At 35.6% G+C, this 72,089-nt stretch overlaps 6 protein-coding genes and 1 pseudogene across 12 annotated transcripts; 3 read left to right on the top strand and 4 right to left on the bottom strand.

Moving 5' to 3' along the window:
- Window positions 1-5,102: 5,102 nt before the first annotated feature.
- On the bottom strand, window positions 5,103-5,504 carry LOC130810699 (uncharacterized). Its single transcript, XM_057676838.1, has one exon. It carries the CDS (start codon window positions 5,502-5,504, stop codon window positions 5,103-5,105), a length of 402 nt encoding a protein of 133 aa, XP_057532821.1.
- Window positions 5,505-7,225: 1,721 nt separating this feature from the next.
- LOC130809743 (late embryogenesis abundant protein 6-like) lies at window positions 7,226-9,804 on the top strand. The gene is made up of 2 exons (XM_057675527.1): window positions 7,226-7,357; window positions 9,350-9,804. The coding sequence occupies exons 1-2, from the start codon at window positions 7,280-7,282 to the stop codon at window positions 9,512-9,514; spliced, it is 243 nt and encodes an 80-aa protein (XP_057531510.1). The 5' UTR covers window positions 7,226-7,279; the 3' UTR covers window positions 9,515-9,804.
- A 2,270-nt stretch (window positions 9,805-12,074) lies between these two features.
- Window positions 12,075-22,272, top strand: LOC130809744 (heavy metal-associated isoprenylated plant protein 4). 7 transcript variants are annotated; one of them, XM_057675529.1, is made up of 6 exons: window positions 12,075-12,292; window positions 16,094-17,891; window positions 19,626-19,760; window positions 20,158-20,339; window positions 21,304-21,391; window positions 21,845-22,272. In XM_057675529.1, the coding sequence occupies exons 3-6, from the start codon at window positions 19,664-19,666 to the stop codon at window positions 22,180-22,182; spliced, it is 705 nt and encodes a 234-aa protein (XP_057531512.1). In that variant the 5' UTR covers window positions 12,075-12,292; window positions 16,094-17,891; window positions 19,626-19,663; the 3' UTR covers window positions 22,183-22,272. The 7 variants fall into 7 exon arrangements, 3 of the variants coding, with proteins under 3 accessions (XP_057531512.1, XP_057531511.1, XP_057531513.1); XM_057675528.1 differs by having other exon boundaries at window positions 12,120-13,992; XM_057675530.1 differs by lacking the exon at window positions 12,075-12,292 and having other exon boundaries at window positions 13,735-17,666; window positions 17,772-17,891.
- An 85-nt stretch (window positions 22,273-22,357) lies between these two features.
- LOC130809746 (SEC12-like protein 2) lies at window positions 22,358-32,171 on the bottom strand. The gene is made up of 10 exons (XM_057675532.1): window positions 31,867-32,171; window positions 30,604-30,698; window positions 29,829-29,979; window positions 28,573-28,664; window positions 28,257-28,356; window positions 27,952-28,018; window positions 27,734-27,854; window positions 26,363-26,479; window positions 26,209-26,276; window positions 22,358-22,729 (listed from the first exon to the last, which is right to left on the bottom strand). Exons 1-10 carry the CDS (start codon window positions 32,080-32,082, stop codon window positions 22,632-22,634), a joined length of 1,125 nt encoding a protein of 374 aa, XP_057531515.1. The 5' UTR covers window positions 32,083-32,171; the 3' UTR covers window positions 22,358-22,631.
- A 5,825-nt stretch (window positions 32,172-37,996) lies between these two features.
- Window positions 37,997-41,521, top strand: LOC130809747 (50S ribosomal protein L3, chloroplastic). The gene is made up of 3 exons (XM_057675533.1): window positions 37,997-38,079; window positions 38,955-39,583; window positions 41,039-41,521. The coding sequence occupies exons 2-3, from the start codon at window positions 38,959-38,961 to the stop codon at window positions 41,326-41,328; spliced, it is 915 nt and encodes a 304-aa protein (XP_057531516.1). The 5' UTR covers window positions 37,997-38,079; window positions 38,955-38,958; the 3' UTR covers window positions 41,329-41,521.
- Window positions 41,522-43,720: 2,199 nt separating this feature from the next.
- LOC130810700 (agamous-like MADS-box protein AGL62) lies at window positions 43,721-44,341 on the bottom strand. The gene has a single exon (XM_057676839.1). It carries the CDS (start codon window positions 44,339-44,341, stop codon window positions 43,721-43,723), a length of 621 nt encoding a protein of 206 aa, XP_057532822.1.
- Window positions 44,342-62,446: 18,105 nt separating this feature from the next.
- On the bottom strand, window positions 62,447-62,987 carry LOC130810701 (agamous-like MADS-box protein AGL62; annotated as a pseudogene).
- Between the last annotated feature and the right edge of the window lie 9,102 nt (window positions 62,988-72,089).

Here is a 72,089-nt window from a genome sequence, read left to right on the forward strand (position 1 = left end):
TTTACCGCGTTATATATTTACACCAAATTCAAACATGCCCTAAAATTCATTTTTGATTTACCGCCTCAAAGTGAAGATCAACTTCATCAATCTGAAGGCCTAAGCTCTGATTAACTTGTAGATCTTAACTTAATGCTCCTTAGGACAAGGGAATTTTGTATTTTTTGTAATTTTTGCAACTTATGAATCTGATTAATTTGTATATATAACTTGAATCCTGCCAACATTATTGTAGATCTTACTGTTTCAACCTCGATTATGTTGATTATGTTGTCATTTAAATTGGTTTTTACTTTATTTAGTAAGTTTGCAATATCCAATCTGACATGCAACTTAAGTTTAGTATAAAAAATTGAATGTTGATGACTAAAGTCATATTGCGGGAACTTAATCACGTAACATAGAAAATTGAATACTCATACAAACTCTTGATACGGAAAATTGAACGCATATAAACGACAAATAAAATTAAACTGATAAACTTGATGACAACTTGATGATACGGGAAAATGAAATTAAATGAATGAAACTGGAGATAACCCAAACACCAGTTGATGATGTTCTTGATGATCCGGGAAATTTCTGATGATGAATGAAATTGATGACCGACCATATGCCCCTTGCCAAACTTGTTAAATAAAGTACTTTTTTAGGTGGTCAGCATGCCACGGTTGTTTCAACTTTTTTTCTCCCAAGTCTTCTAACTTGAATGTGTTGGTTTTTATTTTTTGAGTGATTTTGAATGGACCGTCCCAACTGGCTCCTAGCTTTCTTTTCTCTATGCTTTTACTCATTGCTTCGATCTTACGCAAAACTAAATCCCCAACTTTCAAGATGCTAGTTTTAACATGTCGATTGAATAGACGAGTCATTTTTTGTTTTTGAGCTATTGACCTCAAAAGTGCATTTCCTCTTGTTTCTGGGAGCAAATCTAAGTTCACCCTTTTCTCGTTGTCATTTTTATTGTGCAAGTAGTAATTGATCCTTGTTAAGGGTATTCCAATTTCGATAGGAAGTACTGCTTCGGAACCATAGACCAGAGAAAACGGAGTGTGACCAGTGGCTTTTTTGACTGTGGTACGCCTTGCCCAAAGTATGCCTGGTAACTCTTCATCCCATTAACCTTTTGCCCCTTATATCTTATTTATTATGCCATTGAGGATTTCTTTATTGGCCGATTCAACTTGCTCATTCGTTTGCGGTCTAGACACTGAGTTGTATCTAATTTGAATATTAAACTTATCACAATACTCCGTCGTGCCTCGACTTATGAATTGCCTACATTGTCTGTGATAATGACCCGCGGTATACCATATCTGGTGATGATATTTCTCCAAAAGAACTAGCAAACTTGTTTGTCTGTTATGATGCTGAGGGGTTCTGCTTCAACATACTTCGAAAAATAATCAATTGCAACGATCACAAATTTTCTTTGTCCCTTTGCTGAGGGAAATGGACCAAGGAGGTCCATTCTCCACTTATCAAATGGTAACACGGACTGAATTGATGTGAGGTAACTTGTAGGCTTTTTGGCAACTTTGGAGAACAATTGGCATTTAGAACACCTTAGGATTAGAGATTCTGCATCACCCCTAAGGGAAGGCAAATAATTCCCACTTCTAAGAACCTTATCAATCACTGTTCTTACCCTTGGTGTATACCACATCCTCCTTCATGAATCTCCTGCAAGATATAATTTCCCTCTTCTAGAGTTACACATTTCAGGAGTGGTTGTGTTTATGGTTTTTTGTAGAGGGTTCCATCATAAAATTCGAACCATTTTACTTTCTTCTGTACGATTCAAGCTTCATTTTCATTTTCCGGAAGGACGTTTTGTTGAAGATACATAATGAGGGGTTCCATCCATGTTCCCCATCTATCGATTGCGAATATCATGACATTGATACTAGGATTAGGAAGGACTTCCCAAATGATATTGTGGGCCTTAGATGTTTCTGCTGAGCTAGCCAGCCTTGCAAGGGAATCCTCTGAGCATTATCGGATCTAGGTATATGAATGAGTGAAAATTTGTCAAACTTGGGGACTTTGCAAGTACATCTTCATACTATCGTCTTTGGCCTCGAAATCTCCGTTCACTTGTCCGACTATCAGATGGGAATCAGAGAAGACTGACAAAGTCCTTGCCCTAGCGTCATAACAAATGTTTTGGCCTAGTATGAGGGCCTCATACCCAGCCTTATTGTTGGATGCGGAAAATTCGAATCGTATAACTCTCTCCATTCTAACTCCGGCGGAAGATACGATAATTATCCTGACTCAATTAGCAATCTTGGTGGAAGAGCCATCTACATACAACTTCCATTCGTGATTAGGATTACTTGGACTTGGTCCTGTGCTCTCAGCTATGAAGTCGGCGAGCGTTTGTGCTTTGATTGCGGTGCGTGGCTCGTACTCTATTTTGAAGTTGGCTAGTTGATTCGCCCAATCTGTGATACGACTCGAATGGTTTATGCCTTCTAAGATTTTCTAGAGGCTGGTTGGTCCTTACTCGAACTTGATGTGACTGGAAGTAGGGTTTGAACTTTCGACTTTCTATCACGACGGCAAACAATATCTTCTCCACTTCGCTATAGTGCCCTTTTGAACCACGGAAGGCATGACTCACGTAGTACACCGAAAGTTGTTTCCTATCTCTTTCTGCCACAAGAACTCCGGAGATAAGAGTATTCAGACATAGACACATATAAGATTAAGACTTCTCCTTGGACAAGGGAAACCAACTTGGGCAAAGAAGCTAAATATTCCTTTAGCTTACTAAATGCTTCTTCCGCGTCATTGGTCTACTCGAACTTGGTTTGTTTGAGGGTCTTCAAGAACGGGGAGCATTTTTCTGCGGATTTGGATATGAACCTTCCCAAGGCTGCTACACAACCTGTTAGCTTTTGTACTTCTTTCACAGATTTGGGGGATTTCATAGCAAATATGGCTTGTATCTTATCAAGGTTTTCCTCGATCCCCCTTTCATCTACTAGGAACCCAAGACATTTTCCTCCTATTGCTCCAAATATGCACTTATCAGGATTTAGGCGTATTTAGTGGTTACGAAGAGTCATGCATGTCTCTCGAAGATCTGCAGCGTGATCAATAGCTTGCTTGCTTTTCGTTATCATGTCATCCACATATACTTCCAAGTTTCGGCCTATTTGGGAGTTAAAGACTTTGTTCACCATACGTTGATATATGGCTCCCGCATTCTTTAACCCAAACGATATGACCATGTAATAATCTACCCTGGCACATGTGATGAACGCAGTGTGAGGTTGAGCTTCAAGGCTAAAGGGATTTGGTGGTAAACTGCATTAGCATCCATAAAGCTTAGCAAGGCATGCCATGCCGTGGAGTTTACTAGACGATCAATCTTTAGAAGAGGATAATCATCTTTTGGCCAAGCTTTGTTTAGGTCTGTGAAATCAACACACATTCGCCATTTCTCATTGGGTTTCTTGACCAATACCATGTTGGAGAGCCATTCGAAGTATTGGCACTCTCGGATGAAACCAGACTTTAGTAACTTATCAACTTCTTCTTTAGTAGCTTCTATTCTCTCTTTCCCTTGATGTCGCAACTTTTTCTTAACAGGTTTGTGTCTGGGTTTGATGTCTAGCTTATGGCACATGATGCTAGGTGGAATGCCGGGCATTTCCTCAACAGAGAAAGCAAAAATATCACGGAATTCGGCTATAATAGCCAAAACATCGTGTCTCATTGCTTCTGTAAGGTTCTTACCCACTTTAGTTTTCCTTCCTTCAAAGATTTCGACCTCTTCGTGTTGTTCTATAGGTTATGGTCTTTCAGATTTCCACCTCTTCGTGTTGTTCTATAGGTTGTGGTCTTTCTCGCACATTAAGGGTGTCTAAATAGACACTCATGATGGATTGATTTTTATCTTCCTCTTCGAAGATTCTCCAAGAGCGCCGTCATGCTTCAAAGTATTGATAAGGCATTGACAGGCTGCCTTCTGATCTCCTTTGAGGATTCCAACCTTACCATCGTCTTGTTCAAATTGTAGCAACAATTGATGTGGTGAAATCACAACTTTAAGCTTGTTGATGAGGGGGAGCCCCATGATGGCATTGTAGGGGAAGTTTAAATCTAACATAGTAAAATGAATGTGCATTGTTTTGCAACTGTTTCTCTCCCTAACTCGTACTAGAAGTGGGATAGTCCCAAGGGGTAAGACTCAATTACCTCCAAAACCAATGAGGGGTTTGTCAATTGGTTGTAAGTGTTTCTCCTTAAAATTTCATCTGTTTGAGGCAATCCATAGTGATCAAATCCGCTGTACTTCCAGTTTCAATCAGTACTCACTTCACCTTCATCTGGCCAATCTTGATGGTGACTACCTGTAGTGGTTGTGAAATAGTTACGTCAAATTTCATCACTGGACTTTCCATGATTGCTTTAGGAGGTCCTTTTCTTAGAGTGTAGAGTGTGGACGCTATCTCTCGCTGTTTTATGGGTGGGGTAATCTTCGGAGAAGCCACCTATGATCATGTTGATGGCCCCACGTGTATCACTAGAGATTTCATTTCTTTCCTCATCCTTGGGGGATTTATGCTTTGGACGGTATGACCTCTCATTGCCACCATAAGAGGTGTATTCCTTCCTGTTCAGAAACCTCCCCAATTTTCCTTCTTCTACCATCTGGTGCAAAATACGTTTAAGTTCTCTGCATTGCTCCAGAGTGTGTCCATATTTTCGATGGTAATCACACCATAAGTTATAGTTACGGCGATCTGATGCTGTGGTGGTAGGTGGAGGTGTCGGTAGTGCATCTCGGATGGCATAAAAGATGTCTCTCATGTTTCTATTAAAACGAGGATCTTCTCCCCCGTCTCTTAGGTTCTTTATTCAGGGTTCTTTCTCTGTGTCGTAGACTTGTCAAGATCTCGGGGGCCCCATCTCTGAAGGAGGACCTTGGTGACGAGGGGTGTAGCCTTTATCTTTTCGTGCCTGGGGTTCTTCTTTGTTGACCCTTTGTGAGTGGTTTGGTCCGTGCTCCCTTTTGTCGTGCTTCCGCGTTTTGGTATCATGTGCATGACATATCTCAGAAGCAGTGAAATAACTTTGACATTGTCTCATTATGTCCTCACTTGATTCTCAATGAGTTGGAATTTCAATTTTGGGGTGCGCATTCCATTTATCAGGGCGTTTAGGGCAACTGAGTCTTTCAAGTCAGTGACTTCCAAAACGGTCTCTTGGAACATTTTTAAGTAGGTAGCCACAGATTCTCCCTCTTGTTGTATGATGCTTAACAAGTGGAAGTTGAACTTTTCTTGTCGTATGGAAGCCACAAAATGGCTTACAAACTTGGCTTCCAGTTGGGCAAAGGTATGGATGCTCCCCACTGGTAGTGATGTATACCAATTCAAAGCGACACTACTTAAAGTGGTAGGGAAAATCTTGCACAACAACGCCTGGTTCGTGGTATACAGCAACATCAAGTTCTTGTACGCCAAGATATGTTCTTCGGGACATTTCATTCAATCAAAGGGATTTATGTTGGGAATCTTGATCTTGGCCGGATTAGGGTCGCTAAGATTTCAGCGGATAAGGGGGAGTTCAGCAACGTTGGGGCCTCTTGAGGTCCTCCTCGGCTAAAATCATCTTGATGAGGCCTGATGGGGCTAAGTGAGCAACTAGACCAGGAATGTCGTTGCATCTTCCTTTCTTCCCGCCTTTTATCCACAAATGATTGGATACTATGCGATTATTGAGCCCTCTTTTGGTTCAAGTAACTTCTGGCATCTCGAGTTTCAGGCTTAGACTTCCCTTCTTCCTTGGATTGGCTAAGACTCTTTTGGAGTCTAGACCTTTCCCTTCTTTGTCTGTTCCTTTTGCTTGACCGCGGCATTTGAGTATTACTATCATCCGTCTTTTGGGAACTCGGATGGGGTTCAATTCTCTTTTTGAGGTTCTCAATCCGGTTCGCCATGTTGTCCAACACCTACTGATGTGGAGGGGCGGCATTGGCGCTAACAATGGTGCGAAGTTGTTCAGCGAAAGCATTAGTGAGATTCTGTGCCAGTATCTCCAGATCACGGCGCGCCACAAGTTGATTATTGGCCTGACTAGCGGAAGTGTTTGTATTTGTACTGTGCACGGTAGCGGTTTGTGTAGGATTCCTCTTGGGAGCCATGGCTTTTTGTTCAAGTTCTTATAACACGATCCCCACAAACGGCGCCAAACTGTTTCGGTAATGAAACTAGAAAGTGCAAGAGACAATTGAAATACCTGAAGTGGAAGTGTTATAAGAACCAGCGGTCAACGAAGTGGAAGTGAGATGTGAACCTTTCGTGGAAATAACCTGGAGTCCTGAAACACAACACGTTAGTCTTACCCAGGGGTGATCTTCCGGAAGACCCCTCCGACGCTCAAGTCAGATCGGAGATGAGAGATCAATGGAAGAATGACAATAAACCGAATACAAGAATATAGATATCAGGATAGTGGTTTGTATTTTGATAGGTCGAAGAAGATGATGGTGAGTAAGGATTTTGGCAGAGTTTCAGTACAATATTTTTTTACTTTCCCCCTCACTGATGCTGGCAATCTTTATTTATAATGGTGAATAGGGAGTTATTTCTAGGAGAGAGTTGGCTATTTTGGGTATGATGGATGGTAGTGGGTAGTTATTTTAGGATTAGGAAAGTTACTTATTTGGTAATCAAGCAAAGCAAATGAGAAGTGGTAACAGTCCCTTTACTAAGAGTCAAGGTTAGTGAAAAGTCAAGGATTAATCTGGTAGTTTTACAATGATAATTATTAAATAAATACATAATAAAATGTTACCATAATAATTTTTAATTAGGTTTTTATGATAAAATAAATATTTTACAACTAAAATTATTATAAATATTAAAATTAGAAATATATATGATTACTATTTTGAAATAAATTTTTAGTAATAATATTATATTCTAAATAAATATATTATTTAAAAAAATTTTATGTGTAAGACACGAACACAGCATTCGCGGTGACACATCTTTACCATTTTAATTGTTTTCACTAGATCTTATCCCTATAAGATAAAATGCATTATTTTATATTATCCATTCAAATGCCGCATTACTAGCATTTAATCATAACTACTTGTCCTAAATAATATTGAGATAAAACAATAGCCACTAAACTTTCCCTTCATTTAACTTATTTTTAGCTTTTATGTTATAATGAAACAACGTTACATATTGCTGAAATTTTATTGTTTCATTTATTACATACAAATTAATAAGGAAGAAAAGTTGGGGAAATAATGCAAGCTGTAAAAGATAAAATCAAGGAAATAAGTTACATACGCAAAGCAAAAGGTGAGGCCAAGGAACAAGAAAAGGTAAACAAATTCTTTTGATATATTCGTAATTTAATGAGTAATATTTTTATTACTTTATCGGAATAATGCAAAATGAATATTTTTAAGACTTTAAAAATCGCATTTAACTTTTTTTAAATTGTTCATGTATTTTGTTTCTTTAACTGCATTATTTTATTTTATTAAAAAAGACAATAATTTTTATATTGTTTAAGAGAATAATATTGTTAGAAAAAGAGCGAAAGAAATATGGAAAAGTTTAACAATTGTTGCATACTATCGAGAGAAAATGGGTACTGGGCCAATCCAATGTTTTACGTTTTAAAAAAAGTCTTAGCTTCATTATTTTATCACGAGAAAGTTTTACATCAAGATTTTTTTTATTTACATTAAAAAAATTAGAGATAAAAATTGCTAATGACAACTTATATATAATGACGATGATAATGACAATGATGAAGATGATAGAGTTGATGTTAATGATGATCAAAGATAATGATGAACAAGAATAATGGATATGAATGTATAAATGATGACGAGAGTGAAGGGTATTGAAGTTCTCGGGTTTGATCAAGAAGACAAGAAGGATGTGATGAAGATAAAGATAAAAGATGAAGTTAATTGAATAAGATAACAATGAAGTTTGATGAAAGAAATTATTAGTACTTTATTGAGACAAAAATAGGCATTTTGAGTTATAAAGTAGGTGTTTTATGTTATAAAGTAGGCATGTTATCATCTAAAGTAGGTACTATAAGATCCTAGAGGTTTTGAGATTTTAATATAGGTGTTTTAAGATAAAAACAGGTGTTTTAAGTTACAAATGTATTCTAAGATCTACAGTATGTGTCTTAAGACCTAAAATGGATGTTTTAAGATTTAAATGAGGTGTAATAAAACCTACAAATAGGGGTTGTAAAACTCAAAATATATGTTTTAATTTTTTAGACCCAAATTAGGCGTTTTAAGATCTAAAAGTATGTGTTAAGGAGTATATTGTAAGATTCAAAGTAGGTGTTTCTTATGAAAATATGATGTTTCTCATTTTAATTTATTTTATTTTTTGTGTTTCTCTTTAAAATTAGGGTTGATTTATTGTGAAATTCAATTGAAGGCTAAATTTTAGGAAGTTTCAATTTAGTTTTTGTTTCTTTTATATGTGCATTGTATTTTTTTTCTATTTTTAAAATTTGAAAGAGGGGGTGCTTAGACCCAACAATGGTAAGAATAAATGTAGCAATTGACGAAAAACAGAATATGAACAATAGTGACAACAAACACACAAGTTTAATGAGGTACCTTGGATACCTCCCTCTCAACAAATATTTACCTTCATTAATGGATTCAATAATACAATGATGAATAAACTCTCATACTTGAGAACAATCTCTTAAACCATACATCTAATCTCAGAATTGAGATCACACAAATAGTAATATATAGAAGAACACTCACAAGTTTCTTAATATAATAGCCTTCTCACAATATGTGTATATGTGTTGTGGTGGTTTGATTCAATGAATGATATACCTTATATAGAGGCTCATACGTCATTCTAGAATCTTCAATCAACTCAATATAAATAGCACATTAACACTCAACATTTAAGACATCAATAAACTCTATAATAATGCATGACAATAAAATCATATTAAAGCTCACCATTTTTCGTAGTTTAATTGCCCTTTCAATACACCATTAAGTGACACATTAACTCACCAATAAATTAGCAATTAATTACATGTTTAATTGCCCTTTAGCAGCCTTAATGTTGCTCTCATCATGATATGCCAAAAACATAGATAATTTGAAACTAGCACTAACAGAATTTGATTAAAATGCCAATTAATAAAAGTAAGGGATTCTATTTTCTTAATAAAATGGTACTAAATTGGACATGGCTTAAAGGATTGCCTCATTGAAATACGATTTCTCATAAAAATTACTCATAAAAGTATTAAAACAAAGTGTTTATTGTATTAATAGAAGCAAGGATTTGTTTGTTAAATGCAGGATGAAAAAGGGTTAGCAAATGCTAAAAAGAATATAGCAAAAGAAGTAAGAAAGGCTAAAGAGGCTGAAGAACAGATGGATATCCATATTGCCAAGGCAGAAAAGATAGCCGAGAAAGAAATGGCTAAGCACGCAACTCGCTTACAACACCTACAACATGATTAGAGATATCCCATGTGTGGGTAGTGGAGGTTTTGAATTTTGACCATGTACAAAATATTTAACTGAATATGATCAAATAAAATAAAGGTATAAAATGTTAATTTAAATTAATTTGATTTTTAATGTTTTAAGGTCTAAATCTTTATAAAATGTAAATGAATAGGGCCAAAACATTATTTTATATTTTATCCCATTTTTGATTTTGGTACCAGGCTCATTTAATATAGGTATGTATGTAGTGTAGGGTTGTTTATTTGTGCATAATATATATTGGTTATGAATTGTCAAAAAGAAAATATGTAGGAAAATTACACGTGGTAATCCTGAGGTTTTGGATTTTCTATGTGGTAACAATAACTTTTAAAAAATCTACGCGGTAACCTTGACGTTTGCCAAATTGTTCCACCGTAACCTTTTTGCAAAGAAAACGTTAACAAACATTAATTTAGAAGCTTTAAGGCTGTTGTACGCCTATTTATACAATTCCCCATTTCAAATACCATCATTTTCAAGCTATTCCCCCAAAATATAAATCTCAACTATACAATTTTTGAATTTGGGGGAAGAAATATGTTTTGGATGAAAGATGATAGAGTTAAACTTTATGTTTTGGGGGAAAAGGCTAAAACTAGTGGCATTTGAAATGGTGAGCCGCATAAATATGCATACAACCTTAAAGCTTCGAAATTAACGTTTACTAACGTCTTTATGTGCAAAAAGGTCACGATGGAACAATTTGATAAACCTCATGGTTACCACATGAATTTTTTAAAAGTTTTGATTACCACGTAGAAAACCTAAAATCTTAGGATTACCACGTGGAATTTTCCAAATATATAATATTGTTGAAATATATTGTGCTTCTTGATTGCCTCGAGATATTATGGTTTAAGAACGCATAAGCTTATTTAATTAATTGTATTATATATTAGCTAGTATATGAATAATATGTATCTCAATTGGTTATGTATTTAAAATAGTCGAAGATCAATAAAAATATCAGTAAAATATAATTTTGATCAATGATGTAACAATGGATATCAAATCATATTATATCATATCATATAGTTCATTAGAAAATGAAAAATGTCAACTTCTCAAACATTTTGCGAAATGAATTATTTTAGTGGACAAGATCTACTTACATATACTTTCGTTTAATACAACATGACATAAACTGTAATATAAAAAAGTAATTTAATTAAATTGAATTATGTTAAAATAGTCAATTATTTTTTTTGGGTTTAAATATGTATCTCATTACAATTTTAAAAATTATACAATTTAATAAAATTGTTGAAAAATAATATATGTCAAAATACTTCACATAATATCATTACATATACTCTCGTTCGATACACCATGGAATAAACTATAACATCAAATATACTAAATTAATTTAGTTAAAATTTGTTAAAATTGTTAATTATTTTTTTTTTGGTTTTAATTTTCCCTATTATGGTTTCCACATTCATACAATTTAATAGGAGTTGAAAAATAACGAAGCTCAACTTCCCAAACACTTTACCCAAGGGATCTTTTGTTAGTTGCAAGTTCAAATTCAAATTGGGTAGGGCAAATCAAAAAGTTGTTAGTAGTTTAAATTCAAATTGTGATGAACGATTAAATTGAGATTTTTGTAGCATAGATAAACAATATCAAACGGCTAAGTAGATTTTTGTACATATTCTAATGGCATTTTTGTTAATAATTGGACATTTGCTAAAAGGTGTACATAAATATATAAACTATGTACATATTCAGATAACATTTTTGTAAATTATATGAAAATTTTCCTTTACAAAAATGTATACCCTATAAGATAGTATGTATACCTTTTGCCATAATTTGTATATTTTAGTCTGATTTTCAGTTTTCACCATTTTAATGATTTTCATCTGATCCTGCTCATATATATAATGTGAAAATTTTTATTCTGATCATGTCGTTTTTATTCTAAGTTTTTAGTAGAGTTTGAAAAGTTTGTAAGAGTTTATTTATTTAGTATTGTAAAGGCAAATCAAAAAATTATAAAAGGTGAAATTGCTTCAATTACTTTATTAAGTATTATGAATTAAGTGTGAATTGAAATACAATATGAAATTATTGTTTATTTTTAGTTACGTAACTAGAAAATAGTTACTAGTAGGTAATAAGGGCTACTAGAGTCATCATTGTAATCTAGAAATATAGGAAAGTGGTTAACAAAAATAAAGACATTTAAAAATCATAGAGGTTAAAGAAAATTCGAATGACGAAATAAGGTCCTTGAGAACTAAATTTTGTAATTACTCGTGTTATTTTTATTTTCCTCAAAAAGAAGTTTTAATGTTGTGTTGCTAAAAGCAATCAAGACTTTTGACACAGATTGTTCAAGGAATCTGAAAAGAAAAATTGTCAAAAAATTTGATATTTTATTCAACCCTTTTAAAAGTAATCAAATAGATATTTCAATTTCAAAGATAATCCACAAAAATTTAATTTCCGATTTATTTTGATTCCCTTTTAATATATACATTTTTTTTAAAAAAAATTAGGCTAGTTCTCTAGTTTGGTGAAAAGTGAAAAACAAATTTTGGTTCAATTTCTAGGGGTTTAACCCACATCAAAAAAAAAAAAAAACAAAACATATCAACGTAGTCTAACTCCAAACCGAGCGTTTTCCGCTCCATAACTCCACGTTTCCGTCAATTCTTAGGAGGAGACCAAAAAAATTTGGCCGCAGCCGCCATTGATGTTCATCTTTCCTCAAACTCTATTCTTTGCATTATAGGTTTAAAGGTATTCTCTGCACCCCAAATTTATCTAAATCTTAGCAAATTCCAATTTTTTGGATTTTAACTTGTACTATTTTCAAGTTTCAATCATAAACTCTAATACCCATTTCCCTAAACTAGCATGAAACATCTAGATTGTTGTTTGATTACTCATTATTGATTGAATATTACGGAGTTATGCTTCAAAGATTCAATCTTTATCTTAGACCCATTAGTTGGTTTTCAGTAGTTGCTCATAATCTCTCTTTTTCTTCATCTAGTACTTCAATTAGTTGTTCTAGCATTAATCATGGTAATAATAGTTGTGATAATGGTAGTTTCAATGCTAAATCAAGGATTAAGCCTAAGTTGGAAGAACCAGCTTTGATTAAACTAAAAAAAGAGAGAGACCCAGATAAATTGTTTAAAATCTTCAAGGAAAATGCTCATAATAGTCTTGTAATTGAAAATAAGTATGCTTTTGAGGATGTGGTTTCGCGGTTAGCGGGTGCAAGGAGATTTGATTACATTGAGCATTTGCTTGAGCATCAAAAGTCCTTGCCTCAAGGTAGGAGGGAAGGTTTTATTGTTAGGATTATAATGTTGTATGGAAGGGCAGGTATGATTAAACAAGCCATTGATACATTTTATGATATGCACATGTTTGGTTGTAGAAGGACTATCAAATCATTCAATGCTACATTGAAGGTATTGACTCAATCCCATGATTTGGGGGCTATCAAGTCATTTATTGAAAAAGTTCCTTTAGAATTAGGGATCGAGCTAGATGTGATATCGGTCAATATTGTTATTTGTGCTTTTTGTGGGATGGGGTTTTTGGATAAGGCTTATAGAGTGATGGTACAGATGGAAAAAGCGGGCATATCGCCTGATGTTGTCTCGTACACAACTCTTATATCAGCTTTCTACAAGCATGATCGTTGGGAGGTTGGAAATGGTTTGTGGAATCTCATGGTATATAAAGGATGTTATCCTAATGTTGCTACATTTAATGCTAGAATTCAGTTTTTGGTGAATAGAGGGCGAGCGTGGCAAGCCAATGACTTGTTGGGATTGATGGAATATTTAGGGATGCAACCAGATGAGGTTAGTTATAATTTGGTAATCAAGGGGTTTTGTAGGGCGGGATATTTTGATATGGCCAGAAGGGTATTTTCCGCCTTACATGGTCGGGGTTACAAAGCTAATGTTAAGATTTATCAAACTATGGTACATTACTTATGCAAGGCAAGAGATTTTAATTGTGCATATAGCATGTGCAAAGAATGCATGAAAAAAAATTGGGTATTGAATGTAGATACCATTTATACATTACTTAGAGGTTTAAAGAGTATAGGAGAAGTACAGAAGGCTAATATGATTTTAAGTTTGTGTCAAAGAAGAAATCCGCCCTTTTCTGCGAGGCAGCTAGGTGAATTTAAAGCTATATTAGCAAAACATTGAAGTTCGATGAGACGAAGTATACATATCAAATCACCTTCTACTTTGTCCACTAATTAACATGCCATTACCCGACTGTCAAGTGGCTCCTGCCTACGCAGGGGACTCTGTTCATTGAGTGATTATTGTCATACACTGTTTCGTTTATGCTGAGAGGGTTTGCAGCATAAGAGGCTTCATGGGCTCAAAAAATCTGAGGGACAATAGTTATCTGGGCGTTCGTGTTTTTTCAGCGTCTGGTTCGGGTTTCACCTTTCGAATGTGGTAAGTTGCTGCATTTGCCTTGCTGAACAAATTTCTCCATATTGCTTATAAGGTTGATTGCATGGAAAATCATGCTAGTTTTTCCCATTTTGACAGGAATAGACGATTCAATACTATTAATAGTGAGAAAGAAATTAATATTTTTTTATTCACTAATTTGTATGGTAATGGTAACTTGATGAACTTTTGTGCTACACATATCTCTATGTCTCTTACTACTAAATCTTTCTTGTAATTTTTTTATATTTGTTAAGCTGAGAGTAACATCTGTTTCCAGATTTGGGATTTACCAGTAGCAACAATATGCAGCTATAGAATTTAGCTGCTATTCTAGCTAATAAATGATTATTCTTTTTCTTATGCCGGTGCTTTTCTGCTTTCTCTTATATTTGGTACTGATAGATGTAGTTAAGCTAAGGTCAACCACCATTGTGATTAAGGATAATATATCTATCTGTTGTTATGAAACGAGGTTAGGCTTGATATTGAGACCTTATAAGGCATTGCTTCCAAAATTTTTATATATGATTTGCTACTAGGAGACTGAATGCAGCTTGCACTACAATCTGGTTTCTCTCTTGTGGAACCAAATTATCATTGAGTTTGGGCTGAAGTGTGTACTTGCTAATTTGCTGTTTTTTGTGTTTCGTCAATCTGGGGTGTTTCTTTTCTTCTAACATTTCTTTGGAAGAAGGGTTATGTATTTAGTGTTGATAGCTGCTCATACTAATCAGTGAATACTATCAGTGAATTTAAAGGATTTCCATTAGCTTAAAATAAGAATTATAACCAATTAAAAAATGAGAATCTTTCTTTAGTATGAATACTATGAATATGGTGATGTACGTGTCCTTGTGAATGGAACAACTGGGGAAATGCGAGGCCTCTGAAAATAGAGGTCTTCCAGTGTAGGTCATGATGTTCATGAAATTCGAAGAGAAGGAAAATCTGGCACTAAAGAAGAGGAATTTTAGTGTTGATGGTGGATTGGTGGTAATGTTATACTCGTTGATGTTGATGATGCCACAGTCACTAATAGTGTCAATGCCAGAGGGCTGAATTGGTGTTAGCTGGAGAGGGTGAGGGAAATAGTTGATTATATGACGGAAAGTTGACAATATCCTCTCATCTTCTTATTTGAGTTAAGATTTGGGAAAGATTTCATTTTTAAAGAAGACAGAACATTGTGGGACTACTTGTTCGATATTTACGTGTAGGTGTTGTAAGTTGTAGCTTGTGTTTTTGTCTCCTTTATATTCCAAAGAGTTTCTTTTTCCTTCCAGGGTGAGTGGGTGACTTAAAAAGTACCTCAAATCTAAAAATCTGGAAAGCTGCTTCATAAAAGGAAAACAAATTTCTGATTTTTAATTCAAGATTACCTTTTCTGAAATAAAATGGGTTGAAGATGCATGTTGGAGATTGCATACTGTCTTCTTGGGGGTTTTGGAGAACTTAGATACCTTTTGCTATTTATGTGCAGTAATTTAGCCATCCTAGCCACCTAAGTGAATATTTTCTTGCATGGGACAAAGTACATCAATTTGAGTTTGAAATTTTTTCCCCTAGACGTAGGAAAAGATGTAACATTATATATTGGTAGCCTGGAGGTATCGCTAAAAGTTGCATTTTTGAAAATTCAAAATATCTAAGATAACTTGTAGCAATCAAAATATGACGTAATGAATTATTGTTTCTTCTCGTAAAATTTAAGTTATCAATACAACTGATATGGGTTGCTACACTTTTTCCCCTCTGTTCTAAGGAATATGAAGCTGCATGTGGTATCCATCTCCCATCCTTGCATAGGAAGTAATAGCCTGTTTTGGCTGTCCCTATTTTGTTTCTGCTAAACTTTCTACAAGCATAAAATGAAAGGGCTTCAGTCACAATTTTTGATAAGTTTCAATGTTATAGATTCTTCTTCTAATTGATTCATAATTTTTTTTATCTTGTATGAAAATTGTTATACAATGGAGAAATACAACACTTTTTAACTGCAATTCGTTCTCCTGAAATGTTGATAGCAACATAGAAACTGCGTTTGATCATGGAAATGCCAAGCTTCTTATTTTTTCACTCCCTCTCTTGTTGTCTCTTGTAGGGCTACTTGGAGGAAATGGGTCAAATCCAGCGTTTGTATTTTTAAATCCCAAATATCTTCATTATTTTATTCATTTTCAGAGTAAATAGTTTCAGATTCTATAATCATATAATTGGTCATATCCTCTATTGTGTTGGCTTGCAAATTAATGACTGATACTAGAAAGATTTGGAGAGAAAAACTACTTCACGTTTTATTCAAAATAAATCCTTCTAATACAGGAAAGATTTGGAAAGAACCAATCTCCCCTCCCCTCTCCTTCCCTTCCCTTAACATTTTATCCAAACATAGTGTAAATTGCTTTGTGATTAAAGGCTTATGCTAGACAGAACTGCTGGTTATAACAATTACTGACATTATGACGACTTTATCTATGCCTCCTCTCCCTATATGTTAAGCTTGAGATGATGAATCTAGTCATCGTATCAGCAAACACTGCAGAATGTTTATCACACTTTTCTAGAGGATAGGAGTTTTCCTATGTGTAATTGTGCTTAATAATTAGATAGAACCCGTGCGATGCACGACTTTTGCCAAAGGCTAAAAGTCAAAGAAGAATAAAGATGAGTTGGCTATGTAACTGGCTCTGTACAGGATATAGTCTTATCTCTAGAGCATGATATGGCGTTCCCTATGTTATTTGGACTTTAAAATTAACTTAAGCACACGTGTTGGATCCTTAACACTTGGACGTTAGTACGACCCTATGACACTTCATTTAGTCTCATATTGTTTTTCACAAAATAGTCAAGCTGGACATAAGTATCTGAGTCCAAGTAACATAATATGTGCCAATAGCTATTGTTATAAAGTTTTTCTGCAGTCTTGTGGAAAAAAGTCTAAATTTTTTTCCCTTCCAGAACTGTTAGGATTAAGGCTTTGATATTGTTAAATGTTGCATATTTAATGATTTTTCAGGTTTATTTTACTGTCAAGAGTCCCTTCTTGCTGCTAAAGATTACTAATGGTTGCCAACACTACCAGATAGAAAATTTTGAATGCATGACTCATGGAACTCTTGATGGGAGTTGATTGTTATCTGCTTGTTTATTCTTGTCTAACAAGAATTGAGGAAGATAGTAATAACATGTTATTATACCTTTACACACTTTCATTACAATTACAATTACTATAGCTTTGTTGGAGTGCTGACACTGCTCTGTTTTTTTTTTTTTTTTTTTTTCTTTCTTGGTAATCTTTAAGATGGGTGGTCTTTAGATAATTCTACTAAATTTCCGTCTTTCATTTTGTTCGTTATTCTAGTCAAGGGTTTCAAGTCTAGAACACTTGGTTCCTTTAGAAATTTGTGGAATGACTTGAATATTTCTGGTAACTTATTTGTAATGACTAACAGCTATTTCCATACCTTTAGAGTTCCAGTTTTCTGCCATTTCTATGTCGCTTTATGTTTCAGAAATCAAAGAGGAAGTCAAGTTTTCTGCTTCAAAATTTTGGATGTTGATAGGGTACAGCTACTACTTGATGAAGAAATTTCACAAGCATTTATTTTTGTCACTGGTTCCAACGGCATCTGACACTGGAGAATGAAGTGTTCCTTTCTGAATCTGAAGAAGTATGTCGATATAAAGATCTCAAACTTTTAAAAGGGTTGAATTTGGTGATTCTGAGTTCATCAAATATATGATTGGAACGGCTTTCTGGAATTGTTAAATATCAGGGTTTAAATATGTCACCTAGATAACTGAAGATGGTGGATAGTTGAAAGCTGATGGCTGATCTGTATTACATTTCATTGATCCAGTGATTCAGAACTCATTTTTCGAGTGCCTTTTACTCGGTAAGCTTCCAAGTTCCAGTATATAAATTTTTTGAATCTATGGTGTAACTTCTTTCTATGCTGTTCTTCAAAGCACTTTTGTATCGTACTTGAGCAGTTTGAAAGGGTTTTGATTGATTCTTGGTGTCTTAGAAAAATTAATGATTGACTGAGTGACGGACTGGTCTTATTCGATCAGGCTTGAGAAAAATTATCTGAATCTGGATTAGAGGTGTTCAACGGGGCGGGTCTACCCAACGGATCAAGGGTCGGGTTACATTTTAACGGGTTGTGTCAATACTGGCCTTTGTGTAAAGGGCCGGGCCGGATAATTATAGGAATTGGTTGTAAAAATATTTTACTACTTTTTTTTTATATTTTTATATGATATTATTATATACATAGTTGAATTGACCCAACGAGCCCATAAAGTATAATAAAAAAACTATTTTATGAACTTTAAAAAACGGGTCAAAGTGGATCGTATTTAAACGGGCTTTGACCTGCCCCGGTCCGTTTAACATTTGACATGACCCACCCCAATCCGGCCCATTTAAATTTTGACCCGGCCCCGCCCATTGAACACCCTAATCTGGATTAGCAGATGCCTGAAGTTGTGATCTTTGCTTGCTCTAGTATGTTTCTAAAAAGCATAATTATTGTCCTCTCTGCCTTCAACATTTTGGGTGAGCAGACAAGCATGTAAACCAGAGGATGTTATGAAAGTTATAGCTACAAGTAGCGGCAAATAGGTTTTTCAAACTAGATGTGGATCGAGTCATTTCGGCTAGTTTATTCTACTAGATTTGGGATCAGTTTGAGTCTATTTAATTTGTGTCAGAATCGAGCCTCTTGTCAATCTACTAAACATGATGCAAAAATACATGTACGCAATTATTACATTGATTTTCAGGCTTTCAGCTCAGAGTTGGGTAATTCAGAATTGGGATGTTAGTCGGTCACAAGTCAGTTTTGTTCGGTGTAATATCGATTGAGCAAATTCGATACAGGATTGTTGAGCTGCATGCATAGAGTAAAAAAAGGGGTTCTCGCATCTCATCGGCCGCGTTGTAAAGGTTTTCAAAATAAACGATCGATATTTCCCTCGTTATAAAGGTCTAAAAAAACTGCGTTTTTGGGTCCTATCAAGTGATATCTTATGGTTTCGACCGATATTTAGGCGCTTTATTAACCGCATGACTCCTGTTACCACATTAGCATTCCGTTACCATAGTCGTGACCGTTACCGCATTTTCACGCTATGGCTGTGTGAGAGCCTAGTCTAGCTTATTAGCAGTCCTGTCAGCCTCAATACTTTATCTACTGCTCTCTATCACCCTTTAACTTTCTCTGATGACTTCTGATTGAGCCCTCGATAATTCTTCCCGTCGTCATCCAACCCATTTATTTCTTGAAGAACATAGCAAAAGGAAATTCAAATGTACGGTACCCACAACCAACTACTGTATCTGTTTTTGTTTCACAGTAGTTCCTTTGGCAAACATTTTGACTTTTTGACCAAATTTCAACTTACTTAATTTTGTGTAGATTAGCCTTTGTCATAGCTTTCAAAATAGAAGCCATTGTTTCTGCTACTTTAAGTTTCCTGCAGCAAGTGAACCACCCCCAGAAAATTCCCACCTACCCTTCCTTCCCCCTCAAATACCCTTCTATGAATTGTTATTTACATTTTCTTTTGTAGGTGTCATTTATACATAATAATCTGTGTGTTCTTCTGCTAATATCATTGCTTAGATCGTTTCGCTTCAGTGTTCTGAGCAAGCGCAAAATAAATGGCTAAAGAAGGCCTCTCGGCTGCCTTTTATAAGGTTAATCTGCATTGCCCTGAATGTGCTGAAAAGATCAAGCGGCCTCTTCTGAAAACACAAGGTACATTTTGCTACTTTCTTTCGTCATTTTTGTAAGGAAAAGTCAAAAAAAATAATTTCTTGGAATGTGGTACGTATTAAAGCTGATTATTTAGAAGATGTCGAGCCAAATCAAATTTTTTTCACGTCTAATACGTGTCATAAACAAAGCTTTTGGTTCTATATTCCTGACTCTCCATGGCAGTCCCGATTCCCGAATGTGATGATTTTGGAACAAATGTCGTATTTGCCTCTGATACCATCAACCATGTCAATGAATCAACTCAACTAAAAGCTTAAGCTTATAGTTATTGGCCCCAACTTATCTTATATAATCTATCAGGATGGACTAATCAAAGGCCGTAAAGTATGATTGTGATACATTTCTGAATCTTGTTGCGCTTTGCAAAACCATGCAGGAGTTCGTGCAGTAGACGTCAACTTTGAGAAGAGTGAAGTAAAGGTTGTTGGAGTAATCGATTCAAAGAAGATCCACCAAAGAATTGAAAGATTGAGCAAGAGGAAGGTGGAATTGTTAAAAGTCGAGGCCAACTTCAAACATACTGTAGTTGTAGAAAAAGTCGTCAAGGAAACCAAGGAAGTAAGTAATATCTTCTCATCCTGCATTGCTGTTGCTTAGTCAATTACTAGACGACCCGTCTTTGAAATGCCTGTGCTATCTCTACACCTTGTGCCTCAAATAATAAAACTATAAATTTATCAAACTAAAGTATTTCCCATTAGAATAAAGTACTTTAATCGTTAAATTTTACAATATTTTGCCGAAAAAATTATCAAACTATAAATTTTTGGGCTGTTAGTAATGCGATGCCTCGTGTTAGTCTCTTCACACTCCGGTTGAACACCAGTCGTCTGACCGTAAAATAAAAATGAGACTGGTCCGTTATATAATGGTCATTTTTAACTGATTTGAGCTTAACATACTATAAAACTCCGTTACATAACTTGTGATGTAGAATCATGAAGTATCAACAATTCTTAGATGTTATTGTAACTTACTAGTCATTATAATATTTCTTGATTATGTATTAAATTTTAATTGTCCCGTATATCGATGGGTTAAATATTTATAGTTCTTTAGTTTCGGATTATAATGGACTATTCATGTAACGTACGTTTACTACCAAGGGTCAATCGGAAACAATCTAGTATTATCATTAGTAAGGGTAACGCTGCATACATCCGACCTTTACAACCCTCATCCTAGATGGAAGCCACTTAATGGCATTAGAGTAATGGAACGTGTAGAATGTATTAAATTCTAAGGTCTAGTATAATTAATATAAATATATGCTCTGGAAAATTTCCGATTTAAAAACTCACATATGTGAAATGGGTTGTAACACTGCAAGGTGCCACGTCCACGACATTCAACTATTAACACAAACACAATCACCAATGGCATCTACGGTTTTTTTCTCTGCATGTGACTTTTATAAGTTCTCTAATGTAAAATGATATGTAGCGAAAACTTTGAAGCTACCCTCAATTAGTTTTACATAATAAGGGTTAATTGGTACGAGGTTTTTTTGTGGATTTTGCAGCCAGTAGTATTCAACCATACAGTGAAGGCACATTTGCATTGTGATCAATGTGAAGCTGATCTTCGTCGGAAGCTATTAAGGCATAAAGGTAATTATAACTTAATTACATCTCTATTAATTTCAAGCTTTTTCTTCACAAATAATAGCATGAAAATTGAGAATCCAGGTTGGAGAGTAAGTATCGTTTTCTAGGAAAGATCCTGAGTTGGATTCTCACTTAGCTCACTTTTATTTGTCCATTCTAAAGATTATTCTTCAATTCGGCATTGGCACACAGTTTAGGATGTTCTACAAGACTCATTTGCTTCATAAATCAAGTCTTTGTTACTCTGGCGCTTTATTTTACTTCAAGCATCATGTCAGATCCTCGACACTATTTTAAACTAAAGTTATCCATTTTTTCACAAAGTAGTTGAGTAGGATACTTGAACATGAATCCGAGTCAAATACTGAAACCTAAGTCCGAGTAGGATAGGATGAAGTAGGCACATTGTGTTTCCATTTGTTTTCAATATGATTGTATCAAATTTGTTCATGGCAGGGATATATAACGTTAAATCTGACATGAAAGCTCAAACTCTCGCAATTGAGGGAACCATTGAAGCTGAGAAATTGGTGAAGCACATACGAGAAAAGCTTCACAAACATGCAGAAATTGTGAAAGGCAAGGAAATAAAGAAGGAAGAGAAGAAAATAGAGGAAACTAAAACCGTGACAAAGGTTGAGGAAACGAAAACCGCAACCAAAGTAATCGGTATCGAAGAAGTAAAAGAAGTACAAGAGAAGCTTAAAGCTAGCAACACTCCGTATATTATCCATTATGTTTATGCCCCTCAATGGTTTAGTGATGAAGATCCTAATGCTTGTTCTATTATGTAAAAAGTACGAGGATGCGAGCTTGAGTCAAAAAATAACCATTATGTCTGACCTTTTACAATTTATTTGTAGAAATTTTCTACTTTTATCTTATAGTTTTTATCATATTTAACACTTATTTTTGCATATTAGTTGCTAAACTTTTGAACTCTAATATCTATCAATAAGTTCATACGAATAAGATCTCAAACATAGAAAAAATGAAATTATTATCTCTTCCCACCTCGCTTTAAAACAATGACAGTAGTGCAAATGTCAATTGTCGAAGTGAACTTTTCATACTCTCTGAACTTATTACACTGTAAACGCTCGCGTCACACATCCATCGCTCACAATTTCATAACACAAGATAAATCACAGTTCAAACCAACTATTACAAAGTAGTCTAGCATAAATACTGAGCATGTTCTACGCAAAATGTGCTTCAATCTATCTCAACCACGAACAAAACATTAGACTTCTTTAATCAGAAGCTTTGTTTGTGTACTCTTCAAGTACATAACAGCAAATGCAAGTAGTATAATCAACATGATGATCCAGTAGTTGAAACCTGATTTACAAAAACAATGATTAGGCATCAACGAAATATTAGTGCGGATTTATCATGTTTTACTGTAGTTACGAGAATTTTGTAGCCATTGCAAATCTTCAATCAGGGCACATTTTCAGTTGTGCTTTTGGTCTCTAATGCACCATATTTGACCCCCAACATCTTTAATTACGAATTGGTAAAACATTATGAAACGTTGATATTTTGATAGTCTACAATGTACGTTATTTACACGATGTTATCGATGCCAAAGCGATAATTCCAACTTATGGGGTCCGATTTGGGTCAAAGATTCATGACCAAGTGTGAAGTACATTGATTTCTTAGGTAAGCTCATCAGTTTCCCTGTCCCCTTCACTAGAATTGCACAAAAATGAGCGAAGAGAAAAAAATGTACAGAACTATTTGGCTATCTCATTCTGGTTTCCCATTCCCCTTGTCATTCTAGTTCCCCTTTCTCTTTTTGCATTCAATCAATCTGGTTCTTACACAGAAATCAATTCTAAAACATCACATTCCCCTTGTAGCCCGCTCCTTACCATTTCTCGTGACAAAAGGATGACTTATGACATTGTCCAAAACCCAAAATTCGACAAAAACTTTGATTTAACAAAATTGAGTTTTATTTGTTACATCTAGTAGAAGGTTCCTTTGTTTAAGTTGCAATTAGCTTAAATGTTCTACAATTTAATTAATATATCAGAAAAGCTAGCCAATTTTCATAAACTAGTAACTTCATAGAGGAGCAAATGATACAGAGGTTTGCAGGAATTGTCTGTTTCTTAAGCAATCTAAGGATCAGATAAGGAGCGTCATAAATGCCTCAAAACTATGGATCAGATGGGGTGAGTCATAAACGTTTTAGTTGGAGCATGTACCATTTTTTCCAGGAGAAATCTAGTTTCAATTCTAGGGAGTCTCTCATTCCCTCAGCCTACCCTATAACAAAAAAAAAGGGAACGGGGGGAAATATCAAACTCATACATTCTTCTTTAAAAAGCAAGCACAGGCCTCTAGAAATGCTTGACTAGCTTTGTTTTTGCATTTTCAGATGCAATTATTGATTTGATGTTAAAGCAAAAATGCCTAGATCTATTACCGTCCTGGAGGTGCAGCAATTAGTGTGTCATGTCAGAAATTCATCACCCAATGTAGTTGGCCAAAGTACTAACGGCTCGTTTGGTTAGTGTACGGTGGTAATGAGAATGATTTATAGTGTAAAATTTCATCAAAAGTTTCATGTCATTCCTAAGGTAATGAAACTTTAATCACAAAAAAGCTTTTTTGTTTTTAAATTTCCATTACCACCTAATACCACACCTCTCCCAATATAATAATGCATTGGAATGAATTTTATGAAGAAAATGAGATAATTGAAGTTGGACAAGCATGGTCATCAAGTTAGCTAAGAGATTTTTCAACCAAAATTACACTACTTTTTCATTTCCATTACCAACGTTTAATACCATCTACCAAACGGGCCGTAAGAGTCATTCTAGTACCTCGAAAACCTAGGTTTGAGCCTCCAATTAAAAGGTGTAAGGCTATTATTATATCTGAAATATATAACTTATCAGCCTTTATCTAAACTTGTTACCCTCAAAATATTTGAGAGGTTAACCTTATTGATACCAGCATGAGCTTATTTTTCAAACATTACGCCATATAGAATAAGGCTTTAATATCAGCCTATTTTAAATGCTAAGGTGTGAAAGCTCAAGTCCTAGAGACTGGATGATAAAGGTGATATGTCAAGACTACTGTCTACTGACAACCCCCCATACAACCATACCAAACCACCAAAAAAACGCAAAATCCGAATGAAGTGGAAGGTCCTCTATGTTTTAGAAGGTAAACAAAATTCAAATATTATTACAAGGATATGTGAATCTCACTAATTTAAATCTTATATTCAATACTCTATTTTCTTGGGGGTTCTCGATAGTAACTTGTTATAGTGCTTTATCCCTTATAAATAATGGAAAGAAATTCCCAGTTCTTAAACAAATAAACAGAAATAAGCATCACCCATTTCCTAATTACGGTATCAGAACAATCAAAAGTTGAAACAAGCAAAACTGACATGCAAAGATCAATTAAATACAAAACCTTCACCTATGAAACCCAAACATCCCTTAGGATGTGGATCAAAACCAACCCAAGCGAGTTACCCATAATTCTTGAATATTGAAGCATTTCAATTTAAATTTGGTCAAAAACAGATAAAATAAATTGTGCTTTTATCACTCAAATTTTAGCAATTTTATAAGTGAGGTGAATGGATTTTTGAATAAGTGATACCATTAACACAAGTTCAACAAATATAGAATAGTAATTATGAGAGCTGCTTTAGTTATTATTACTACTATATTACACACACAAGACAATATATATTTATGTATTTTGCTTAAACTATAACAGACTAGATGGAATTAACTGAAACCCAATATGGAAACTGAACATCATTCATGGTCAAGGAGTTGCCAATCAATGCTGAATACCAACTTCAAAAAGATCAAAATCCAGTAGTTTTAAATATAGCCCAACCCCCACCCCCGTTGGCTGTCACCCAAGAAAAGAAACTAATGAGCAATCATTTTGCTGAGTCAATTTTTGGACGTAACCTAATGCTGCAATGCACTATAATAGCACAATCCTAAAACCAACTTTAACTTCAATAACGTTTGAATGATTATTAGTTTCCCAAGAAAAACATCAGGAATAAGAATTTTCACATTGCAGTCCGCAAATTCTGCCTATGAGTGTTGTACTAACAATCACTGCCAGTTCTAAGCCAGATAAAGAAGATAGGTTGCAATAAGTTAGTGACAACAGCATCAAAAACATCACTGTATCCCTGATTATGAACCAATGGTTCATGTAGGCAACCCCATGTTGAAGAAAAGCTAAAAAGTAAATTTGCATCTTAGTTTCAAAAAGTGCGAGGTGGACCAAGGCAAAGGTGCAAAAGGTCCTTAAAGTCTAGGCACAAAGTGTAGGCGAGGCACACTTTTTTGCTAGAAAGAACATGTATATTACTTAAAATAAGATGACATTCATACTATAATAGCAACAAGCTCGAAAACATTCATTAAAAACACTACTTTAGCACATAACTATTATAATTAGAATATAAAGAATACCCAAAGTTATTTTCTTCTCCCTCACCTACTTTTGTGCAGTAATTTTTTTATAAAAGCAAACATTTCTTGAACTTCATATTTAAATGTATTTGGATTTAAAGTTCTATTTCCTTTTAACCAAACAAGCTTAAGCTTATCACCCAGGTTAATGAGGAGGCACACAAGGCTCAAAACGCATCGAGGCGCACGCCTCTTATAGTGGACTTTGCCTCTCCTAGCCGAGGCATTTTTCCACCGAGCCTAAACTTGCACAAGACGTAAAGCAGTGAGGCATGCTTTTTTAAAACTAAGCATTGTATCAAGTAACTAAATAGACAAAGCAGAATGAACACGTACCATTAACATTTTTGTCTTCAACTAGTGTTACTCTGATACGTGAATCCATGGATGCAGAAGCTAAAGCCCTAAACATATAGCAATAACCATGATCTCAATAATTTAAAACTTACAAACACATAATTTAAGTGTGATACTAAGCAACAGTTCTAACCTTGAGTCATGTGAGAACGTTAGGGCAGTAACCACAATCAGGTGTGCCTTCTTCACAGTCATCTGTACTTGCATCTTAGATGAGTTTATGATGAGGACATCCCCTTCCATGGTCCCACTACATGTATACATCAGTGAGGAAAACATTAAGCATGCATAAAATACATATACATATACACATACAGGCATACAAGACCACTTACAATCCTATATTCTTACCTCAAATCCTCAATTTCTACAATGTTTCACCTCACTAACTTAGCTTTGTTGTTTGTAAAGGTGCATAACTATTTAACTTCAAAATAAGTCTACTTACTAACCAAAGTAGTGAAGAAAGCAGAATGATTAATCCAAAAATATCCCAGCTGCAATCCCAATTTTAGATTCATTTAATACAAGCAAGCCAAAATGACAAAAAAAAAGGTCCTTTGGGGAAGTTTCAATTCCATACTTATAGCAAAATGGCCAACTATATCATGTGCACTTGTTTATGTGAAGTTGCATATGATGTTTACTATCAATGGTCATCAAAAATAACCTCTTTGTTAGTGTTAACACTAACAAGGGTAAGGCTGCATAGATCCGATCCTCCAAACCCACCTTAGGTGGGAGCCACTTAATGACATAAGGGTAATGGAATGTTGTAGCAAATGTTAATGACTCAATTCGTGTTTTTAAAGGACCTTGGATAAAGAGTCAACTTTAAGAAGCAAGATAAAAAGAGAGGGGGGGGGGGGGTGTGATGTAATAGATCAGGCTGACTATATGAATAGGCTGATAATTTTGATATAATGCAGGGTTGTTGAACAGTGGCTCGCTGGCTGCAGAATGGAGAAGACAGATTAGAAGGAGAAGAAGAAAATAAAGAAAGATGAAGAACATGAAAGAGTTCTAAGAGAGAGAGAGAGAGAGAGAGAGAGTTTGTATTGATAATATGCTAATGCTTTTAAGTGGCAGCTCACTCAAAAAATGCCAAAATAATTCATGATAATCTTTTTGTTTCTCTACTCTATATATATTGTTGTCATGTTAAACTAAATTCCTATTCAATATTGTCATAGTCATAACTAATAATATTCCCTTAGACATGCTACTATAGCGAATAGTCCCCTTCTATAAAAATATATTCTTCCTTCTCTAGTTTGCCTTCTTCACATGCCATTTTGAAAGTCTTGAAGATGGGTGATCTTGCTTGGGTCATAACGAAAAATCCAACATGGAAGACATTCCATTGTGCACTACACATTCTACAGTATATATTTTACCCCTTTTCCAACATGAAAAAGTTCGCCAAAAGTAAAAGAAAAGGGAGATACTATGGGTGGGAAAAACAAGAAAAAGAAAAAAGAAAGACGAAAGGAGCAGCTATTACATGGCTAGGAGCTTCCCGTCAATGGAGGTATTAAATGCTGTGATTGTGTCCCGAACAATACGTTTTGTGACTATTCTATTCCAGGATTTGGTGTTCCATGATATTATACTTCCACATTTATCTACATTTTAAAGCAAAGTTCGCAAATCATTCCTTTGATGGTTACAACTCTGGAAGATCTAATGTAGGCAGTAAAATTTGTAAATAAAATACATTACCGATTGTGTAAAGGACCTGGTCCCTTTCACTAGTTTGAGAAAATCTGCAAAACCCAAAAATCTCACCCTGCACAAAAACCTTAACAAGTGAAAACCAATGCAGACTTAAAGACCACAACAGTGTTAGAAAGTAAATAAGGACAAGACAGAAAGATATAATCTAATTTTAGCTAACACAACTTTTTCATTGTAAATTATATAAACACAGATAACTCCAAATCAACAGTCTTATAAATGAAAAAATAAAACATTATTAACAATCGGGACTATAACTTAAAACAGAAGATTAGGGTAATAATTCTCACATTCTTCTGGGGTAGAGTAGCTACAGCCTCTGATAAAGTTACATCCCAAACTTTGCAAGGACAACCACTTCCTACAGAAACCAGATACTTCCCATCTATACTGCAGATCAGGAAACCAGCCAAATATAGAATTCACGCAAATAACAATAGATTCTAAAATATGATCAATGAGAATCGATCTTGTCTCAATTGGAGAGCAAGTACCAGTTTTCAAAAAAGTCCTAAGTTCGATCCTCACCTAACTCACCCCTTCCCTTAGCCTACCATGCAATCGAAAAAAATTTGATCAATCGCTCTGAATGCTAAAGCTAGTCACCTGAAATGTAGGTCCTTCACAGTAGTATAGGCTTCCTCCTCATTAAATAGGACTTCCAAGCTAGGCCACTTAAAAACCCTTAATTTGCCATCCTGTACTGCAAAAGAATTGGAAAAATATAACATTTGCATCACATGAATTATGAAGAAAAAATAAGACCACATATAGCATCATAGAGGCAATGACTCAAAGCAATGCTTAGAAATGATCCTTTCTACTACTCCAATATCCTGGTAGCACTTATTTTCAAGATAATAGCCAATATATACAGTGTAAACTGGACCAAGCTACCAAGACTTTGAAAAGAGGACAAACACATCCCTAAGGCAAATCATTGAAAAGATCCCATGATCTTTGTCCTGGTCTACAAGTCAATTACGTAAAAGTTTTCTATGTGAGAGATACACACCTTCATGGTTATCACTTAATATTACGATGGATGGTGGTGAGCTGATAACTGACAGGCATCCGTAAATAATAGCACGCCTAGGGGAAGCCATCAAGTCAACAGAAGCTTCAAGGTCATGCTAATGTACATTACTACAGAAGTAATCAAGCAAGAAAACAAATTTCATCCAACTAGCAAGCACCAATTGCATGACTCAAAGTTGTACTTCAATTCACTTCATACGTCCCATTTGGAATTTTGCACTATTCACCAATCAATCTTAAATTGTATTTTATTCTTAATCTATAAGTTAAAATATAGTCAAGTGGAATCTTATTTGATTTGTCTCAATGTAAATTTTATTATACACTTTTTATAAACTTTAATATGGACAATTAGATATAATAAGGATTCAATAATTGCATTGGCAAGCATGCAGAAGCAAATGGGACATATGAAGTAAAGAGGAAGAAGTATAAAACTTGGTCACATGGTCATTGCTTACAAATTTAATCTATCTTATTGCCACCATAATATGCAGCGATAATCAAAAATCATTCTCATATTCCACAAAAGAGGTTCTCAAGCTATAGCAGCAAAATGTAAGCATATCTAGGATTTACAAACCTAATGTATCCTAAATTTGAAAAATATTGAGCAGGGCTAGAGGCAAATTCATATATTTATATTCTATATACATAATTTAGTGAGGGCTATTATCTCAAATATTTGGGAAAAAAAACTATTCTATAACAAATTCAATTAATTTTTAGCAAAAAAGCTATAACTATGAGGACAAATCAAACAACATCAATTATGGCTCACACTACAAATAAGTATCTATGTGAGAAGTAAGAATCATATATACCTCACCACCGACGGCAAGTAACGAACCATCTTCACTGAATGCTAAAGCCATTTGTTGACCCACGTCTTCCAACTTGGTAAGTACCTTGTCAGATGCTTTTAAACCTAGTCTCCCATTTTTGCTAGTATTAGTCGTATCCCAATCAAACCATCTAAACAAAGGCGGAGTAACATTAAACTCTATCACAGAACAAAAGCACACAAGCCAGAAGGTTATTCAAAATTCAACACACAAAGGTGAAATTTCAAGGTTGCACTAAACAGATAAAATGGCGACATGATACAAACAATAAAAGCTTATCTAAAGAAAAGATAAAGTAGAATAATATTGTTTTATCCAACTATAAGAAAGAAACATACCAAGGTTTTGAGTTAGAGGGAATATATCAATGTATCAATATCTATTAGGCAATTAGAATGTTTATATTGCAACAAAATTTTCCAAAATTAAATTTGTTGAGAAGTAATATCTAGTAATAGTGGGGTATTGACAGAAAGAACATAGTCAAACAATCAAAATCTTTCATGAATATCAAAATATTTTTACTTATTCTAATTGAGAGTCATATTCTCAAGCAACAAACTTTTAAACACCAACTTCCTCCTTTTCACAAATAAAGTGGTATCACTAAATTCTCAATGGATGCCAAAATTCCCTTCCATATGCATAACAATGTTCAACAATCAACATATACAATACAACAAAATATCTATTTTTTAAATGACTGTCCACGCAAGTGATTCAAGTTGTTACACAATAAGAACAGAAGCATTACCTGCAACTTTTAGGAAAGGCACAAATGAGGCCATCACCCTTAGGATGAACGGCCATTCTGTACGGCACTTCATCAGTAAATTCAAGTCGTACAACCTAAAACACACATACAATAAAAATCACAACACTAAACCAAAAATAATAGCTACCACAATTACACTCCACATCATATTATATTAGCAATCAAATCAACAACGTGATTCAACATCATGATTCATGAACTGTAATATTGACTTGGAAAACAATATCTCATCATTAACTTGATTCTCTCCCAAGCAAAACAAACTGAATCAGAGATAATTACTCAAACATTAACGACCTGATCAGAATCATTCAAAAACAAAACTCAAAAAACTTCTCAATTGATTCACGCAAAAAAGCAAAAAAATCGATAACGAAATAAATCAAATCATGATACAAAAAATTACAACTCAGCCTAAAATAATACTAGTAACTTCCAACATTCCACTTCATATCCTTCTTTAATATGAGTGTATGATAGCATTAGCAATCAAGTGGACACCTTGAGTCATAAACAGTAATATTCAATTACAAACCAACAACTGTTATTATAAACATTGACGTTGCTTTCTCCTAACGAATCAAACTTAAATCATTGATTCATAATTCAAGCCATTAACACTTAGGCTTTAACAATTTGTCACATAATCACCTTGTGGGCCCACTCATGTGGACACACCCACAGGGCCACCCGTAGGCTCAGCCACAAACTCATGGTAATGAGCGTTTTGCATACACACTCAAACCACATGGTAGCAGAAAGATTAGTCGCACAAAGCATTATATGCAAGTCCATAAGCCACTATTTGAGTGATGTAGGATCTTCCTCACATATTAACTATCACATCATTAACGAACTAATGAGAATCATTCTAAAACAAAGCTCATAAACGCTTCAGTCAATTAACGTGAAAATTCAAAAATTTCATAAGCAAATAAACCAAGCCAACAACATGATTCACGAACAGTAATATTGACCTGGAAATCAACATCTGTTATTAACGTTGCTTTCCCCCTAGCGAATCAAGATGAATCATTGATTAACAAGTCAAGACATTGATCACCACAACAATAACGAACTAATCAGAATCGTTTAAAAATAGAACTCAAAAACTTTCTCAATCGATCGACGTGAAAATTCAAATTTTCATAACAAAATAAACCAAATCAAGCATGACAACATACAAAATAAGCAGAAATGATCGAAAGTAGTGAATTTAGTTGAATGAGGAGAGAAAATAACCGGTTCAGAAGACAGAGAATTAGCGGAGAAATCGAATTCAGTAAGGAGAAGTAGGTTAGGAATGCCGCTATTGCCTTCTCCACCACCGCCCGTAAGAACAAGATATTCCAGCGATTTTGCAGGGGGTTTATCGCCGTCTCTTGAGTTATCGTCGGAATCGGTGGATCTGGAGGAAACCCAGGATGCTCCATAGACTGGAACTCCAAACGTCGTCATTTTTCTCTTTCCTCGCTTTCCAGTCGTTGTCTGGTTTTTACTACGCTTCTTGTGTGAGTCTTAATCTTGATCCAAGGAATGATTAGTTTAATGGTAGGAGTAATAGTGTTAACACTAAAACTTGAATGTATGCCTTAAAAAAAAAATTGAATGTATCAAAATGCCTCAAAATATTGTTACAAAAGTAATTCTTAAAATAATTGTTTTTACGTTTGTGTCTAACGTTAGGAGTTATTCGCTATTAATAAATGCAAATGAAAGAAAAACAATTTTAAAGTCAAAAAAATTAACACAATTTTATTCGCTGCGCATCAGATTCATCATTATCATCATCGTCATCGATCCTCGTTATTAGTCCTCAGTCATTATCAAATCTATATTACTTTTTTCACTGAAAATGAACGAAATAATTTTGATGAAAAACTTTCTTGTGATAAAACTAAATGATAAGAACAAAATATGAGGATAATGGAGATAAAATGGAGAAAATAATAGCAAATGAAACAAATTTTTTGTATTATTATTATTATTATTATTATTATTATTATTATTATTATTATTATTATTTGTATCACAGCCCATCTTATATGAGACCGTCTCACCATGAGACGAGTCTATATAAGTAGTCCATTTCTCTATGTGATCACTTTGAATTTGTAAATGATCACCTTAAGACTATAAGAAGTCATCACTTTAAAAATAAATGTACATTAGGCCAATCTAATTAAAATGATCTCACTGTAAGACCATTTTTTACAGTGTTTGTATTATTGAGTTATTATCTTATAGAGAGATCTATATAAATAGCCCATTTTTCTACGTGTTTGTATTATTGAGTTATTATCTTACCGAGAGGTCGTACTTGTGTTTGAAGATTTAAGGAAAATTTGAAAAAAGTAAGATAAATAAACAACTTAATTCCAAAAATAAGGTTCGTGAAAATTTATTTCCCAAAATAAGCGTCCGTACATCCAAGCCTAGCCTCGGGTAAATCGCTGTTAGTAACAGCGAAAGAGGAAAAAAAATAAATAAATAAAGCCCCAAAGTTTAGTAACAGCGACTTTGGGGCTTTATATATATTTTTTTTCCTTCTTCCTCATTCCAGTTTACCAGTTATACTTCGATCAAAAAAAGTCACGACATTTGCTTCCTTCTTCCTCCATTAAAATCACATTCAATCCTTCAACTAATGTCATCAAATTCGAAATTTGTATCACTAATTAGTTTTGTAAGCTTCGTACATCGACCTAAGGTAATTTTTTTTTGTTTTGTTTCAATTTTAGAAAAATTAGGGTTTATTTTTGAATGTTGGTTTTGCTGAATTTTAATCAAATTTTACATTAATGTAGGTTCATAAACTTGCAATTTACTAACTCTTGTTGATCTACAGCTTATTAAGGTACGTTTTTATTATAAATTTTTTTATTTGGTGTTGATTTTAAAATGTATGTCATGTATAGTGGTCGTTTACACTTAAACTCTACGAATATGTCGAATGTAGTTGTTATTCGAATTTGATCTTCATAATTAAAAGTTTGTTCGAGAATTTGTTGTTGAATTTAAAATGTATAGTGGTAATATATTTATGAACATGATGGTGATGTTGATTTTGTATGTGTTGTTGTAGAAATGGATTCATTTCGTGTGACTGTTGTATGCTTTTGGAATGGTTCAATTCGATCAACTAGTAACAATGTTAAGTATGTTGGGGGAAGACGTAAACTGTTTGCATGCAATTCATACATGAATTTGAATGAATTTAAACATTTTATATGCTCTAGGATTGGGATTGACACTACAAGAAGTACTGTCAATTTAAGTTTTAAGTACAATCTTAGTGGAGATTTGTTAGCTTTTCCGCTTGAGGATGAGGAGGCGATAGATGCAATGTGGGTATATTCAAGGTCTACCCCTAGTCCTTCTTTAGAGTTATATGTAGAAGAGGTACCCCTAGGGAATGAAGATATCAATGTTGTGGAAACAAATGCATTCATGAATATAACTTCTTCTGCTCCTTCTCATACGCCCTTCCCTACCCAAGAAACCCAAAATCCCTTAATGCCATCTTCCTCTTATCCTTCTAATGAACCCAATCAACTTCAATTTCAAGTCACAAATGATGATACTTTGAACTTAGAAGATACAAATGAGCCGTGGGATGATGTTAATAGTGAGAGTAATGAATTCGTAGAAGCTCCGTCTGAGGATGATGTGGGTGTTGACGAGGAGGCTCTAGCTAATGACATGACCTTAGAAAACATTCCAACAATCGTTGCTCCTACACCCTATGCACTGGTTCCCCCTCTAGATGAACACATTGAGGACAACTCTTGGAGGTCTTGGGATTGTGATACAACCTACATCGACGAAGGAGAGTTTCAAAAGGGTATGATGTTTGATAACAAGGATGCGTTGTTGGACGCTGTTAGATTGTATCATATTCGTAGGAACGTTGAGAACCGAACTGAGACTTCAAAAGTTCAAATCAAACCGTGCTCACGTTGAAGTGTAAGAGAGGGTGTGGTTGGAGGCTTAGGGCTACGAAGAGCTCCTATTCACCATCATGGGAGATTGTTACGTATAAAGGGAAGCATGGGGGTTGTGTGTTAAGTACTGAAAATGTGTCAGCTGGACACATTCATTTGACATCTTCCGTGATTAACAATCTTATTAGAAGTTGTGTTGCTCAAGACCCATCAATTAAGGTCTCTGTCGTGTGTCAAATGGTAAAAGACCAATTTGGTGTCGAAGTGACCTATAAGCGGGCATGGTGTGCTAAACAGCAAGCCCTTCTCTCCATCTATGGTACATGGGAAGATTCTTATCCTCTTCTTCCACGCTTCTTGAAGGCACTGCAAATTTCAAACCCCGGGACCGTAGTTGAGTGGTTCTTTAAGGAAGATAATGATGTCGGTGTGTATGTACGTCCTAGTATTAGAACTTTCCAACGCGTGTTTTGGGCTTTCCAACCTATATTGAGGGATTCAAGTATTGCAAACCCGTTATTGCCATTGACGGAACACATTTGTATGGTAAGTATCGCCATACGTTGTTGACTGCCATTACCCAAGATGGGAACAAGGGAATCTTCCCGCTTGCCTTCGCCTTGGTCGAAAAAGAATGCATAGCCGCGTGGTCTTGGTTTATGGCCTGTGTTCGTAAGCATGTGATGCATAGTCCAGGGTTATGCGTTATTTCCGATAGACATGCGGGCATTATAGCAACCATGGAGGAGCCAGAATGGCAACCTCCGAATGCCCATCTAGGTTTTGCCTGCGCCATTTGTTAAGTAACTTCAACCGTCAAATGGGTAACGTGAAGTTGAAGAAGATGTATGGAAAGACTGCAGAGCAAAGACAACCACATAAGGTCGTCGAGGGATTGAAGGCCATTGGTGTTGCTAATCGGGAAGCACTTTTTGGGATTGATGATGTTGGTGAAATGTGTAAATGGTCATTATGTCACGATGGAGGGTATAGGTATGGTGTTATTAATACCAACTTAGCCGAAGTATTCAATAACGTGATGAAGGGCGTGCGTTTCTTGCCTATAACAACTCTTGTGGAGTTCACCTTCTATCGTGTTAATGATTATTTTGTCAAAAGACGCGAGAACGCAAACGCATGGCTAATTGGGAGAAATAAGTACACTTCACACGCCACTCGAATTATCACCCGTAACACCGAGAAGGCAAACTACCATGAGATCGTCGCATTTGACTACAGACAAGGCCTTTTCTAAGTTAAGACTGGACGTGGTAATAGAGGATCCGCCAAGGGTGGTAAAATACAAAGTGTGGATATGAGAGAGATGAAATGCACTTGTAACAAACCCTCCATATATCACTTACCTTGTTCTCATATTCTTGCCGTATGTATTAAACGACACTTATCCTATGAGCGTTTCGCGGATTCCTGCTACATGACCCAGAGCTATGTCAACACATATGCATCCATATTCTTGCCGTTGATTGATAAGAGGTCATGGCCTCAATACACCGGTGTTGAGGTGCTACACGATCCAGATCACATTCGTGGATTAGGAAGACCTAAGTCCCGGAGGATCACGAACGAAATGGACGAAGGATCGCGGACACGCAACGCTTGTCGACAGTGTGGTAGTGACGGTCACAACACTAGAACTTGCACGTCAAGGTAAACAGTACCTGTATTTGATTATATAAACGTAAAGATTATCAAACAAATAAATAACATAAGTAAACAATTTGAGTACTTGTTAATCATTTTTAGAATACGTAACGCTTACTTATTTTTGAATTGCAGGAGAGATGGATCTAGCAGCTCCAGGCCCTCACGACCCTAGTGTCCTTACGATGCAGGCGAAACATAGGAGCAGTGTGCTATGGGATGTACAAGTTATTGAACTTACAAGGCATACTCCGAGGGACGCAGTTTCAACACTTCATTCCGGAAGTGACTGCGCCCGACACCAGTATGTACGAGTACGGTTCATCTCCTCATCATGCCGACGTTCATCTTGAGGTGGTTGACTTAACGTGCCCGAACTACGGTGTCGGGTCCTCACAGGGTGCCACATCATCACACTATGTATCACCTCCCCTACCCGAGCGTCATGCGACTGCATCTTACTATCGTAGGAGGCGTCGTAAACCGTCACAATTAGACCGGGTACAAGAGGAGGATTATCATTACAATAGTGTTTGTATATTTTGAAGATTAGTGACATTTTGTATATATTGAACACTTGTACATATTCAGTATTTGTAACATATTGACTTTTGTGTATAATTTGTAATATATGTGTACTTGTATATACTTTAATCGTATTATCAAACGTTTATTATGAATGAAATGATGTTAAGTACTCCGACTTTTCGGCGATGAATCGTTCCGCCAAGAATGCAGTATGAATTTAATCAAAAACAAACAAACATTCATATTCAAATAGGGATGTTGCTATCGGACATTCAACACAATTTCAATCATGTTCAACAAACTCATATCAAATTACATACTTCATTCGATAAGTTAAACTAACGTCGCTAACTAAGAAGGCTTCTTAAACTTTCTCATAATCCTTTCGGTCTCTTCTTTCCTATGCGCCATATCATTCATTTGTCTCTTTAGATTAAATACCTCATCTTTAAGCTCTTCTTTTTCCTTTTCAAGCCGTATTATTAAGTCTCTCTGCCACTTTGTACCCTCCGGAGCAATCCATCTAAAGTATGTGCATCCTAATCCGTCAACCAAGTAGAAAGGGCAAGCAACAAATTCACGCCCTGGATCGAAGTTGCTCCAATCTGTATTAATCTCAACTTCATAACCACAATCACAAAGCTCTTCAATACAATGCTCCTTTGACATCTACATAATACATATAATATAGCAACGTAAGTGAACTTTCAAATAAAATATTAACATTTAAAAATTATAAGTAAAACTAACATAATACCTTATGTTACCTTTACAAATTGAATGAAGAGAACAACAATGATGTAGAATTGATACAATGAAGTATGGGAAATGATGGAGCTATTTATAGAACATCATTACAACGACTATTTTCAAGTTCCTAACGGCTAATTTTCTGATTAACAATGGCTAGTTTACTTCAAAAAAAAAAAAAAAAATTTAAAAGCCCCAAAGTCGCTGTTAGTAACAGCGACTTTGGGGTTTTAATTTTTCTTTTCTTTTCCTCTTTCGCTGTTACTAACAGCGACTTATCCAAACCACTGGTTTGGATGTATGGACGCTTATTTTGGGAAATAAGTTTTCATGAACCTTATTTTCGGAATTAAGTTGTTTATTTATCTTATTTTTTTCAAATACTCTTAAGTATAACAGCCCAACATCTAAAATGTGGGCCCAAAACCCAAGAGGCCGAGATAGCGAGACCCTTGTTGAATCACGTGAGAATCACGAGACAAGTATTCTCTTATCCATCTTCATTATCTTCGTTACCTTACTTCATTTCTCTCCACTTCCAAAGGGGTTCACTACTCAGAGGAGGAACTAGGTATGTCTCCTTCCATTTAATCCTGCAATTCTTCCTTCAATTTTTATCTTTCATTGTTCCTATTTTCTGCAATTTAATCACTGCATTATCTGTAATTTCACCATACATTTAATCTTTCTTCATCAAACTCTTATAACTTTCAAAATTACTGCCTTTTCTCAGAATTTTTTGCTCAAAATTATGGTATCTTCTGGGTATATATCTCAATATTTTTTTGAAATTTTGAATAATTATGTGGGTTTAATGTAATAATTCCTCTTATATCTTATTAGAACATGGGTCTATTTTTTACTTGATTGAAGTTTCAAGTTTGCCTTTATTTTCTTGTATTTTCTGAAATTGTGTTTGTGTGGGCTAGTTTGGTGGTGCATTTTATAGTCAGTGCAATATGAATCTAAGAAATTGGTATTGGTCATTTCAATGTGAATTGTGGGCTAGTTTTTGGTTTAGTTTGGATGATTTACACTGTTAATATATCCATTTTTGAGTATTCTTGCTGAATTTTAAGCTCTCCTTGTCAATTTTATCGCCTCGTTTGGTAATTATCCATCTCTAAGCACAAAAATATGATCTAATTGTTGCCATTTTGCTCTTTTTTTTCTTCCTAAGTACAACATTAGCTTATGCCTGAGGCGTTCATTCGGGTCATTGGGTTGATTTCGGGTCAGGTTTTTCTAGTCGGTTTAAAATCAGGTTTTGTGTCTACATTTGTTTTTTACATACTAGTAAATCAATTTTTAAGTCGGGTCAAATTCAATTACATGGTCGGATCATCGGGTCTGTTTTGAATACCTCTTGCTTGACGCATTGAAATTGTTGTATTGTTGTTGTAATCATTAATTATGCTAAGGTTGTGAGGGTTTCTCTCTTTTCAGAGCCATGGCGGCGGTTTCACCCTCATTATCAATAAAAAGTAGTAGCTGCATTATTTCTAGCAGTAGTAGCAACGTACACTATTCGAAAAGTTTAACTTCAACATGTGCTGTGAAGATTGCTCCTAAGTTTCAGTCCTTGAGCCTGTCTTCTTCATTTATTTTCTCCCCGAAACAGATTTTCAAATTGAAATCAGCTAGCCCAAAGTCTATGCAATTAACCAAGTCAATGGGGGGTTTTGTCATAAAAATGATGAGTGTTGATGCGGGGGTTGGTGTCATGGGTACTAAATTAGGAATGATGAGCTATTTTGAGGAGGATGGCACTGTAGTTCCCGTCACCGTGATCGGATTTAAGGAGGGAAACATTGTGACCCAAGTGAAGACTGAGTCCACAGATGGGTATAACGCGGTCCAAGTAGGATATGAAAGGGTTAGGGATCGTAAGCTTACCAAACCTGAGCTTGGACACTTGAACAAGTCCGGTGTGATTCCGATGCGCCATCTTCAAGAGTTCCGTCTTGTTTCTGTTGATGGATTTAACCCCAGCCAAAAAATTGTGTTCGAGGATCTGTTCAAGGAGGGTGATTTGGTGGATATCTCTGGTACAACCATCGGAAAAGGGTTCCAAGGTTTCTTACTTATCCCCTATCTCTTTAGTAATTGTGACTTTATTAAGAATGCTTGGTAATTTGTATTTATTAATGATGATTGATGTGATGTGTTGGTCTGCCAAAGCATTTTTTGTTATTCCTTTACATTTCATCATTCGTTGAACTCAGTGAAGATATTCAGTATTTATTATGAAAGATAAGTTTACAAAAGTTAAATTTAGCCAATGTGTTTTTGTGTTTAGAAGCTAACTAATCCGTAGGTATCATAAGTCATGAGAACAAGAAAATTAATCTCTTCTTGAGTTATGATCAAAGTGACTTTTGGGGTCCATGTGTTTTACTAAGATGCATCCTCATTTACTGTATTCATACCCAAAAAAGAGGGAGTTAATGTACAAAAAGATAGATGTTGCCATATTGCTCACTCTGAAGTTTCAATACTAGTGCAAAGCATATTGTGTATCATAGCCCCCTTTGAATGATTCTTTTACACTATATTTGGATAGCAAATTAGTAGATAAGAGAAAAAAAGGGAAGGAGAAGGGAAAGGAAGGGAGGGGTAAAGAGAAAGTGTGCACCTTATTTGTTTAGAAGTGAAATGAAGGAAAAACAAAAGAAAATGAGTGTTTACCCTCCAAATCTTTCCACTTTAAGAGATAATGTATTTTTAACAAAATTTCTATGTTTTCCCTTTAAACGCCTCCGCTCCAAATCCCTTTCCTCACTTTTGGTTACCCAAACAAGGAATCCTCTATCCTTCCAAATCCTTCCCCTTCTTTTCCTTCCATTTCTCTATCCAAACAAAGTGTTAGGAATGAGTTGTAGAATGAACCATGTCGTATGCCTTTGCTTAAAGAAAGAAAACACCAATAAAACACATATGGTAACTCAACTATATACTTTTAACAAATTATTGCCATAGCATACTCCCCTATATCGCTTATTTACATGAACAGGAACAACATAAGCTGTACTCACAAAAAAACTAAATACAAATCAACTCGAAACCAGACCAAGTTTTGAACTTTCACTGAACATTGAAGGCACATCATCATGAAAAGCTTTTGACACTCGAAGAACTATGAATCCATTTCCTGTATGTGACAATAAGCTTTCCATATCCTGTGCTTGTCATGGTGTCCTTTTTCTGGTATCAATTTCTTCTTATATGTTTCTTCAACTTCTTATACAACATTCCATTCCATTACCCAATGCTATTGGGGGTTCGGAAGGATAGAAGAGTTTGTTTACAATTGACCCTTTGTAGCAAACATCATTCGCAACTTCACAAGCAAAAAGTGCACATAATTTAATGAGTCAATTTAATATAGTCCATTCTAATCCGAAACCAAAGAACTATATCTTTAGCCCATGTGTAGACGAGATTCAATCTCTGCACTTATCTGCAAGCTCTTATGCTGCCCTAATATGCTAAGAGTTTGAATTTCATATATTTTATGGTGTAATTGGCAGGTGGTATTAAAAGACACAACTTTAAGAGAGGTCTTATGACTCATGGATCGAAAAGTCACAGGGCTCTGGGATCCATTGGAGCTGGAACAACTCCGGGAAATGTGTACAAAGGAAAGAAAATGCCTGGAAGAATGGGTGGAACCAAGACCAAAATCCGTAAGCTGAAGATCATGAAGATCGATAATGATCTGCGGGTAGTCATGATCAAAGGTGCTGTTCCGGGTAAGCCAGGAAACCTCTTGCGGATAGCACCGGCCAAGATTGTTGGGAAAAACATACCTAAGAATTAGATCATCTAGAATCTTTTTTGGTCTTTAGATCATTTACTGGTCTATACTAGTGAGACAGGGACATACTCCAGTTTTTCTATGTATATTGCTCATCTGTTGTATTCTGTATTATCATTTTATTGTAACGTTATCAAGTGGAAGTATTATGTTTTGATACTCAGTTCATTAGTTGGTTTATTGACATTTTAGTCAATGAAGGTATTTACATTAACGGTTTGGGTCGGGTCAAACCGAGTTCTCATTCTTACTCAACTAGTCAAAAATTTTTAATCGACTTGGCCGTTGAGACGACGGTCCTTCGCAACTCTCCTGTTCCGTTCGGTCACGTTTGATGCAAATGGGTCATAGATGTGATATTATTGTATGTTTATCGCTAAATAGGGTAAGATTGCGCACATCCAACCCTTCGAACTCCATACTAAGGGACAACTACTTAATGACATGAAATGTTGTATTTTTGTATTCTTATCGCTATAAGATAGCTAAAAAAAAGGATGTAACTTTTTCTGTTTAAATTTAAAAATGGGAAATTTCACATGTTAGCATCTAATTTTCATGAAATACCAATCGTAGCATTTTTATAAGATTTTTCCACATGGTAGAATCCAGTTTATATAATATCTAACTACCATAGCATTTTCCATTAAATTCTTGTTGATTTTTATTTAATTCTATCATTTTGTAAGATTTTTCCACATAGTGCATCTAATTTTTGCTGTCAAATGTTTAATTCATCATTTTAACGTTTAATTTACCGATTAATTTATCAACGCCCTTAAATGTTGTAACAATTTTTATTTTCATTCAAATTATTCGCATTATAAAGTTCAAAAGGTACATTACAAACACTAATAAATAATTCAAAAGGCGTATTTTATAAGCTCAAAAGGTGCATTTCATAAGTTCAAAAGGTGCATTCCAAGCACTAATTCATATCTACTTAGTTGTTACAACATTAAAGGGCATTGATAAATTAATCGGTGAATAAAATGTTAAAATGGTGAATTAAACATTTGAGAGCAAAAACTGGATGCTACCATGTGAAAAAATCTTACAAAATGATGAGTTAAACGAAAATTAACAAGAATTTAACGAAAAATGTTATGACAGTTAGACAGTGCATAAACTGGATGCTACCACGTGGAAAAATCTAACAAAAGTGCTACCACTGACGTTTCATGAAAGTTATATACTACCATGTGGAATTTCCCTTTAAAAATTAGTCTGCGTCAAAATAACTTTTCAAGTTATTTGTTCAATATTAATTCAAATTATGAAAACTAATGAAATAAACGTATGTTATAACTCAAAAATATAAATATAGAACAAAAATGATCAAATTATAGGAAAATAAGTCGGGCCGTCGGTTGGATGTGAAAATTTGAGAGTTGTATTTAGAAGTTAGAAAAATCTTGTCTAATCAATATATTATTATTAGGAAGATACATTTGCAATTTAGTTTAATACTAATAATTATCATCATCAAATGCTTACTTTGAGATAATTAAGTTCAAAAAAACAATTTAATACAAGCATTTGACCTTTATTATATTACAATAATGTGAATTTATTTCAATAATTAGGATTCAACACTTATAGCTTTGGATTCTCATCTTCTTTCAATCATCTCTTTTCCTTCATATGCCTTTTAATTGACCTTCCTCCTATTCAAGTGTGAGATTAAGTAAGCTATTTAATTTATCGTCAAATAATTAGTGTTTGTGTTCTCTAGTTATTATATTCCCTTTAATTCCCAATTTAAAAAATAATATTATGTGATATTTACGAATAATACTCTCAATTCACAAATAATAATCACATAATATAATTTTAAGATGTGGAAAAACAATATAAAATTATTTATATAGAAATAATTTCTCTATGAAGATATAACAAAAACGTAGGGAGTTTTTCAGAGAAAAAAAAAAGAGAATTAAATGCCAAACCTTATGGCCCTTATAACTGAAATTGTGATAATTAATATTAATATGGATCCTTATAGTTAAATGACACATTTAGGTAATAGTAAGAAATTAAGATCATAGCATATGAAATATTTAGACAGCTAAAATCAAATAGAAATAGATGAAACTTTGGTGCTATATATATGCAAGGATAAACAATAATTTATGATAAACACATAATTTATATATTATGACTAATTATTTGTGTCGATATCAAATTTAAAGAAGAAAAAACGACAATAATAGACATGAGTTTTGTCTAGTTAAATAACGTGTCATTTGCAACCTTAGCAAATAACATGACTCCTATGTGGAGGAATTTTATACGGAAGTATTTTACGATTTTGTTTGATTTTTTCTTTTTTTAATTTTTATGATTATTATTGTCTTTTTGGTGCGGTGATTGATTAGGAATTTCTAAATAAATATTAGGAAAAAGTTTGATTGATGAGATGTTGGGAATTTGTTTTCTCCAAAACAATAGCTTGATTAGCTATATTTTTGTTAAGATCCTCCATAGAAGCACCTAAAATCTCAAGTTCATGCAACCTAAGGGTATCAATAGGTGCCTCCCACCACCATTGGCATTGGCTAGACCTAGACCTAGAATCAGACCCAAATCCAGACCCGAAACTTCTCCTTAAGTTGTTCAAACTTTCTCCCCTACTCTTTTCAGCCTCAAGGAGATCAAATATTTTAGTTAGTTGCGAGTTGAGTTCGTTCATAGTAGAGCTTTGTAATTGTTCAATACCATCACCATCTTCCTTTTTGTTTTTGGCATTGCTACTTGATATTTGAGGAGGACACGATGGATTACGACTAAGGTAACGATTCACGATTGCTTCCACACTTGGGTGCCCAAAAGAGAAGATTTTTTGCCCTGGAGAGAACACAATGATAATGGCTTCCACACCACAAAGAGTACATATTTCACTAGCCTTTTTAAAGAGACCCAAACGTCTTTTTGAAAAAGTTACTTGTCTATGACTTGGATTTTTTATTCTAGCCATTTTTATTTTTTGTCGACCTCTTGATTCTTTCTTGGCCATACCCATGGATAAATTAGAAAAGGAATAGAAAGAATTAAGAGAATCAATTTTCTAATAAGGTGTTGTTTTGTGTTTGTGATAAAATATGTACAACCTTGACGGGTATTTATACGAATGTGATGTGTAGACATTACTTAGCTTGGCCTTGCTAAGATTAATGTACAATAAAAGGGTTTTAGGTAATTCATAATTTTTTTCACCAATTATTAAATATTTAAGAGTAGAAAATCTTTTTAAATAAATAATTTCTCATTTTGGAGATTTATTTGCAATTTAGTTAGTAACCATTACATGTTATTCGAATAAATACCATAAGTAAAATCAATTCAAACCGAATAGAAATACTATTTTGATTTTAATCATTATATTGTTTGGATTCAGACCGAAAAATGGAAACATTTTTATTTGGATTTGACAATCAAAATTGAAAAATCAAAATTTAAACCGAATTTAGTTCTAGAGGTTGGAGTCTACTCCTTATATCAAGGATGCTTCTTATCTATCTTGTTTGGTGAAACTAAACCAAAATTAATTTTTTAAGATTTTAATGAGTTGCTGATGTTATTTAATTTAATTTTCATTTTGCTTATGAATTCGATGTACTAGCTTGAAATATCTATTTTTAATTTTTGGCTCGATTTATATTATTTCTTTAATACTCCCTTCGTTTTTTTGTTCTTTTCATTTTCTCAAAATGAAAATTTCACAATCTATCCATTATGAATTTTTTAATTTTTGCTCATATTTTTGAACAAAAATTTTCTCATACGTCTAACATTGTTTACTAAAAGAGCTTTAAATATTTACATTTTTAACCTAAAAAATTTAAATAATTCTCTCATATTAATGGTACACCTTCACTAATTTTAATCTCTTTTTTTTTTTTTTTTTTTTTTTTTTTTACTAAACTCCTTTATTGTTAGGGACTTGGACAATTCATCTTAAAATTGCCATAACTCCCAAGTTACACATTAATATTAAATATGTGACCAATCGTTTTGAAACTAATGAGACAAATTTAAATGTCCATCAAATAAAAGCATTAAATTTACAATTGTTTTGATATTTATAATCATAATATAATATATAGTCCCTTGTGAATTTGATGCGTCTTTTCGTCATCTCATTGTCTCACATACGTCTACCAATACATTAATTGCACAAAGTCTAACCAAGTTATGAATATGAGCCAAAAACAAAACACAAAATTTTATTAATTGTTTGTACTTGGATCGAAAATTAAATATCGTATTAAATTAGTTTAATTTGGTTATATGATGTAAGAAAAATAAACCGCAATCGAAATTTCATCCTTGTTCACTAAGCATTTCAATAGTTTATCAATGTCGTTACATATGGATGATACGTTGGATAAAAATTAATTATTTGTTTATAAGTGTTAAATTATGCACCAAACAACTCATTTTAGGTTAATGTACAAAAATATGAACTTAGCTACATCTATCTATCGGTAATTTACCCGTGTAAGGTGACAATTGATAATTAGTTGATAAATAGTTAGATATGCGTTTGTGGCCTTTGCCAAGAGGTTTGGGAGTATGTTGCTCCGGTTTGGCTTATGGACGCTTTGTACTCTGATTTGATTCTATCCGAGGCTTAGCCATTCTTTTCTTTAAAAAAAAATGTGTATTATCTTTATGTCATAAATACTACCTTAGGTGCGTAGTTTACTTGAGATCCCGATGAGTAAGCAAAGTTTTTTTTTCCAAGACTTTAGTAATTCTTTTCAAATCAATAAATTCTCCTTTTGGATAATTAATTGATTTCCAATTCAGTTAGCAACAATTACGTATATCCAGCTTTCATCTAAAAAAATTACATCCAACTTTTACTTATAAGCGTTTTAGTATATTATAATAAAAAGTCGAAAAAATCAGATTTTATCCCAATTGAAAAGGGTATTTTTTTTGGCAAGGTCACCCACTTCATTAGTATATCTAATTTTTTGGATAAAAGTTGGATGTAATTGTTTTCACTAACTATATAGCAAATCAATTTGTTTCGGTGATGAAACGAGGAAGTGGGATACGCTTGAAATACCTGGAGACAGGTAGAAGTGTGATCAAGAGAAGCGACTTATGATAGGAGGTGACCTGAATTCCTGCAAGATAACGTTAGCCTTGTCCGGGGGGTGATCTCCCGGAAAACCCCTCCGACGCTCAAGTTAGAACGTAAATCGGAAATTAATGAATGACAGATTGTAGAAGGAATGCAAGAAGGAAGGTCGGGATTGAGATTGCTTGTTCTAGTGCTAGTGGTTGGGAAGGCTTGAGGAAGTAGTGTAAGCAAGGATACTAGGAAAAGCTGTTTTCAGATGTCCTTTCCCCTCTGATGGTTGTCCCTATTTATAATATTAAAGGGGGGAGTTACTTCAGAGAGGAAAGGTGGAAGATCATGGGAGTAGTGGGAGTAATGGGAGGTGGACTGGTCATGGGAAGAGTGGACAGTTATTCTCCTTGAAACAAGGAGAGCCAAGCATGATTGAAGAGTGGAAGGTGGTGGGCAGTTATTCAACTAAAAAGGAGGATGGCCAAAGAGGATAGATGACAGGGAAGTTAAGTATTCTGAAGGTAAGTTGCCATGAGCCTTCCAAGGAAGATGGGAAGTCCAGCAGAAAGCCCATTGACCAAAAGTCAAAGTCAATCCGGAAAGGTCAAGGGGTATTTTAGTAATATGATGTTTAATTAATAAATAAATAAATTAATTAATTAAAAAAAACAGTACCATGACATTTAGCCCCACGCATGAAGGGTGATGTGAGGGAAGAACCACAATGACTAGAAACATCCTCCTTTATGCGGAAAAACAGGTGCCCTGGCGAATCTCCTTAAGGATCTTAAAAATTGAGTTTGCAAGCTTTGAATCGACAGTCCTTGCGCTGAATTCTGAGTTATAATGAAAAGGATATGACCTTTTAAGCTTGTTAGGTAAGAACATATTGAACATGGGCCCAACGGGCATGTGAAGCCGCGGCTTGAAGTATGCCGCGGAGTAGCCCCAGACGCGTTATATTACAACAGCAAAATAGTGACAGTGGGATCTAGATTCCGCGATATCTTGTCTCGACCTTTGCTTTCACTGATATCGCAGAAATCAGGTTCTCAACAAAACACCCAAGGAGGGTCCGACTTATCGACTATGCGGACTAAATCAACTGTCTGTTTTGAACCGATGCCGCGTAACGCCAAGGGTTTTCACGAATCAGATTCCTAGTAATGACGCGGCATTGCATTCTTCTCAAGATATTTTTACCCCTATGGTTGAACTATGCCGCGAACTAATAGTTTGCATCTTCACTCGTAAGTTCAGCACGAGAATCCCTCTTTAATACTTAGAATATTTTGAGAAAGAGAAGGAACCCCTGGGGGTCCGACTTATCGACCACACGGATATCTTTAAAAATATTCAGTACTTGGTCCAAGCAGCCCTCTTTATTCCAGCATGATACGGAATGAGCCCCATAACTCGCATCTTCAATCCTACGGACACACATGAGAGGTTCTATACTTAGAATTTTTTACTTGGATTAGGGTCATTTGGGGGTCCGACTTATCGACCACACGGATAAATATGGGAATCAGCCACTTTACTTTTCACCCCTCCTCTTTTATGACGAGGAACCAGCTCGCAGACCCGTGTCTTTAATCATACAGAAATATGGGACTTCTCTTTATATTATGACTGGGTGCACCAAGGAGTCCGACTTATCGATCACACGGATTTCCTTCTCCCTTGAGATATTGTTATATTTCCTTCCATCATATTTTACCCGCCGTGTCCATAAGTCGGACGGAAGAATGGGTAATCTCTATACTTAAAATGATTTTCCTCTGGAGGTTCAGTTTAGGGTCCGATTTGTCGACTCTCCGGACATATTCGAGAGCTAAAGGACTTGAATAATTATCTGCTCCTCCCTCCCTGGGGGTCTAACTTGTCGATCCACAGGTTGGATGGCTTTTGACATTCATATTTATGACGTTCCTCTCTAATTGGGGGTCCGACTTTTCGACCTTCCAGCTATATTCAAGAGTTAACACTTAGAAAAATTTCGCAACACACCCTTTCAACCATGGTCCGACTAATAGACTTCACGGTCATCACTAAACACTTAAAAAGTATGTTTTCCCGACTTATCGACTTCCCAGTTTTCCTCCGGAATTCCATCCTTTCGTTCGAATGCTCAAGTCCCAAGTGAAGCATTTATTGCTGCTATAAATAGGGTAGTTGGAATAGTTCCATTTCACCTAATCTTCATTAACTTCTTCAAATCTTCCAATTGCGAGAAAGAGAAAGTAGAGAAACGCTCGGACAATCTTCATCCCTTCTTCAATACTTCTGACAAATCTTTTGAAGATCTTCAAAGTTTCTGACAGATCTTCATCAAATTTCTGACAAATCATCAAATTTCTTCAAGGTATTCAAACTTTTCCCAGATTTTTCGAATTTCTTCAAGTTATTCTTCAAACTGTTCTTGAATGTTAGCCTAGAACTTTGAATTTGTTTATGAATTTAGTCTCTATTCTTTACAAGTTTCGACTACTACTTTATTTTTAACATGGACGTCGCGGCTACTCAAGAGACTATAGCTAACTCAGACACCAACCCTACTAACTTGCCGGAAACTCTTTTGATAGTACCTAGGCGTCTTAATAAAAAGGGGTTACCAATGAATGACTCGGATGAAAGTAGTTCGGTGAGAATTACCCCTCATTATGAACCAATAAAAGATGGGGATGAGTCGTCTGTATCCCCTATATACCCTCCGGAAATTATAAAAACTGCTCCTTGGGAAGTGAGCGTTGCTTTCTTTCCAAATTACTTGCCGCGAATAAATCCTGACCTGGAAGGGTTATTGTATGTAGATATGGAAAACTTTGAAGGATCAGCCGAGTCTTCCGGAAGGGAGAGTGCAGCGCCAGTTCCTCCTCCATTCTACATTCCAAACGGCGGGCCCCTAAATTACTTCATCGATTTACAGACCAAAAGGGATCTAGACAACCGCCGGGAGGCCATCTCTCAAAAGTGGGGTTTGAAGGATAATATAAACATTATTACCCCGGGGAATTATGACACCGTTAGGTTTCCTCCCCCACATTGTATAGCAGTATACTTTCCTTCTTTTGAATTAGGGCTCAGATTTCCTCTTCACCCGTTTTTTAGGGAGGTGTTAGAGTTTTTGAACATTTCAGTGCCCGAGTTATACCCAAATGCCTGGGGTTGTATGGTGGCCTTTTTGATCCTATGCAAAGTTTTGGCCGTGCCACCAACACTCACAGCTTTTAGATACATATTTAGAGCCCGCCTATGTAATTCGCAATCATACGGCTGTGGCTGGATTACTTTTACACACCGTCGAGGACTGAAGATAGTCCAAGACCTCCCCGATAACCAGAAGGGGTATAGGACGAAATTTGCATTTTTGTATAATTCAGAGGGATGGAACATCAAGACCTCTTTTGACATTAAACCCAACCTCACGGGTTTTAATAATGGGATCCCGCAGTGTTCTTTTAGTGACGCGGTGATCATAGAGTACGCAAAGATGGACGTTCAGTTGGGAAGGAAACCAATGAACGTCCAACTTAATTGGATACCTGGTCGCCCTGAGTTGGAGAACGAAAACCTCCTCTCATCATTCGGCATCAGCTTGGCTATCGATCGGAGTAAGAATGGCCGGGTTTCTTCCTTTTCTTTCCTATGATATGTTTAACTGCTTCTAACTCGCGATTTTTACAGGGATAGCCAAGGAGAATCTTCGAGCAAAGAGTCCGGAGCTGATGAAGAAATTCAGCGTTCTAAGACTTGCTCAAGGGGCCATACAACGACCCGAGGATAAGCCTCTTCCCCTTCCTCCGAAGGTATAACTTCACAAAATTTTTTGTTATGAAAGATCCCTGTTGATTCTTCCTAACTTTTTCTTTTGTAGGACTCGGCGACTGTAGAGAAGGGTCTGGAGGACGTGCCCTCAGAGCAAGAGGCTCTCCGACTTCTCGAATAGAGAAAACAAGTTCACATCCCCGATGAATCTGAGAGGGTGATTCCTCCACAGACAAGGGGGGTGAAAAAGAGTGGGAAGAAGAAGAGGAAGCGGGATTCTTCTTCCCGCAAGGAGAGCTCGGCCAAGCGGCCCTCTGTGGGTGCGATCCCTACGGCCGTACCTCTCCGCATAGGGTCGGTTGAGGAGGAGGCGTCTCCCCCTTCGGACTCTCTACAACCATCTTCAAAGAAGGGGAAGGAGAAGGTGGGGGAGTCTTCCGCGGCTCCCTCATCACAATTCGCGGAGGTTTATCGTCGTCGGGAAGTTTTTCCTTTTCGACACGAGACACCATTTCCGGAGTTGGGGCATAAGGGCTTAGTTGTTCGTTTTAACAGGGCGACGTCCAACTTAATCAGCAAGGTGGACGTCGACCTACTAGAATCCATGCCCCCCCGTGACAGGGTGCGTCAGGCACAAGCTTCGGCGGCAGAGGTAATGACTCTTTTATGCTTAGTAGTGTTATTACTTGGTCTCCGGACTTCATCCCTTGTCGTTTCTTTGCAGGCATTTATACGGTTGGCTTTCGAGCTCGACGCAAACCGTCAAAGTGCCGCGGAGCAGGAAACCATTGCCGCCCTTACCTCCCGCTGTGAGGAGCTGAATGACGAGATATCAAAATTGCGGGAGTACCTGCCGGGCCTAAAAGAGAAACTGGCCAAGTGTTCCGAGCTGAAAGAGCGCTTGGTCAGGACCGAACAATGGCGGGAAAGGGCAAGGAAGCAGCTGGACCAGACCATCGAGAACTTAGATGCTGCTTCCACCTGGTCTGCGAGCCTCGGCCATGAAGTCGGCTTGCTGATGGATACCCATGCCAAGCTCGTTCATCAGAACCAGCAACTTATGCAGCAAGTATCGACTGATTCAGCCCATTTCAAGATGATTCTATCCGCGGCCAAAGTGTATAAATTGTGTCTAACTAGGAAGGCCCGGATGGCTCGAGATTGGCTTCTTTCGGATGAGCCGGAAGCGTCGAAGTTCCTTGGAGATCTGACGGCGGAGATGGTGAGAGCCGGAACCCTGATCAGCGACGAAAAGTATCGTTTGGCTGCCGCAGAGTTGGGCATGGACTTTACATCTATTCAGCAAACTGCTGATCAGAAGGGAAGTGAAGCCTTGTCCAACCTTGCTCCTGTCTTGGACGGGGAGTCGGCGGTACTGGTCGACGCTGCTTGGGATGCGGATGAAAGGAGAGCCTGGTCCGAAAAGATGAATGCTGAGGCTGAGAGGGAGGCTCTATGCCTAGACTTGGATCAGCTGGCTCTCTCTTCTCCTCCGGCGTCAGATGTCCCGGAAAACTTGACACTCTCCAACCTGGAGGTTTTGTGCCTTGATTTATCGAACCTTATTATTGACGAAGGTAGGAACCTCCAGGGCTTGTCCCGAGAGCTGTCCGAGATCGGGGTGGAGCCGTTTAACGTTGAAGATTATGTAAGCTTCACCCCCAGTCTTGAAGAGGGAAGGATCGAGCCTCCTCTGCCGCCGGATCAAGACGTCGAGGCTTTTTTGGCGGATGTATGATCTTGTAATTTTGTAATTTTGATTTTTGTAAACATTCAACTCTGTATTTTGAATATTTGATGTATATATTCCTGATTATGGAGTTTATTCGTGGTATCCATGCTTTTATACGCTGAGCCGTGGCTTCTCTCTTTTGAGGCTGCGGAATAATATTTGGAGGACGCTGATTTTTCGATGTCACGCGCAGACGTCATCAAGGAAATTTGTACTTGAAATATTTTCAGCCTTTAGACCCCAGTAAGGGGGTCCGACTTGTAGATGTCCCGGTTGCGGGTTACCTTAGTGGGAGACCTGGGATTTTCTTTTGAACTCAGGGACCCCAAACTGGGGGTCCAACTTATCGATGTCTCGGTTGGGTAGCGTCATAGTAAAAAACTTAGAATATTTTGAACAATAGGGACCCCAAACTGGGGGTCCGACTTATCGATGTCCCGGTTGGGAAACATCATTGTGAAAAACTTGGAATGTTTTGAACTCTAGGGACCCCAAACTGGGGGTCCGACTTATCGATGTCCCGGTTGGGAAACATCATCGTGAGAAACTTAGAATATTTTGAACTCTAGGGGACCCCAAACTGGGGGTCCGACTTATCGATGCTACGAACAGATGGTGAATGCTTCAAATGATTTTTGGTTTTGGAACCCTATTCTAAGGGTCCGAATTATAGCAAGTTCGTTAGTGACAAAATGATTTGATGATGGGCCCCCTCTCAAGGGTCCGACTTATGGATATTATTGATTTAATAAGATTTGCAAAAGAATTTTACCAAACATTTGCGAACATAAGAGCCGGCCAATCTGAAAATAGAACCTGTTTATTAATGATTGTTAAGGATACAAGCGATGATTGAAGTAATTTTGAATTACAACGCAATTATGTTGCGGAAGGACTGTAGTCGCGGATTGATGCTGCTAACACTGATACTAGTAACTGATTGCCCCTTGCAAATTTTATTAAATGAAGAATTTCTTTAAGTGGTCTCCATTCCATGGACGGGGTAGTTTTTTTCCTTTCATGTCTTCTAGTTTGAAAGTTCCTGGTTTGACGATTTGGGTGACTCTGAAAGGTCCGTCCCAGTTGGCCCCTAACTTTCCTTTCTCCACGATCTTTCCCGTAGCTTCTACTTTTCGGAGGACTAAATCACCAATTTGAATACGTCTGGTTTTGACATGACGGTTAAAGCTACGGATCATCTTTTGTTTTTGTGCTATTGATCTTAGCATTGCGTTTCCTCTTGTCTCTGGCAGCAGATCTAAGTTTACTCTTTTTCCTTCCTCATTTTCGTCGTGTGAGTAGTAGGTGACCCTTGTAGAGGGTACGCCTATTTCGACTGGGAGCACGGCTTCAGATCCGTATACTAAAGAGAAAGGTGTATGCCCCGTTGCGTCCTTGATGGTCGTTCGACTTGCCCATAAGACGCCTGGTAGTTCTTCATCCCAATTACCTTTGACCCCCTCTATCTTCTTCTTAATGCCATTTAGGATCTCTTTGTTTGCGGATTCTACTTGACCATTAGTTTGCGGCCTGGATACTGAACTGAATCTGATTTGGATGTTAAACTTGTTGCAGTACTCGATGGTGTTCTTGCTGACGAATTGCCTTCCATTATCTGTTACGATCACCCGAGGGATGCCGTACCTTGTGATGATATTCCTCCATATAAACTGACAGACTTGTTTGTCCGTGATTGAACTAAGGGCTTCCGCTTCCACATACTTTGTGAAATAATCAATGGCCACAATGATGAATTTGCGTTGCCCTTTCGCCGGAGGGAAGGGACCAAGGAGGTCCATGCCCCATCTGTCGAAAGGCAGGACGGCTTGCATGGCGGTCAAGTAATTAGATGGCTTCCTTCCTATCTTTGAGTGGTACTGACATTCAGGACATCTTTTGATCAAATACTCCGCGTCTTCTCGGAGTGAGGGCCAATAATATCCACTTCTAAGGACTTTCCCAATGACAGTCCGTACTCCTTGGTGTATACCGCATCCCCCTTCGTGTATTTCGCGGAGGATATAGTTTCCTTCTTCAGGGGATACGCATTTCAGGAGGGGGTGTGTATATGACTTCTTGTAGAGCATTCCTTCGTGGAGTTCGAACCATCTGGCTTTCTTCCGGAGCATTTTGGCCTGACATTCATCTTGGGGAAGCGTCTGACTCCGCAAATATTCGATGTATGGCTCCATCCAAGTTTCTGATCTGTCGATGGTATCGACCATGAAGTTGATGCTGGGGTTAGGAAGTACTTCCCAGATTATATCTCGAGCCGCGGATGTTTCTGCTGAGCTGGCAAGCTTGGCCAAGGAATCAGCTTGGGCGTTCTGAGATCTTGGAATGTGCTCCAACGTGAACTTGTCGAATTTTTGAACAAATTCCCTTACTTGCTGCAGGTACATTTTCATGCTGTCATCTTTAGCTTCGAATTCCCCGTTCACTTGTCCAACAATCAATTGGGAATCGGAGAAGGCGGATAATTTTTTGGCTCCCGTTTCGTGGCAAATTCTCAGTCCCATCAATAATGCTTTATATTCGGCTTCGTTGTTGGATGCTGCGAACTCGAACCTGACCGCCCTTTCCATACGGACCCCGGCGGAAGACACAATGAGGAGTCCAGCACCACTTGCTGATTGGGTAGAGGACCCATCTACATACAACTTCCATTCCTGATTGGGTTCAGGATGATAGGGGAGAGTGCTTTCAGCAATGAAGTCAGCCAGAGCTTGGGCTTTGATTGCCGTTCGAGGCTCATATTCGATGCCGAAATCCGCCAGCTGGTTTGCCCAATCTGTGACGCGGCTTGACTTGTTTTTCCCTTCCAGAATCTTTTTCAAAGGTTGATCAGTCCGGACGATGATCTGGTGGGATTGAAAGTAGGGCTTCAATTTCCTGCTTGCCATGATGATTGCGAATATGACTTTTTCGATTTCACCGTAGTTTCCCTCCGAGCCACGGAATGCATGACTTATGTAGTATATAGGAAGCTGTTTCTTTTCTCTTTCCGCAACCAGTACTCCGGATAACGAATATTCGGAGACAGAGACATATAGGACTAGCTTCTCCCCTTTGATGGGCGAAACTAGTTTTGGCAAGGTGGACAGGTGCTCTTTAAGTTGGCGGAAGGACTCTTCTGCTTCTGCTGTCCACTCGAACTTCTGTTGTTTTATTGTTTTAAAGAAGGGTAAACATTTATCCGCGGACTTGGAAAGAAATCTTCCAAGAGCAGCCAGGCACCCCGTGAGCTTTTGTACTTCTTTTACTGAGGTGGGAGATCTCATGTTTTGTATAGCCCGGATTTTATCGGGATTTGCCTCAATGCCTCGCTCGTCTACCAGGAAGCCCAGGCATTTCCCTCCGGTAACTCCGAACACACACTTGTCAGGATTGAGTTTCATTTGGTGCTTTCGAAGGGTAAGGAACGTCTCTCGTAAGTCTGCGGCGTGCTGACTTGCTTGTTTGCTTTTTGTGATCATGTCGTCTACATATACTTCTAAATTCCGTCCAATCTGAGATTGGAAAACCTTGTTGACCATCCTTTGATAAGTTGCCCCCGCGTTTTTTAATCCGAAGGGCATAACCTTGTAGCAATAGACTCCCATGCTGGTAATGAAGGCCGTGTGAGGTTGGTCTTCAATTGCCAACGGAATCTGATGATAGCCGGCATTGGCATCCATGAAGCTTAATAATGCATGGCCTGCTGTAGAATCCACCAGTCGATCTATCTTTGGAAGTGGGTAATCGTCTTTAGGGCACGCCTTATTCAGGTCCGTGAAGTCGACGCACATCCTCCACTTGCCATTTGGTTTTTTCACCAGGACAACGTTGGATAACCACTCAGAATACTTGCATTCTTTAATAAATCCGGCTCTCAACAACTTCTCGACTTCCTCTTTGGCGGCCTCAGTCCGCTCTCTTCCTTGATGTCGTAGCTTTTGTTTTATGGGTTTATAGCCTGGTTTGATGTCAAGTTTATGACACGCGACACTGGTAGGGATGCCAGGCATTTCTTCCGTGCAAAAAGCAAAGACGTCGCGGAACTCAGCAATGGTGGCCACTATGTCCTGTTTGACCGTGCTAGGAAGATCTTTCCCTACCCTGATCTGTTTCCCCTCGAACATGTCTACTTCCTCGTATCGCTCTATGGGGCGAGGCCTTTCATGCGTGCTGAGATTTTCCATGTACACGCTCATGACAGCTGGGACATTTTCTTCCCTTTTTCTTTTTGCTCGTGTCTCAGAGGACCCGCGCTTCAAGGTGTTGACGAGGCATTGGCGAGCCGTCACTTGGTCTCCCTTGAGAATGCCAACTTTTCCATTATCTGTCTCGAACTGCAGCAAGAGTTGATGGGGAAAGATTGCAGCCTTGATCTTATTAATGAGTGGGAGCCCCATGATAGCATTGTAGGGGAAGTCGAGATCTACCACTGTGAACCGTATGGGCATGGTCCGGCTTTCACTTCTTTCCCCTACCCGTACGGGGAGAATGATCGTGCCCAATGGAATGACCTGACTCCCTCCAAACCCAATCAGTGGTTTGTCTAGGGGTTGTAAGTGCTTTTCCTCGAACTTCATTTTTCTTAAGCACTCCATTGTAATAAGATCAGCCGTGCTTCCCGTATCTACCAGCACCCGTCTGACTTTCATTTGCCCAACTTTGAGAGAGACCACCAGGGGATCGGTATGGGGTTGTTGCAGCGGTTGGGAGGTCGTGGCATCGAATTTCCTGACCGGTCCCTTAGATGTGGCCATGGGAGGTCCTTTCAGCAAAGTGTGGACGCTGTTTTTTGCCGCGCGGATAGTGGGATATTCCTCAGTGTATCCCCCAAAAATCATGTTGATCGTTCCTTGAGTGTCGGAACTTTCGCGTCTTGCTTCGTTTGGCTTGGGGGATCGGCGTTTCTGTTGCCATGGCCTCCTTTCCCCTTCTCTTCCAGCATCATAATCTCTCCTGTTGAGGAACCTGGACAGTTTTCCCTCATTAGCCAACTGATGCAAGATGCGCTTTAGTTCGCGACATTGTGCCAGAGTATGGCCGTGCTCTTTGTGATAATCACACCACAGATTATAGTTGCGCCTATCAGAGGGGGTGGTAACTGGAGGTGGAGCTGGCAATTGATCTCGAACAGCGAAGAAAATGTCCCTCCTGTTTCGATTGAATAAGGGGTCGTTTCCTCCATCTCCCAGATTCCGCGTCCTAGTTTCTCCTTCTGTAACATATACGGGTCGAGCTCGTGGAGGTCCCATATCAGACGGCGGCGTAGGACGACGCGGCATGTAAATCTTCTCTCTCCTCGAAGAATGCTCCTCCCTGCTTCGTGAGGATTGACGGGGGGGCCCATCATCTTTTTTCTCAAATTTTCGCCTTTTTGGATCATGTGCTTGACATATCTCTGACGCCGTGACGTAACTTTGGCATTGTTTCATGGCCTCTGCATACGTCTTTACTTGACTTTCAACCAACTGGAACTTCAGCCGTTGGGCCTTCATTCCGTTGATTAGGGCGTTCAGGGCAACCGACTCCTCCAAATCAGTCACTTCCAGCACTGCCTCATGGAACTTCTTAAGATATGAGGATATGGATTCTCCTTCCAATTGAGTGACACTAAGCAGGTGGAAGTTTGATTTCTCCTGCCTTCTTGAGGCTATGAAGTGGCCTAAGAACTTGCCCTCTAGTTGGGCAAAGTTGTGGATGCTTCCTCCGGGAAGGGAGGTGTACCATGTCAAAGCTACTCCTGTAAGAGTAGTTGGAAAGAACTTACACCATAACGATGAGTTGGTGGTGTACAACAACATAAGATTCTTATATGCCGTCAAATGTTCCTGCGGACATGATGTGCCATCGAAAGCAGCCATGTTTGGTACCTTTATTTTCCCGGGATTGGGAGTATTCAGTATCTCTCTGGCCAGGGGAGAGACTAATGATATTGGCTCTTCGGGAAGGACACTCTTGTCGTCCTCATTCCGCGGCATGGAGGTGGGAGTGAGGGGACGGCTAGACCCGGCGAGTTGTGCCTTTTTCCTTTCCTCCCTTCTTTTATCTACCAGGGATTGGACGCTCTCAGACGTCTTTCGCTTTTTGCTCTCTATGAAGGTTCGGGCATCTGGAGTGGCGGTTTTGGATTCGCCATCTCGTGTATCTGTCTTGCTATGGTGCGGGTAAGTTTTGGATCTTTCCCGCCTATTTTTATTGCGTCTACTGGAATGGGAAGTTCTCGAGTTCCCGTCTTGAGATTCATGAGATTTTGGTATCTCTTGACGGGGCTCGATTCGTTCCTCTAAGTTCTTTATTTGGTTCGCCATGTCTTCCAGTACCCGTTGTTGAGTGGGGGTATTGTTTATGACGGCGCGGAGTTGTTCAGAAAACGCGGCCGTGAGATTTCGCGCTAGCATGTCCAGATCACGGCGAGTCACGGCTTGATTATTAGCGTGGCCCGCTGAAGTGTCTGTGTCTGTGCTATGCACGGTGGCGGTTTGAGTCGGGTTCTTCTTGGGAGCCATGACTTTTTGTATAGATCCCCACAGACGGCGCCAAACTGTTTCGGTGATGAAACGAGGAACTGGGATACGCTTGAAATACCTGGAGACAAGTAGAAGTGTGATCAAGAGAAGCGACTTATGATAGGAGGTGACCTGAATTCCTGCAAGATAACGTTAGCCTTGTCCGGGGGGTGATCTCCCGGAAAACCCCTCCGACGCTCAAGTTAGAACGTAAATCGGAAATTAATGAATGACAGATTGTAGAAGGAATGCAAGAAGGAAGGTCGGGATTGAGATTGCTTGTTCTAGTGCTAGTGGTTGGGAAGGCTTGAGGAAGTAGTGTAAGCAAGGATACTAGGAAAAGCTGTTTTCAGATGTCCTTTCCCCTCTGATGGTTGTCCCTATTTATAATATTAAAGGGGGGAGTTACTTCAGAGAGGAAAGGTGGAAGATCATGGGAGTAGTGGGAGTAATGGGAGGTGGACTGGTCATGGGAAGAGTGGACAGTTATTCTCCTTGAAACAAGGAGAGCCAAGCATGATTGAAGAGTGGAAGGTGGTGGGCAGTTATTCAACTAAAAAGGAGGATGGCCAAAGAAGATAGATGACAGGGAAGTTAAGTATTCTGAAGGTAAGTTGCCATGAGCCTTCCAAGGAAGATGGGAAGTCCAGCAGAAAGCCCATTGACCAAAAGTCAAAGTCAATCCGGAAAGGTCAACGGGTATTTTAGTAATATGATGTTTAATTAATAAATAAATAAATTAATTAATTAAAAAAAACAGTACCATGACACAATTAATATCCAAAAGGAGAATTTAATGATTTGAAAAAAATTACTAAAGTCTAAAATTCTAACAACTATGCAAGACGACAATTATTGGGCTCTATAAATTCTAAATCTTTAGTATCATCTCTTAAAATTTAGAGCATACTAAGAGCTAGGTGTTTAAGCTGATGGTTGAGGGCGTAAGATACCATGTCAAAGAATCAATTTAACTAAAATTTTAAGCTGATGGTTGAGGTCCTAGAGTATATTATATACTCTAACACACCCCCTCACACTTCTAGTTCTTTGGGATAGAAGTATGGATGCAGCTTAGGCCCTCTTCATATCTAGTGCAAAGGGCTAGAAGTGTGGATGCAGCTTAGGCCCTCTTCACATCTAGTGCGAAATATTCAACTTGAATTTAAGAGGTGGTTGAGATTCAAACCCGTGAACTTTTAAAGTGATGTTATATAATATCAATATGCAACACTATTGTTATTCAAATATGAGTTATGAATTGTTGTTGATGTTGTTGTTATAAGAATATGTGGTATATTGCTGCAACTTAGCATATTAGAGACTTAGGAGTTACTAGGCATATTATACAGTTTGAGTTAAATTTTTGTATGAGTGGCCTTTAGTTTTCTGAAGTTTATAGATAACATGTTATGTTCCCTCTATTGATATTCCAATACTTCTCACTCAAGGTTCAAAAAGAAGAGGGATAATTTGTTGATGCAAAATTGCAATTTACACCCTGTTTAGGATGGGTCTTTAAGGGTCTCTGTCGGGTCTGGACACAATCCTTACCCATATATCTTATGTTCAGGGTCGGATCCAAACTGCCTAAATTCAGTGTTTGGAAATTCGAACCCCAATCTGTACTCGATCCGGATTAATAAAATTTAGTTTTTAAAGTGAATTTTAAGTGATTAAAATTTAGACCCTAAGTTAGACCCTTAGAACCCTTAAATTTTCTGGGTTTGGACTCTAACTCAGATCCTTAATCTTTCAATTTGACTTGGTTCGATTCTCACCATTTAAATGCAAAGATAAAACAAAAATAACAATAAAACAAAAAGATCATGATTGAGGGTTTTCTCTTACACTATACAACAAAGATTCGATTCTCACCACTTACATGCAAAGATAATTCGATCTCTCTCTCTCCTTGCCACTATTCTATCATCGAGTATAAAAAAATCAAAATAAAGTTCTATATTATTAGTACATATCAGTAAATGACACATTTAGGCACAAGCAACAAAATTCATAAGGTTGTGTTTGGGAATAGTAATTTCATTTCAAATTGTAGATTTCAATTATGAGATCATGAATGAAAAATTTGAGAATGACAAGGGTTGATAAGTTAGTCTCAAATTGTCAATTTTACCTATTTTTTAAGCAATGGTAGAATTTACATAAATCTAAATTTGATTTTTTTTTATTTCCCAAATTTGAATTTGGATAATTCTAGATTTTCAAATGTAATTATCATTCCTAAACATAACAAAAGCAAAATTACTTGAACATCTTGAAGCAAAAAACTAAAGGGAAATTTCACATGGTAGCATCGAACTTTCATGAAACGCCAGTGGTAGCACTTTTGTAAGTTTTTTCCACATGTTATTATCTAGTTATGTCTTATTTAACTGCCGTAGCATTTTTCGTTAAATTCTTGTCAAATTCCGTTTAATTCACCATTTTGACGTTTCTATCCTTATTAAGTGTTGGTTGTTGTCTATAATTTGCGCTAAACGATTTTTATGTTTTTAAATGTTTAATTCATAATTTTAACATTTAATTCACCGTTTAAGAGCACTGATAAATTAAACAATTAAATTAAACGTCAAAATGGTGAATTAAATATTTAAGAGCATAAAAATAGTTTAGGGAAAATTATAAATACAAAATCTAATACTTAATAAGGGTAGAAATGTCAAAATGGTGAATTAAATGGAAATCGACAAGAATTTAACGGAAAATACTACGACAGTTAAATAAGGCATAAACTGGATGCTACCATGTGGAAAAATCTTACAAAAATGCTACCACTGACGTTTCATGAAAGTTCGATACTACCATGTGAAATTTCCTAAAACTAAAACATTGATGCTTTAATTAGCATAACAGAGAAACTCTAATTCATTACTTAAAACATATAAATCATATTTTTTCTTTAATGTTTTGTGTTATTTTCCAACAATAACGGACTTGGAGAAAAATTAAATACTTAAAAGAACTTTGGTGAATGAAAATTTCTAACTTGATGATGATGAGTAGACCTGGGAAAACGGTCGGTCAGTCGGGTTTTGGGTCGGATCAATTTCGGTCGGGTCATTTTCGGGTCGGGTCAGTTTCAGATCAGGTCAGCTTCAGGTCGGATCACTCTGGGTTTCGGGTAGGTTCGGATTGACCCAACGGGTTACCATAAAACATTAGAATATCCAATCGACTAATTCAACATAAAAAAAAAAATCATTAAAATGTCTAAAAAAAATCATTAGAGAAATTACATGTACGATTTTCAAAAAATAGTTGGTATGTTAGGTTCATTTAAGTGCAAGAAAAATAGGGGAATTAATACTTATTTTGAAAGACTTGTAAGATACGCGCTTTATAAAAGTTATTTTGTTTATTATAATTGTAACGTTAGATAAAAATGACGTTAAAATTATCTTCACAATTTTCATGTTGGAAAGATATACAACTAACTAAGTACTTATTTCGTCTTATAAGATACGCGTTTTATAATTTAGGGTAGCGACATTCGTTTTTTGAAAAGCTCATTCAAACGTGCGAAACGTTCGTATAAATTATATTGATTTGCTTACTGAAATGTAGAAGAATTAAAAACTCATTTGACTGATTTAACAAGATACATGTATTCAATTAAGATGATTATAACGTCCAGTTTTTAAAGAAAAATAATTACGATGGCTAAAAAGACGTTAAATACGTGTTTTTTGAGATCTATTGATGAGTTTTAGGGTTCAAGTGATATACTCAATATGTTGAGATACTTTGAAAACTAAAATTTTATTTGAAATGAATTCTAACATTAAAATTACTCTAAAAATTGATATTAAATCTGTCAAAAGGGGTCGGTTTCCGGTCGGGTCATTTTCTGGTCGGTCATGTTTCGGATGAAGACGCTTTCGGGTCGGTCGGGTTCGGGTTTTGTCGGGTTGGGTCCCGGGTTCATTTTCGGGTCGGATCAAATTTTCCCAGGTCTAATGATGAGCAAACCCTTCAATTGTGGCTACAAGATGAACACCATCTTTAGCCACGTTAGAACTTATGTTCTCCAAAAAACATAACTTGATTAGCTATATTTTTCTTAAGATCTTCCAAATAAACAACTAAAACTTCAAGTTCATGAAACCTAAGGTTATCAATAGGTGCCTCCCAACATCATTGGCTATATTTCCTCAATAAATTCTTGAGAACTTCTCCCCTGTTCTTTAAAATTGCAAGTAGATCAAGTTTTTTTGGTTATTAGTGAATTGAGGTTACTTAGAGTTGAGCTTTGTCTAACATCAATGTTTTTATTTCTAACATTGCTTCTTAATGTTTGAGGAGGACATGATGATGGGTTACGATTAAGGTATCGATCCAAGATAGATTCAACATCTATGTGTCCGAAAGAGAAGATTTTTTTCCCTGGAGAGAACACAATGAGCATGACTTCTACACCACATAGAGTGCATATTTCACTGCCTTTTTGAAGACGCCTAAGCGTCTTTTTAAAAAGTTACTTGCCTATGACTTGGGTCTTTAATTTAGCCATTTGTATCTTTTGGTGACCTCTTTGAGGTTCCTTTGTAACCATAGATAAAAGGTTTGAAAGAAAGGAATCTAAAAGTTTTTTCTTTGTGTTCGAAAAAAAGGTATAACATTTCGGGGCATTATAGGAATGTAATTTGTGCTTATTAGTTGAATAATTTTAATATATGAAAATATGATATAAGGTGAGTTATAATTTCATACCAACTATTAAAGATTTAGGAGTTTAGAATATCTTTTAAAGTGAATAATTTCTTACTAAGGATATTTATTTGCAATAATTTGTTATCAATATCAATTGATCCCTCAAAGTCAAATTTTATGTAATCACAAAATTAATAAACTTAAAAAATAGAAGCATTTAACTTCATATTATATATTTTTCACATAATATCGACGCTATACTGAGGTAATAGGATCTTGTTATTGATTATAGCGTTTGGACACGTTATGGAGGGATGTGGCGATTTACTTTTTAGTTAGATTCATTTTTGTTTTTTGAATGCTTTTTGATGCTTGGTGATGGAGTGTTTGGTGTGCTTATAAAGCTTATCGGTGTGTAAGGTGGTAGGTTTTAAAACCAAGTGTGTAAGGTGATAGATCTTATTGTGTTTTGGTGTTTCGCATAGTCCACTCCTATATGCTTTGTTTGAGTGGCCTGTCTCTTGGTCCTCTCTTCCAATGATTTTTTCTCCTAGCGGGGTTTTTTATGCCGGCGACTTTGGGATTCTCAAGTTACAATGTTTTTTATCCTTATCTAATATATTCCTAATTTTCAAAAAAAATAAAAAAAAATAAATGAGTGTTATGTTGATGGTTAAATATAATCACATAAGTATTTGTAATTTAAATTTGTTCTTTCTATTAATTCTCTAGTTTGATCTCATTCATTGACTTCAAAAATAATAGTATCACTCTAAAAATTGGGGTCTAATTATATGTGGTTGAAAAAGTTTTTAATACGTTTTTTGGTTATAATTAACATGTTTATTTCGTATAAGAGTTTCACATCATCAGATGTCCTATATACTTTAAAAAAATTAGTTGCCATAAAACTAAAAATATTAAATAAAAATGCAGTTTACTTTTCTTGTAGAGTTAACTACAAGCTTTGGCGTGGCATCTTCGCATTGGCTTCACTGCAGGGCATTAATTGACCTAAATAACATTTCACTCTTTTAAGGTCTGACGCGTGTCCTTTTTAGAAAAAGTAATCTTTAGACCTTACCACTTGAGTGACCTATGTACTAAACTATTTGAACATCTTGAAGGAAAAAAACTAAACCTTTTATGCTCTATATTAGCATATCAGAAAAACATTAATTCATTAATTAAAACGAAAACCATATAATTTTTTCTCTAATATTTTGTGTTATTTTCTAACAATAATGGACAAAGAGAATAGTTAATTGCTTAAAAGAAATTTGGTGCATGAGAGTTTCTAACTTGATGAGGATGAAGACACCCTTCAATCCTCGCTTCAAGATGAGCAACATTGTTAGCCATGTTGGAAGTTATGTTCTCCAAAAACATAACTTGACTATTCTTAAGATCTTCCAAAGAAACATCTAAAACCTCAAGTTCATACAACCTAAGGTTATCAAAAGGTGCCTCCCACCACCAATGGCTAGATTTCCTCAATAAATTCTTGAGAACTTCACTTATTCTTTACGATTGCAAGTAGATCAAGTATTTTGGTTATGTGAATTGAGGTTACTTAGAGTTGAGCTTTGTCCAACATAAACATTTTTATTTTTAAGATTGCTTCTTAATGTTTGAAGAGAAAATGATAATGGGTTACAATTAAGGTAACGATCCACGATACATTTAACATTTAGGTGTCCGAAACAGATGATTCATTTCCTCATGGCTTCTACACCTCATAGAGTGCATATTTTGCTAGCGTTTTTGAATATCCATAAGCATCTTTTTGAGAAAGTTACTTGCCTGTGACTAAGGTCTTTAATTTTGCCATTTTTATCTTTTGGCAGCCATAGATGAAGGATTAGAAGGAAAAGAATTAACAAGCTTTTTTGTGTGAAAAAAGATATAACCTTTAGGGGTATTATAGGAGTGTAATTTGTGCGTATTAGTTAGATAATTTTGATATGAAAATATGATATAAGGTGACTTATAATTTCATACCAACTACTAAAGATTTAGGAGTTTAGAATATCTTTTCAAGTGAATATTTTCTTAATATGGATATTTATTTGCAAATTAGTTGTTATCGATATCAATTGTTCCCTCTAAGTAATATTTAAAGCTAATCATACAATTAATACACATTTACAATAGTTTCATTTCAACTTCATATCATATAAATCAATATTATTTTATGGTTAAATATAACCACATCAGTATTTGTAATTTGAATCTTCGCATATTTATTTATGCTCTCGTTTGATTCCATTCATAGCCTTCAAACACAATAGAATTACTTCAAAAATTGAAACTAATAATATGTGGTTGAAAATTTTTTTGATACGTTTTGGACATTATTAACATGTTTGTTTCGTATAAGAGTTTCACATCATCAGATATCTAATATATTTTGAAAAGATTATTGCCGTGACCTAAGCAACATTTTCGTCTTTTAGAGTCTGACGCATGTCTTTTTTAGAAAAAGTAACCTCTAGAACTTACCACTTGAGTGACCTATGTACTAAAATACATGAACATCTTGAAGCAAAAAGCTTAAACCATTTATGCTTTATATTAACATATCAGAAAAACACTAATTTATTACTTATAACGAAAACCATATATTTTCTCTAATTTTTTGTGTTATTTTCCAAAAATAATGAAGAAAGAGAAAAATTAATTGCTTAAAAGAACTTTGGTGCATGAGAATTTCCAACTTGATGAGGATGAGGTAACCTTTTAATCCTAGCTTCAAGATGAGCAACTTAGTTAGCCATGTTGGAAGTTATGTTCTCCAAAAATATAACTTGACTAGCTATGTTTTTCTTAAGATCTTCTAAAGAAACATCTAAAACCTTAAGTTCATGTCACCTAAAGTTATCAATATGTGTCTCCCACCACCTTGGTTAGATTTCCTCAAAAAATTCTTGAGAACTTCACCTGTTCTTTTCGATTGCAAGTAGATCAAGTGTTTTGGTTATTAGTGAATTGAGGTTACTTAAAGTTGAGCTTTGTCCAACATCAACATTTTTATTTTTAATATTGCTACTTAATGTTTGAAGAGAACATGATGATGGGTTACGATTAAGGTAACGATCCACGATAGATTCAACATCTAGATGTCCGAAAGAGAAGATTTTTTTTCCTTGAAGAGAGTACAATAATCATGGCTTCTACACCACTAATGTGTATTTCTCTAGCGTTTTTGAAGATGCCCAAGTGTCTTTTTAAGAAAGTTGCTTGCCTTGACTTGGGTCTTTAATTTAGTCATTTTTATCTTTTGACGACCTCTTTGAGGTTCCTTTGTTGCCATTGATGAACGGTTAGAAAGAAAGGAAATAACAAGCTTTTATATTGTGTGAAAAAGTTATAAACTTTAGGGGCATGATAGGAGTGTAATTTGTGCGTATTATTTGAATAATTTGAATATGAAAATATGATACAAGGTGACTTATAATTTTTAAAAACTATTGAAGATTTAGGAGTTTAGAATATCTTTTCAAGTGAATAATTTCTTATTATGGATATTTATTTGCAAATTAGTTGTTATCGATATCAATTGTTTCCTCCAAGTCATATTTTAAGTTAATCATAAAATTAAGAAAAACTTTTTAAATAGAAACATTTCAACTTCTTATTATGTAAATGAGTATTATATTATGGTTAAATATAATCGCATCATTATTTGTTATTTGAATCCTCTCATTTTTATTTATGCTCTCATTTGATTCTATTCTTTGCCTTCAAAAACTTTATTGTCTCTTTGAAAATCGGGATCTAATAATATTTGGTTGAAAAAATTTGTGATACGTTTTCCTAATTAATAGCATGTTTATTTCGTATATGAGTTTCACATCATCAGATGTCCTATATACTTTAAAAAGAGAGTTGCCATGAAATTAAAAATAGTTAATAAAAATGGAGTTATACTTTTCTTGTAGAGCTAACTACAACTCTGACGTGGCATTTTCTCATTGACTTCACGACAGGGTATTAAATGACTTAAACAACATTTCACTCTTTTTGGGTCTAACGCGTGTCCTTTTCTGAAAATGTAACCTCTAGGCCTTACCAGTTGAGTGACCTATGTACCAAACTACTTGTGCATCTTGAAGCAAAAAAACTAAACCATTTATGATCTATATTAGCATATCAGAAAACACTAATTCATTACTTAAAACGAAAACCATATATTTTCTCTAATTTTTTGTACTTATTTTCCAACAATTATGGACAAAGAGAAAAATTAATTGCTTTAAAGATTTTGGTGCATGAGAGTTTCCAGCTTGATAAGGATGAGGAAACCCTTCAATCCTAGCTTCAAGATACGCAACATTATTAGCCATGTTGGAAGTTGTGTTCTCCAAAAACATAACTTGACTACCTATATTTTTCTTAAGATCTTCCATAGAAATATCTAAAATCTCAAGCTCATGCAACCTAAGGTTATCAATAGGTGTCTCCCACCACCTTGGTTAGATGATCCTTAATAAATTCTTGAGAACTTCACATGTTCTTTTCGATTGCAAGTAAATAAAATTTTTTAATTGAGGTTACTTAGAGTTGAACTATGTCCAACATCAACATTTTCATTTTTAGCATTACTACTTAATGTTTAAAAAGAACATGATGATGGGTTACGATTAAGGTTCCACGATAGATTCAACAATGATCATAACTTCATATTTCACTAAGCGTTTTTTTAAGAAAGTTACTCTTTGATGTTTCTTTGTTGACATAGATGAAGGGTTAGAAAGAAAGGAATTAACAAGCTTTTTTTGTGTGAAAAAAGGCATAACCTTTTGGGGCATTATAAGTGTGTAATTAGTGCCTATTAGTTGAATAATTTTAATATGATAATATTATATAAGGTGACTTATAATTTCATACCAGCTATTGAAGATTTAGGAGTTTAGAATATCTTTTCAAGTGAATAATTTCTTATTATGGATATTTATTTGCAAATTAGTTGTTATCGATATCAATTGTTTCCTCCAAGTCATATTTTAAGTTAGTCATAAAATTAATACACATTTAAAATAGAAGCATTTCAACTTCATATTATATAAATGAGTATTATTTTATGGATCAATATAATCACATTTGTATTTGTTATTTGAATCTTCGACTTTTTATTCATACTCTCGTTTGATTCCATTCATTGCCTTCAAAAACAATAGTATCACTTCGAAAATTGGGATCTAATAATATGTGGTTGAAAAAGTTTTTGATACGTTTTTTGGTTATTAATAACATGTTTGTTTTGTATAAGAGTTTCACATCATCAGATGTTTCATATACTTGCATTTAATAAAAAGGTTGTTACACTTATGTTGCAGAGTTAGCTACAACGTCTAACGTGGCAGCTATGGCTTCATGGCGGTGCATTAAATTCCGTAAAAAACATTTCCCTCATTTAGGGTCAACCGTGTGTCGTTTTTGGAAATAGTAACCTTTTCGTCTTACCACTTGAGTGACCTATGAACTGTTGATGTACCCATTAGCCAACTTTATAATTAATGCACCGTCCTTAGTTGTTTTCTTTAATTTCCCTTCCCTATGCAATTATTCTCTAACCTGGATTATTAATCAATGTCTTGACCCTGATTAAGTAATCCTGATCCAGAAACATACACAGTCTTTATAATTTTACCTCAATACAAAACCCATCATTTTCATCTCTATAATAATGATTTTCAGTACAATGAATTAATTTCATACAATCACTAGTGGAAAAATCCTTAATTGCTGTGGTTTAATGGCCATTATATACTGCAGTTATGACCCCAAACATTTGTGATAGCATCAGATGACTTTTTTTTTTAAATACTGCGGTTTAAAACCGCAGCACAAAAATACATTATATGCTGCGGTTCTATGCGAACCGCAGTATATAGTGTGTTTTTTTTTAATTCAAAAAAAATAAACTATATGATGCGGTTCCCATAGAACCACCACATATAATGATATTCTTTTTTGTTTTTTTCGTTTTATTAATAATCCAATGCATATTCACTTCTAATATACACAATTGCATATATATATATATATATATATATATATATATATATATATATATATATATATATATATATATATATATATATATATATATATATATATATATATATATATATATAGGGAAGGAATCCATTGAGAAGAGGTTGAAAATGAGAAGGATAATAAGGACTCTACACTCTTCATTTCACTAACATAAAAAAAATCTATGATCATGATTGAGCCAAAAATACATAATTGTAAGAGTAACTATGTTACACAGAAAGGTAACTATGAAATAATTTTTAAAATATTCTTAATTTTATACATAGTATCCTTTTTGGTCTATATAGCAACCAAACAAAATCAAACAAAAATCCTTCTCACCCTTCTTATTTTAAAATCTTTCTTATTTGATCATATATATATATATATATATATATATATATATATATATATATATATATATATATATATATATATATATATATATATATATATATATATATATATATATATATATATATATTTATATTTATATGTATGTATACATATAATTTCTAGTATATGATTATTGTTTTAAATTCTAAGTATTTCAACACAATAATATATATACCAAATAGTGTTTTGTGCCAAATTTCATGCTAAACAAACCAAGTTTGAAAAGTGCCAAAAAAGCTTAAAAAAACCTTAAAACGCAACTTAGCATGTAATTTCAAGCATGACTATTGTTTTCAATTCTAACCATTTCAACACAATAATATATATCATTTTTTTTTAACCAAATACACATAAATCAAAATAATTAACAAACTAATAATATACAACTACATACATAAGTAAATTATTCACATTCAAATATACAACTACATACATAAGTAAATTATTCACATTCAATCTACCCTAAAAATCCTAATTAATTAAAACTATTCACATTCAAATATAAATTTACATACATAAGTAAATTATTCACATTCAAATATACAAGTACATACATAAGTAAATTATTCACATCTACCCTAAAAATCCTAATTAATTAAAATTATTCACATTCAAATATTCAAGTACACAGATAAGTAAATTATTCACATTCAAATATACAATATATACCTTGGTAATTAGATATGATAATTTTGTTTCTACAATTGGATTACGTAACCAACAATGAAAAACAAAATCAAAATTAGTATAAAAAAAATAAATCCCTAAAACACAATGAAACTAAGCTTGAAGAACTTAAATAAAGCTTGAAAAATTTATATCTTGAAAAAGAACAAGACTAAGCCCTAATTTCGTGGGTTTGGAGGGATTTTGAAAGAAAAGCAATAATGATGGGTTGAAATGTAGTAGATTAAAACAAGGAGAATCAACAATGGGTTGAAATTTCATGGGTCTTTGAAGATGAAGAAGGAAATTCGTGGGTGATTAATTTGTGGGTCTTCGAAGAACAGTACCAGAAGAAGAAGAAGAGCAGTGGAATTTTGAAGAACAGTACAGAAGAAGAAGATCGAGCAAAGCACACAGAAGGTTACGTGGGTTTTTAGAACAATGAAGATCAATTTTACGTGGGTTTTTGAAGAACACAGTAGTAAGCAAGTTTATGAAGAACACGGTAATATGCAAGAAGATGTATGTAAAAAATTTCGAGGGCTTCTTGCACTTAATGCTGGCGGTATTTTAAAAGAAAAAAAATTAAGACATATGCTACGGTTTATTAAGAACCGCAATCTTTAAGTGATTTTTGCAGGGATGGACTTTGAAAAAAAAGAAGAGCAAAGCACATATGCAATATAATCTTTCTCATCATTAATTACTCTACAAAATTAACACATTTCATTAATTTTGACTGAGAATCCTACAGATTACTACATAATCTTTCTCATATTGCCATAGAAAAAAACAATTTTATTTATATATATTTTTATAAGAATCTATGGTGGTTGACTGTGGGCATGTGACATCCTTAACTTTGTTCTTTGTTCTTCCTAAACATCCATTACTTCTTTTAATAAGGTATAATCAACCATAACAATCATCATACAAAAAACCATTAAGAACACAGCCCCAGGCCAAACCTCAATCAATCAATTGATAAAAATCAAAATTTTAGATGTACACTACGCGGTTTGTAACACTAAGATGAAGATACTGAAATAATTACAATATAAAAATATCAAACTTAGAAAGGATACAATTTTAGCTTCCAAGGTTATTAATAGGTGTCTCCCACCACCATTGGCTAGATTTTCTCAATAATTTCTTGAGTGCTTTTGCCCTGTTCTTTTGAATTGCTAGTAGATTAAGTGTTTGTTATTTGTGAGTTGAGTGTGTTTAGAGTAGAGCTTTGTCCAACATACACATTTATATTTTTAGCATTGCTAACAAATTTTTTAGGAGGATATAATAATGGGTTGCGATTAAGGTAACGATCTATGATTGATTCAACATCTGGGTGTTCGAAAGAGAATATTTATTTTCCAGGAGAAAGCACAATGATAATGGCTTGTACACCACATAGAGCATATATTTCACTAGTCTTTATGATGTCCAAGCGTCTTTTTGAGAAAGTTACTTGTCTTTGACTTGATTCTTTAATTTTAGTCATTTTATCTTTTGGTGACCTCTTTGTGATTCCTTTAATTTGTTGCCATAGATAAAGGGTTTGAAAGAAACGAGATTTAACAAGTTATTTATGTGTTTTTATCATTTGATAAAAATACAGTTATGTTTTTATCATTTATTAAAATTACTTGTCGTGAAAATCATTTGTCCGAAAGAGAAATGAGAAAGTTACTTGTCGTGAAAATAAATCATTTGATAAAAATACAGTTATCTGTTTATCATTTGTTAAAATTATTTCAAATATAAAAGAAAATCATTTGACAGGTCTCTACCCAAAAATTATGTATAACTATTAACATATACACAAGTTACATTTATTGGAATGTCCAATGGTTACATGTTTTCGTATATAGTTTCAGATCACCACATCAATCCAAAAATAAAG

Source organism: Amaranthus tricolor, chromosome 4 (genome assembly GCF_026212465.1).
Source record: "Amaranthus tricolor cultivar Red isolate AtriRed21 chromosome 4, ASM2621246v1, whole genome shotgun sequence".
Taxonomy (NCBI): Eukaryota; Viridiplantae; Streptophyta; class Magnoliopsida; order Caryophyllales; family Amaranthaceae; genus Amaranthus; species Amaranthus tricolor.

Excerpts from the sequence above, each read along its gene's own strand:
- LOC130809747 (XM_057675533.1), top strand. The coding sequence starts at position 38,959 with ATGGCGGCGGTTTCACCCTCATTATCAATAAAAAGTAGTAGCTGCATT. Across the intron at positions 39,584-41,038 it reads CATCGGAAAAGGGTTCCAAG|GTGGTATTAAAAGACACAAC; the intron begins GTTTCTTACTTA and ends TGTAATTGGCAG.
- LOC130810700 (XM_057676839.1), bottom strand. The coding sequence starts at position 44,341 with ATGGCCAAGAAAGAATCAAGAGGTCGACAAAAAATAAAAATGGCTAGA.
- LOC130809743 (XM_057675527.1), top strand. The coding sequence starts at position 7,280 with ATGCAAGCTGTAAAAGATAAAATCAAGGAAATAAGTTACATACGCAAA. Across the intron at positions 7,358-9,349 it reads AGGCCAAGGAACAAGAAAAG|GATGAAAAAGGGTTAGCAAA; the intron begins GTAAACAAATTC and ends TGTTAAATGCAG.
- LOC130809746 (XM_057675532.1), bottom strand. The coding sequence starts at position 32,082 with ATGACGACGTTTGGAGTTCCAGTCTATGGAGCATCCTGGGTTTCCTCC. Across the intron at positions 28,357-28,572 it reads GTGAAGGACCTACATTTCAG|TATAGATGGGAAGTATCTGG; the intron begins GTGACTAGCTTT and ends CCTGATCTGCAG. Across the intron at positions 26,480-27,733 it reads GACGGGAAGCTCCTAGCCAT|TGGGACCATGGAAGGGGATG; the intron begins GTAATAGCTGCT and ends GTATACATGTAG.
- LOC130810699 (XM_057676838.1), bottom strand. The coding sequence starts at position 5,504 with ATGAAATGTCCCGAAGAACATATCTTGGCGTACAAGAACTTGATGTTG.
- LOC130809744 (XM_057675529.1), top strand. The coding sequence starts at position 19,664 with ATGGCTAAAGAAGGCCTCTCGGCTGCCTTTTATAAGGTTAATCTGCAT. Across the intron at positions 19,761-20,157 it reads GCCTCTTCTGAAAACACAAG|GAGTTCGTGCAGTAGACGTC; the intron begins GTACATTTTGCT and ends AAAACCATGCAG. Across the intron at positions 21,392-21,844 it reads GAAGCTATTAAGGCATAAAG|GGATATATAACGTTAAATCT; the intron begins GTAATTATAACT and ends TGTTCATGGCAG.